Here is a 67,787-nt window from a genome sequence, read left to right as displayed (position 1 = left end):
TACAGTTAAGTTCATCAGAAGTGACAATGGAACGGAGTTCAAGAATTTTGAAATGGAGATCTTCTGTCTTCAGAAAGGAATTGAACATCAACACAGCGCTCCGTATACTCCGCAACAGAATGGAGTGGCTGAAAGGAAGAACCGAACTTTAATTGAAGGAGCCAGAACTATGCTGGCAGATTCGAAGCTTCCTGTGATGTTCTGGGCTGAAGCAGTTGCTACAGCCTGCTATGTTCTGAATAGAGTGTTAACCGTTAAGAGACTTGGTAAAACGTGTTACGAGCTTATGCATGGGAGAAGCCCAACTTGAGTGGTCTTGAACCATTCGGGTCCCCTTGTTCGATCTTGAAGAAAAATTCTAAATTTGGAGAAGTAGCCAATGAAGGAATCTTAGTCGGTTATGTTGTTGGTACACCCAACAGACGTGTCTTCAATACTTCGACCTGCAAGGTGGAGGTGGTGTGTAGACATCACAAGTTACCAACCGCCAAAACCAAGCAATGGACCTGCTGAGCTTTTCGACTATGTTAAGCTTTTTAAGTCGTTTAGCGTACCGGATTTGGAAATTTCTGAAGAAGAAGAAAGAGCTGCGACGAAGATGATACTCGATGAGGAAGAAAATCTATTGAAAAGACAGCTAATTGATAAATGTCAACCTTCCTCATCAAACACTATTGGTACCCCTGCTGCCTCAACTGAAGAAGAATTTATCAATCCATTTCACTCTCAGCATGAAACAACCATTGATGAGATCTCTTCTAATTTGGAAGATAATTTGCATGTCGGTTCTGTTCCGACCACGAGAATTCATAAAGATCACCCTTTGGATAATGTGATTGGTGATGTGTCCTCAGGTGTACAAACGAGAAGTAGCTTGAATGAACACACCTGTGTTTATACAAGCATTAAGGAGACAGGAATAATCAATGAATGCCTGTATACCTGTTTTATAAGCCAGATTGAACCGAAGAATTATCAAATGGCTTTAAAGGACAGCTCGTGGGTCGAGGCCATGCAAGAAGAGTTGGCTCAATTCGAGAAGATGGAAGTTTGGACTTTGGTTGAAAAACCAAAGAATGTGCATGCGATAGGCACAAAATGGGTGTTCAAATGCAAGAGAGATGATAAGGGGATCATTATAAGAAACAAGGCGAGGCTTGTCGTGAAAGGTTTTAATCAACAAGAGGGGATTGATTATAACGAAGTGTTCGCTCCTGTCGCTAGGTTGGAAGCCATAAGATTGTTTTTGGCGTTTGCTGCTTATGAAAAGATGAAGGTGTTTCAGCTAGATATGAAGAGTGCGTTTTTAAATGGGAAAGTTGATGAGGTTGTGTATGTTGAGCAACCTCCGGGTTTTCCTGACCCAGACTTTCCAGATCACGTGTACAGGTTGAGCAAGGCGTTGTATGGATTACATCAGGCACCTCGTGCCTGGTATGCAACTTTATCGGATTACTTGCTCGAGAATGGTTTTGAAAGAGGGAAAATTGATAGCACGTTGTTCTTCAAAAGAGATGGAAGCGACATCCTGCTGGTACAAGTCTATGTGGATGACATTATATTTGCTGCATCAAAAGTCTCCATGTGTCAGAAGTTTGAAGCCGTCATGAAGAAAATATTTGAAATGAGTGCTATGGGTGAACTAACTTTCTTTCTAGGATTGCAGGTTGATCAGAGGAAGGACGGGATGTTCATTCATCAGACGAAGTATGTTCATGATGTGCTCAAGTGCTTCAAGATGGAGGACAGTTCTCCATATGATACTCCAATCTGCGTCAATCACAAATTGGGTGCTGAAGTAGACGGTGATGCAGATGTGGACCCAACTCAATATCGGGCAATAATAGGTTCTTTAATGTACTTAACTGCATCTAGGCCTGATATAATGTTTGCTGTTTGTCTTTGTGCACGTTTTCAGGCAAATCCAAAAAAATCTCATTTGAAAGGTGCAAAGAGGATACTGCGGTATCTCAAGGGCAAGCTGAAGCTGGGGTTGTGGTACCCGAGAGGAGGAGACTTGGAGCTGGTCGCTTACACAGACTCTGATTATGGAGGGTGCAATCAGAGTCGGAAGTCAACAACTGGAGGATGTCAGTTTCTTGGTGGCAGATTGGTGTCGTGGCAATGCAAGAAGCAGACTTCAGTCGCAATTTCAACCTGTGAGGCAGAATACATGGCAGCATCCAACTGCTGCTCTCGGGTTCTTTGGATACAACAACAATTGCGCGACTATGGCCTGAATTTCTTACTTACTCCTATTTGCATTGATAACACAGCTGCTATCTCAGTAACTAACAATCCCGTGAAACATAGTAAAACTAAACACATTGACATACGTCATCATTTCATACGGGATTGTGCTGAGAAGAAACTGATAATTCTTGAAAAGGTGGATACGCTTGATAATTTCGCTGATTTATACACTAAAGCGTTTGACAAATCCAGATTTCAAAACCTTATTGAACTGAACGGGATGATCAATCCCGAGTAACCATGCTATTCTTATGTTATGCTAAAAAAAAAAAAAAAAAAAAAAAAAAAAACGTCACTAATCGCTTAAAAATATGTCGGTTACATCAGTTTGAAGGACTTGTCTTCGGATATGTTTTGGTCCTCATTTTCTACTTGTAGATTTTGAGGATAGCCATTAACCAGATTACTGATAGTGACCGGGGCGGTTTATGATGAGTTTTTCGTTCTTTCGCTTAAAATTAGTCGATCATACTTAGTTAGAAGGACACATACTAGTATGTGGTCGGTCCAGCTAATCCATTGGATCTACGGGATAGCCGTTTACCTGAAGACTTTGTTTTGTTCGGGGCGATTAATGTTAAAATTTTGAAAGAAAAAGGGAAATGAAATTATTTTTCAAGTCTGTTACTTCGTAAGAAGTTAGTTAGCTATGTTTAACAGAAAATTGATCCAACCTTGGAAAATGATAGATATACTAATTCTGTGTGCTTAACTAGTGAAGTTATTAGGCTTAAAAGGCTTTAGGACAGTCATTGTATGTCATGGTAACTTTTTATGGTGAGTAAAAGTAAATGTGATACAAACTAATTTTACTTGATTTTACATGGAAACTCCTTAAGAGTTTTGCGTGTCTTCATATATATCTTTCCGAATGATAGGCAGAAAAGCGATTACCCAGTCATACACGAGCCCATGTGTGTTCTGATTCCCGTGAAGATAGCATCTCAAGATACTGCAGTGATCCAGATTCGGGACTTGCAGTTAATTTCTACTTTGAAGTCTATGTTTATTTAAAAAAATAAATAAAAAAAAAAAATATTTGGAGTTATTGAAACATTTTAGAGATGACAAAATATCAAGACTTCTCAATCTTAGAGCAAGAAGAAGAACGGGAAACAGATGAAGAGTACTTACAACTTAATCAGACACTATGGGTCGAAGTCAATTCGGGGTGACTTGGGGAAAGCCAAATACGCTTTGAGAATAGATAGGAGGCATCAATATTTCTGAGTTGTTGCCCACTTAAATTTTGAGACTTAATTGAATATAACACGTATCACAGAAACGATGAAAACCATCTTAAGTTATACCCGCTTACAACCTGTCTCTATATGTTATAATACAGCTAAACACGGATCTATGTGACAGTCACGTAGTTAGTATGATTCCTGTTCGGATCTTTTCTAAAACGTAGCAGTCCCTATCGAGACTGAAATTTGATCCCTTATACTTTAAATTTTTACGTTCTTGTACTTATATAGTTTTATGATTTTTAACTGGTTACTTAGAATTGATCCTGTCATTTATTTCTTAAAGGAAAGTTTTATAACTTAATTGGAAAAAATTGTTAAACTTATAAGGTTAAATTTTGTAAATATATAGGCGATGTTGTTGAACAGGCGAAGTTGTGGATAACTTCGCCTAGGCGAAGTTATCTGTAACTTCGCCTGTATAACTACGCCTCTATATAAGGATGTTCAAAGGTCAGAACTGTTCATTATATCAGCGAACTTATCCACAGCGAACTTATATCTTTTCCGGCGAACTTGATATTTACATCGTTTACGTGTTATTTATTTCCGATTTTCACACCGATCAAAGGTTCGAGATGTTGTTTTATCATATATTACAAGTTCGTTCATGCTAATCAAGGGTCGTTTCGACCCGGTTATTAACCTCGAACCATCGGTTTTGAAACCGATCTTCATAACTGGTGTTTTTACGTGTTGAACACTATACTGATCGTCAACATGTCCTTATAACTTGTGGTTAACAGTACTTAATCGTCTAAAACTAGCCGAATCATCAACTGCACGTTGTTCCATAACCTCACTGTCGCCGATTCAGATTCAGACGAAGTTAAGGTTTAAGCTTCGGGCGAAGTTCCGTAACTTCGCCCGAAGCTTAAGTTCGCCTGAGGCGAAGTTATCCGTAACTTCGCCCGAAGCTTAAGTTCGCCTGAGGCGAAGTTATCCGTAACTTCGCCTAAAACTTAAATTCGCTTGTGGCGATGTTGAGATGAGGCGAAGTTAACTTTAACTTCGCCTGGATCATTTTTACTTAATATAAATTAGACGAACTTAAAGCTGAAGCGAAGTTGTTCCCAACTTCGCCTCAACTTTAACTTCGCCTATACAGATTTTATCACAACTTCGCTCATGGTAACAAAGCGAACTTGTGCTATGTCTTTATGTCGTTCTAACTTGGTTAGTTTGTTGCAGATATGGCTGCGATAGCTGGTGCTGGAGGTGCAGGAGGAGATGATGGTGACAATCAGAGACAATTTTTCCCGGGTCACAATATGTACATTACACTTGACCCGGAGGCGAGCGGTGTGGACGACTATCGCGAGATTATCACTTTCCTCCTGCGCTCGAGGATTTTTCATGCGATCACTAACAAACTGCCGATATCCTTGCCGAATATCGAGGACTTCTGGCAGACGGTCGAATACGACTGTCGTATTGAGCCCCCGGTCATGCGAGCGACGGTGAACAATCAACTGGTTCAGTTCAATTCTGAACAGATCCGGGTGGCATTACGCTTCGGTGAAGAGACTAGGGATGACCCTACAGAGTTCGTAGCTCCGTTCCGTGATGGAGCGTTTCTTCGAATGGGCTACTCTGGTCCATTAGGAGATACCCAAAGGAGGAAGGGTTTCCTTCTTGATCAGTGGCGCTTCCTTATGCACGTCATGATAGTGTGCATGTCTAGGAGGAAGGCGGGCACGGATGGTATGGGTGCGACCATGCAGTCTGCAATGACTGCACTGACCTATAACAAGCGTTATAGCTTCAGTCAAATGGTCTTTTACGAGATAGACAGACAAAGAAGGGCGATGTCTCGGGAGCGGTTCATTATGTACCCACGGTTCATCCAGATGATATTGAACCATGTCGCTCCGGCTCTACCTCAGAGACGCCCGATCAGATACGTGGAATCGGTGAGCAAACGTATCTTTGCTCAATGCCGCACTTCGAGTGCGAGGAGCAACCCTGAACGTCGTCCCAGGCATACTCCACTGTTTGGGTTTTTAATTAACCCAGAGTATGTTCCTGCTGGTGGGGACGAGTTCAGAGATCCACAACCGCGACAGGCAAGAGCAACTCAAGCTGTTCCTGCTCCTGCTGTGCCTGTTGTGTCTACCGCAGAGGATATAGATCTTGACACTGTTTTTGGAGGTCAAGGCTATTTTGATATGGATCATGTTGAAGAGGTGCAGGTCTCGGCTGCACAGGGTTCGGGTGTAAGTGTTACTAGAGCAGCAACTTCGATGGCTGACTCATACTTGGATGAGATTATGGATGAGGGGAGACGGTTGATGGTGTCTCGAGAGAGAACGATTGGGAAGAGAAAGAGAACGGAAGATGATGATGAGTCGGAAGAGGAAGAGGACATACATAAGCTGATAAGAAGATCAAGAAGGGAGAGGACAGGTGCTGGCATGGGAGCTGGAGAGACTTCAAGGACTGTACGTTTTGCTCCGGCCGCACTGTCTGGTATGTCTATCGTTCCTACTTCCGTACAGGTTACAGGTATAAGCGCTGCGGATGTTCCCGTGGTGGCTACATCAGCTGCTGGCACTCCATCCATCACTGCTCTCCAGACGTCGACTCCGGAGATCGTGTCACTACCACCTCCAACGCTTACTCAGTCGGTGGTAGCTGCACGATTTGTAGAGTCAACGGTCGTTACTGCTGCAGGGTTATCAGGTATGGTACCACCTGCGGTTACGCCTGCTACTGGAGTCTCGCCTTCGCCTATGTCAGACTCAGAGAGAATAGCTTCACTAGAGCGGATCGTGGCAGAGCAATCGAAGACTATTCAAAGCCTAGTGGAAGCAAATCAACTACAGTCATCCCTCCTGGTTGAGCATGGGAAAATCATAGATGCCTTGAAGGAGTTCTTGGCATCTCAGGGGGAGATGAGCTGTAAAGGCGACGAGCTCAGAACGAAGAAGAGAAACGACCGAGACGATGATCCTAATGCATCAAAAGATGCAGGTGGTGAGCTGCCAAGAACTTCTCAAGCTCTTGGTACTTCCACAGCTGAGGGGGAGTCTACCGACGCGGCTGGTGGTGATGATGTGGTGTTGGTGGAGGATGACGTGATTGATGCGTTAAAGGAGCTTGACGATGACATGTTCAGTGATGAGGTGTTGTTCGATGAAGATGTGCTGCCGAGTGATGTGATTGAGAAGATCGGTGAGCAGATTGTGATTGAAGATGGGATAGAAGAGGGGGAGATAGTAGAAGAAGGAGTTGAACACGAGATCCCTGATGTTGAGAAAGCCGACATGGGTGCTGAGATGGATGAGACTGAGTGGGAGGAGCAGCCTAGGTGGAAGGAAGGCTGTGCTCATTGGTTTATCAAGACCAAGAAGCCTGCTGTTCCAGCCATGTTCAAGAAAAGTTATAACATCAAAGGCTATGCTGAGTCGAAGAAGGGAATCATCTGTTGGATATATGATGATCAGATGAAGTTGTTTGTAGTGAAGCGTTATGATGGTATTCAATACTTCAAAAGAATGTTGAGGTCTCTCAATACGTTGCCGGAATGTGAGGTGAAGGATTTGGCCAGGTTGGGCCTGATAAATAGAAGTGACAACAATATGGCAAGAATGATTGAGAAGATTGTGTGGAAAGAAAGCATAAAAGAAAAGAAGTTTGAACTATTAAAGCCACCAAATGGAAAGCTCGTGGAGGATACAGAAAGGGGATTGAGAGCAGATGGCAAGCCATGGATGGTGATGAAGTACAAACCGATCCGATGCATCAAGGAGGTTCCAATGAAGACTATGCCTCAAGATGTGTTGAAGAATCTAAAATGGTGGTACGTTGATTGCCAGACTGCTGAAGCCGTGATGGAAGACGAAGATGAACAAGAAGTGCTGAGGGTGTATGACCCGATGCATCTTGTTAACTTATCGAAAGCTGATTTGCAAGTGTTGAATGAAAAGAAGATATTCTATATTCCTGCTTGGAAGGATGAAGCAAGGAAATATCAGCGAGTAGTCACGGTGTGTGTTAGAGAAGGAGTGCACGCATGAAGATACAGGATTACGAGACAAGAGCTGAAAGATCAAGATATGAAGCTACTGCCAAGGGGGAGTCTGTTGGTGCATAGATGTCAGTAGTTCATATGTCTAATGTCTGTAATCGAGTCTGTAATATTGTTTGTGTATTTGTTTGTATAAGCGAAGTTGTTGACAAGTTCGCTTAGGCGAACTTGTTAACCAAGCGAAGTTGTTGACAAGTTCGCCTAGGCGAACTTGTTGAATGAGCGAAGTTAAGGACAACTTCGCCTGAGGCGAAGTTGTCGTGTATTTATATAGTTTACTGTTTACGAGATTAGAGATCGAGTAGTTCAGTTTACGTGTAATTCAGTGAGTCGAGTGACGTGAGGTCGAGAGTCTGTAAGTATCTCGGTTCGAGTTATTATTATAACGTGGTTTTGTTCGTATCGTGTTCGTGTGTTTGTGAGATTGTGATCTACGTCCGTAACGATCTACACAGGGATTCCGCACCTGTGTATATCGGGATATCTCGTGTGATCCGTCCGGGGAACCTACACTTCGGCTTCTCTTCCACCTTCCCCCTCGAGGAAGTCCCTTGACCGGACCCCCCCCCCCGCCTTACTGGTAGGACAGTTTGATGCCAAGTGATCAGCACCCTTACAGCGGAAACAAGTCAACGTCGGACACTCGAAATGGAGGTGTCCAACCTTATCACAACGAAAACAGGAGCCAGACCCACTCTTACATTCCCCCTTGTGCGGTTTCCCGCACTTCTTGCAATTACCGAACGCCGCATCCCACTTAAATTCATAAGTCTCTGTCTTTACCCTTTTCTCAAATGAATTAAAATTGTTTCCCCCAGGCCGCTTACCGTACAAATTTGAGTTCCATGTCTTCCTAGTCTCGTTCGGCGGTAACTTCTCCCTCTGATCATACAATGTACCTACTAGGGTAATCACCGAGTGAAAAGAGTTCATGTCGGTGGTCACCACACCCCTACGAATATCTGCCGAAATCCCCTTCACATACTTTTTAATCCTCTTGGCTTCGGGAGTAACCAAATCGGGACATAAACGAGCCATCTTGTTAAACTTTGTGGTATAGTCCCGATGCGTCATATTGCCTGCCTCCAAGGTTAAGAAATCCTACTCAATCTTATCCAATTCGTGTGGAGGACAAAACTGATCCAGAACCAATTTCTTTAACTCATCCCACGTCATCCTCCTAATCGAACGATCACCCATAGCCTGCACCAGATTATCCCACCAAAACAGTGCCTTGGAACGAAAAGAGGCAGTAGCATAGGTTACCATGTCATCCCCCTTACATTTACTAACCCTCAGAATGGCCTCCATCTCTCTCACCCACTGATGTGCTGCCAACGCATCCTTGGTACCATCGAAAGAAGGGGGGTCACACTTCTTAAAGTCACCATATGAGCAACCCCGAGTAGATACACTAACAGTCCGCACTTCGTCTTCATCCCCACTCGGCGCGTACACCTCCTCCTCCTCGACCTGCATCTCCTTACCCTTCCTTCCCTTATCCGAACTCTTACCAAACAATGACTCCTCCATGGCCCTGACGGCCTTTGCAACGATCTCGGGAATGGCGCTATAGAGCACCTGGTAAACCTCATCCGCGATAGCCGCGTGCATAGTAGGATCTAAGGCGGGGTTATCCCCCTTCTCATGAATCGGGGTTTCCTACTGGGGAGTAGGAATCACATTCTCGGCTTTGGCACGTGGCTTATGACCACGACCACGAACACTAGAACCACCTCTCTTAGCTGCTCGAATATTAACCATGACTTATCCCTACAAAGACAGAATTTTAATATGGTCAAGTACAAGTGGCATTTAGAACATGTAAGGTCAGGGTAAACTACTAATGACGTTGATCAAGTGTAATTAGTCATTTACTTTACCCGCTCGTCCTAATCACCCCCTACCCCTAACCACATTAGCCTTCTATCTAACACTTAAATAATCAATCACATACTGGAAACTTTAAAATTTAAAGGAATGACTAATAACTAAAGTTAGCTCTTGGCGTGCAGCTACTTGCGGTGGGCATACTAGTCTTTTCCCTTACAGTTTGAGTCCAAGCATTCGGGGATGCTCGGATCCCTCGAACCATGGCTCTGATACCAACTTGTAAGACCCCGAACCCCGGGAATCCTACAGTTGGTATTCATCCATCACACTTATAAAAAAAATACTTAAACTTGAAAACAGTTCATTCCATTAAAATAAACATCTCAAAGAGTAATTCAGCGGAAAACCATAATTGATAAAACAAGTTCCCGAAATCCGGGAATTATGCCCAAAACCAATTTAAATGTATTTAAATAAATATTAAAAAGAAAATGTTTATTATTATTGAAACATCCGACTAGGCATGCCCTCCACCGTCCAAGTAGCTTCGTGCACGTCCAAGCCATAATGCATCCACCTCCTAACCTAAAACTCACACTAACATGCACACAAAGTCAGCTTGAGTTGAATGAGTTCAAGTTTTAGTAAATAACATCAATAATTAATAATCATAATAGTCATTCCAAAGGTTTTAAACTATAACAGGGATACATCAGTTAGGCCATCATCTTCAATAAATAATCATCCTTATATATATATATATATATATATATATATATATACATACATACATATAAACATCTTTATAAGTGCATCCCTATATATATATACATATATATATATATATGTACACACACATATATATATAACATCCAAGTAATAACATCGGGGTCGAGCAAACGTACAACCCAAACACGTAACATCTCATCAACGTATGCAAACACAAAGTAGGCATACATAACATGCATAGTCGATAACGACTACTAACATCGCCAAATATTAGCCATACAATAATACATACATACATACTATACACCCCAAGGCCTACCATATACAAGCAAGCCTATATAAAATAGTTTAAAATCGCTTAGGTGTGCATGCTAGCCCAAAAACATAAAAAGATTTAAAAGAGGCATCATGAACTCACCTGATACAAGACATGTATTCACCATGAGCTAGATGATCCCTAAGTAATCCCAAAACTCAAACACCTGTCGGTTTACATACAAACATTACAATCAACATCGAAAGGACTCGTTTATCCTACGAGATGTTCTAGCATGGTTCGAGTTACCTAAAGTCTCGACCTCATCAAACTCAATCATAACAGCCCCCGAGGCCTCACATTCACCAACACGACCCTTAGATACTCTCGGGAATAAAGAATTCCCAATTTACTCCCCGGAAGCACTAGGTGACACTAACACGCGCGTTTAAGAGTCGTTTAGGCCATTAACATCCAACTCACCCCCGTGTGGACCCAACATGATAAAATCACAGCCAACATGTCCACACGACGCTACACGAGTCAAATGGGTCGGTAACTCGCAAGTACAACGCACCAACCATTCAATAAACGCAATTGCGCGTTGTATCGACCCGTTTGAGTAACCGACAACCAATTCAGCCCCATAACTTATAAAAATGATTGTTCAACAACCCGTACATCAAACCAAGTTCCCCCGATCTGAATTGGTCGTTAATCACTTCAACCCTCGCGTTAAACGCATCAAACTACACTTCTAGTCAACCAAACACTAACAATCAAACTACAACTAGTTCACCAATCTAATGAACACCAATGAACATGATTTATAAGTATGATATACTAGACATACCTAGGAGTATTTTGGTGTAAAAGCCTCAACCAAAACAGTCCCGAAAAGGTTAGGATTGATAGCCACCCGGTAAGCCTACAACACGCAATTTAACGATTAATACACGTGATATAAGGGTCAATTAAGGTGTAAAAGACTTGGGGAATCATAGTTCTAACCTTTAATTTATGTTTTATGCTCAACACTTGGCTGGAAAAAGGAAAATAGCAGGGGGGGGGCTCCTAGCTGCCGATCGGGATTAGAGAGGGGAGGGGGGTTAGGGTTTTGTGATTAGTGTTATAACATAAAAATATTTCATTCTAGCCCCTCTAAATTGAATAATAAGGCAACTTGGAAGAAAAGTTAAACGATTAAACGTACCGGGATGACGTAAAGGCTTCCGAGAAACGTCGGTTAAATCCCGAGAATTATACATACTTTACGAGCTTTAAATCTTTGAACAGAGATTAACGGGTGTTAAAGTGTGTTTTTGGTTTCATAGATCAATTTCGAGTTCGTCGATCCTCATCGGGAAATACAGTTGATTTTATGTGGAAAATGGAGGCACGTAGTACGAACGAACAGTCACGATCTCATCGTAGTTTTTCATACTTATATCATAAACATACATATATACATATGCACATACAAACATACAGATGTGCATACATACAAACGTAAATACATTTTTTACATACGCGCGTACATACAAACTATGATTGTGCGGTACGCAGAACTGATTTCGTTGAAACTTACGAAACTCACCAACTGTTTGTAGTTGACCCGTTTTCGACATGCTTTTCAGGTGTCCAGAATAGTGAAGTAGATCGCTTATATGCTACGTTTTTGGACTGTTATCGAGATTATGTGAATTGATGCAAGTGTACTAGTAAGAAGTAAAGCAGTAAAAGGACTGGCTTAGATTTGTATCACCTAGTTGTAAAGGAAGTTAGAACAATGTAATATATTGTAAATTAGTTAGTAATGTTTCTTTGTGAACAACGTGTTTGATACCAATTGTGTCTGTTACATTACCATTTTACGCTTTCGCAAATCGCTTAACGGGGGGTGACAGAGTCGGAAGTCGGGTTTTGGTCACTAGCCTTAAAATCTCGAAACAAAAATAAAAGTCTTCTGGACTAAAAGTCGGTTCCGACCAGAAGTATTATAAATTGATTGGTCAAAGTTGTTGACCAATATGCCCTTAAATGGGTTAGAGCCAAATTGACCCATCAATAATCATAAATTTATTGAGGTTTATTGATCATGGAATAATAATGAACAACTTATCTGAACACAACTTACCCGAAAAATGCTCGAATCAATGAGAAACGGAAGTCAAACGTCGGAGACATAGCAAAGTCAAACACCACCACTAGCAACTTCAAGTATTATAGGAAACACGAAGGTGAAGTATGTTGTATATGGAGAATGACGGCTGGGAGAACAATATTTCAGCAACATCTAGGGTTTGAAGTTGTGGTTTCTTTATATAATCATTGGTTCAACTTGTAGAACAAGAAATCGACTCGTTTAGGTAAACGAATAATATATTGATGACGAAATCGGGTCTTGTGATCTTAAATATATCGATGGGATTGCAGAGATTGAACTTAGACACCTTTTAATAGCAGATTAAAGAACTTGTATCTCAATTTTCAGGATTTAAGGGTCATTTAGGAAAAGATTTAGCATTAAACGAGAATCAAAAACAAACTTAGCTGATCTAGTCTTGCTTCGCGCTACGTGAACCAGGAAGGTTCTTCCTTCTCACTAGCGAAGGAAGGACGTTAACCAGATTTTAATTTTTGGCAGTTTTAGTCCCTGAATTTTCAAAAAATCCAATTTTAAGCCATTTTTAGTGATTTTGAGAGTTTCTAAGGGCTATTTGGCACGATTGGAAGTTAAGGAATGATAAACTAAGTTTAAAAAAAATTAATTACTAATAAATGCATGATTTTATTGATACGAAAGATCCAAATTACATCCCCGAATTAGGTAAACAAATACGAATACGAATACGGAAAAAACCGAAATGTTACAGTAACATTTTGATTTGTTTAAGGGAATTTAAAATGCAATTACTTTGATTATGACTTGTATAAAGTGAAATTTGTTTTTAAGTAAATATGATGGTTCAATTCCTGAGTTTTGGTGATCATATCAATAGTGTAATCTAACTTTTCATTTAAACGATTGAATGGAAATGTTAAAGTTCCAAACCTATTTATATTGGTTTAGTAGCCTCCGCCCTTCGACGTTCAGAAATAAATTAGGCTATGAGAGGGGAAGATCGCACCATCTAGATCTAATCATGAAAATTAAAGCTTAGTTAAAGCACCATCTTTAGATTTCTAAGCTTCTTTGGTAATCAATTTATTCTTTTTGTTAGTAATGCTTTTGAGTTAGGGTTCATGTTGTTGTGAAATCCCTAAACTTGTAGTTAGGGGTATAGTACTCGTTGTTGGGTAGAAAAGCTAAATGATGTGATAAAATGGTTAAATGTAGAAAATGAGCATCAGGGTTCAATTGCATGTGGTGGTTTTGGATGTCAAAATAAATGTACTGGTCGTGATTCGGTTTGTGTAATTATATATATATATTATAAATTGCAACTTCTAATCTGTGTAGTCGTCACTATTCATTGTAATATGCTGTATTAAAAATAGTACATTATGCTTATGTGTTTGTACTTTTCTATCTGTATTGCTTTGCTGCCACGTATCAAGCTCACTGTCAGAAACCATATGCTTTGTATTTGCTTTGTTGCCACGTATGACATCTATCTTTACAGCTCATAGTCATAAAATCATGCCATCTGCCCATGTTTCTTTACATATTCAATTATATATTCCTTCACATTCATCATACATATAGAAAGAGGAGTCCTCTGCCGATTTACAACCAACCATCAACAGCCGACCACAGACACGAACACGGCGGCCATATTTTTAATGACTTGCTTTTTAAGTTTTAACGCAATCATCGACCGCCAAGGGTTTCAACAAATCGGTTATCCGAAAATGTTTAGCTGCATGGCGGTGACGGCGTTAGGGTTTCATGACTTTCAAAAGACCAGACAAAGATAATGAGCTGACTGTCCCCATGTGTCCAGTACAGCGGCGGTAGCTGCAACTTTCGGTGGACTCTCCTCATTTATAGCGACGGTGTTTGAAGGTTTAAAAAACAGATTGGTGGTAGTGGGAGAGGGCTGGGTTAGAGCCTACGACGATAGGAGGGTAGCCATTAATTGGTACAAATTAATGCATAGGCTTCACTTGAAGTTATGTGTAAATGGAGGCGCAAAAAAGTATATTTAGTAATTTTTACTTTTTTTAACATGATGGGTGTGTGATAAGGTTTTGTATTTGAGGTTGTGAGGGTGAAGCTTTTGCTTATGAATGAACTTATAAACCCAACTGATCTTTACACATAATGCCAAATGCCTATCCCAATACATTGCAAGGTTCAAATCCCAGCATAGCAAAAAGCTAACATTTGGAACATGATTAAGGCTAAACCAACAGTTTTGAACACAACATAATGCAAACAATACATAGCTTTGGTATTCATATATTGTCATGAGAATATCGTTGGGTTATAAGCAAATAAATATGTTAATTCTATCGTGGATCATTCATTTTCTCTTACTGGAATTGGTTCAAAGTGTCTTTAGTGCAGTTTATACTAATATAAAAGCTAATGTGCAACCCCAACCCCGCCGCGTTACTAATGTAAAAGACTACAAGCTAGTAAACGTGGCGCATCCTAACCCACCCCTATGTGTTACTAATGTAAAAGATCAACATCTAACGAACGCTAACGTACGTTACACATCCGAACCCCTAACCCCCACCACTTCGTGCCTAACCCCCACCCTGCCGCAAGTGTGGCGGGTCTAAATACTAGCTTTTTATATAAATGAGGTGTATATATAACATAGAGAATTTGTAAATAACTAGAGTTCATATATACATATATGAATGACATATTTTTAACTTGTGTATGTATACACATGCTTATATGATGATTGTTTTAGGATCTTCAAACTTATGAAAGGACAATATGGAATTGATTATAAAGAAATGATCAATCAAATTGGGGCCCACAAGAAAACAATATAAGAGGTAAGTACTTTATTTTATTTTAAACCATTATTGAGAATATTGTTGTAGCTGCAAATTTGGTTGTTATGTTGCTTAATGAACTAAAAGTGCATAATCACAAGTACCAAAGAGGTCGTTTAACATGAATTAGTGATTATGGATTGAACTACCTAAAACTCAATGATTACGTGAGGCCGTCCTCACTCTTCATCAGCAATTCATGAGATGATCTCATGATTACATCCAATAATCATTAGTCATCATCCTCACTCTTCCTCTATCCTCGCTCTTGTAAATAATCTAATGCCATTTACATTTGCGCGTGCGAAGTGTTTGATGAAATACCTATCTAAGGTTTAGCATCTTTTTGCCTTATTTTGTGACAACTCCTTCTTTTTCTTTGAACAGCTCATACTATATGTTTCATTGTTGTTCGGATGCTGGAACAGGAAATTAGGGGATTTCTCGCTTGATTTCTCATCTCAAGAGTTTACACCTTTCTAAAGAAGAATGTAGAAATGTGTTGTGCGAGGCGATCGTTGAGGACCATTGGTTGTTTATAACTGTGGAGGAAACATTGAAGGTTCTTGGTTAATGGTTGCATGGGGAGTGCATGAGTCTTCATTCCTTGATTCGTGCTTGTCATCACACTAATGGCCTCGTACAGTTTACTGATCGTGCAAGTGACTTGGGTGGACACATCATCGGGATCAAGAAACCTTCTACCAAGGTGCCTGAGACCATTGTTCAAGAGTCCTTCATATTGGGTGTTTCCCTCCTTAATCCTGTCCTTGACATACCCACTATTACCGTCAAGTGTATCCATCGTTGTTGTCATTTGGCTTCTCGCAAGCGTTGAAAACAACACTCTATAAAGTTGTTGCCCAATCATGATCTGTTGATGCATGGACTAGGTTGTTACTTCTTCCTCGCTGCACTTTATAGGTGTTTAGACCTAAAAATAAAAGTAGGTCCAGGAATACGAAAGCATTGCTACATCGTTTAATAACGAGTTCTCGAGCTACATGGGGAAAGATGACGGTACTCCCATGTTAATTAAAAACATGTTAAATCGAGAGGAATCTTGGCAGCGATAACATTAGGCAGCGTCTTAGGAAAGTTGCAGATGGTTATTTTATAGCAGTAGTAAAAGTGTTTTGCTCGTCGGGTGCACCATGTAATGCTGATACCATAAAGGCTTTAGAGGCTAAACACATATACAAGCAACCTCCGTCTATGTCGAGCATGACATATTTTGAGCCTCCTCTTGTGGAGGAGGTTGATAGTGTCCTCGGTTGCAGTAAACCGTTTCCTAAAGGGACTTCGTGTGGGAGTGATGGTTTGGCGCAGCACATTTTGGATGCTCTTTGAGGAGAAGGGCCCGCTATTGCCACTGACCTCATACGTGTTATCACTATACTGGTTAATTTAGGGTTATAAGGGAGACGCCCGTCAACTTTAGCAAAGCTTCTTGCGTCTGCTCCTCTCACACCGCTTTTGAAACTCGACAACGGGATTCGACCTATTGTAGTGGGCACTATATGGAGACGTCTATTACTAAGGCTGCTTTGAAAGGTGTTGGTAAAGAAATGACCAAACACATTAAGGATTTCCAGTTTGGAGCTAGCTTGTCGGGTGGCATTGAGGCCATATTATACAGCATTAACAGGGTATTGAGGGAGCGCTACACTGATGGGTCTATTGCCATTCTTGCATTGGATTTTTCTAATGCATTTAACATGGTGGATAGATCAACTTTAATTCGCAAGATAAGGATCAACTGTCTTTCTATTTTCTTGTGGGTAGAATTTTTATACGGACAGCCATCAAGATTGTGTCATGGAGATGATCACATTTGTTCCACCACGAGGGTTCAACAAGGAGCCCCATTAGGACAACATCTTTTCACCCTTTTTTTGCACCCCCTTGTGCATAATATTCGAGACAATTGCAAGCTTCTCCTTCATTCTTGGTATCTTTACGATGGGACTGTTATTGTAGATTTAGAGGAGGTGGCTAAAGTGTTGGATATCATTAAGGTGATGGGTCCAACTTTAGGCATTGAACTGGATATTAAGAAAACTGAGATATTTTGGTCTTCTTATGATGGTAGAAAGTCTCATGATGGTTTATTTTCTTTTGACATTAGGAGACTATCATTAGAGGCAAAGGTTTTTTTAAAGCTGTTAGAAAAGACACTGGGTTTATTAAGTGGTTGGCCAAAAAAGAGAGCTGCTAATGCTATTGATACGATGTGTCTTCTCCCAACACCTGGTGACCCACATAGTGAGCTTCTTTATCTTTGATCATGTATGGCTATTGACAAACTATTCTTTGGCCTGAGGACACATCAACCTTTTTGACTTCGCGAGCCCAATCGTAGACCGCATCCTACAAGACAGTGGTATATGTGATGGATTCTGATTATTCTTGTTCTTTGGCTTGTCTTCGTAGTATTATTCCAAACTTAGATTTTGGCGTTTTTACTAACAAGGAGACCACCCACATAAAGCCTAACATGCATTTGCGTGTGCTTTTTTTAATAATATTATTCACAATTTGGAAACACACTTAGGCATGACAAGTAACCAAAAAGCTGTTTTAGAGTGTCAACGTGCGCCACATGCTCAAGATTTTCTTCTCGCTATCTCTATAGATGGGTTAGGCTAACATATGTCTCATGTGAAGTATCGTACAATCCTTAAGTATCGCCTTATCATTACTCTATTACTGGTTGATGAAATATGCCTTGTTTGTTGCAAGGCATATTTGGAATCCTATGAGGAGTATGTGTTACATTATAGAAAGCTCCACGGGTTCAAGTATCGACAAGATATGGTTAGGGATGTTTTATTTGGCATATTTAAGCGTGCCGGTATCTCTGTTAATGCGTGCCCAACTTTATCATTTATAACTAACCTTGCCCAAACATAATGGATGCGGGTAAAATAATGGTGGGTTATTGTAAAACTTAAAAGTTGTCATTTATTGTCAAATATGACCATACATAATAGGTCATAATTGAAGCTAACAATTAACGGTGTCTTTGTCAAACTTGGGTATTCTCTATAAAATTGGTCAAATTAGTCTTTTAAAATTTTAATATAGGTTTTATATGGTTTTTTTAGACATTTTTGTATAAATTTGTGTAAATGTTTTGATTTACCTATCATTATTGATATAATTTTGTATACATGTAACTTTTCTTTTATTTATATAATACTTATATAAGTATTTTTATAGAAAAAAATACAATAAGTTTAAATTTTCATTTTTTTATAATTTAATATTTACATTAAATTATTATTTTATTGGATTATTAAAGTTTAAAAAAAAAAAGAATTTCCCTCCTACCATTTCCCCAATTTTACCCACTACCCTCTTAATATTTTTGTTTATTAATAAATTTCCATGTGGTGTCAAATTATGAAAAACTTCGCAAGCTACGGGATAATAAAAAACTACAATTGTTCCTAGTTCTTGACCTTGGTGAAGGTTAAGGCCTTGGTAATAAAACTATTCAAATTGAAGAGATTTATGGTGCTTTTCATGGTTCTATAGACTGTTTCACACATGTATTGGGAGATCGATTACTTTTTTTTTTTTTTTTGGTTAATGGGGACAATTACAAAGGTAATATGTATTTTTGTTTCAAAGGCTTAAAACACTAAACCGACAATCAAATGTTTCTAAGTATTGTGTTTCATTTCGTTTTCTTGAATCCTATTTTGGACCAAGAAATAGTTTCTAGGGCCGCTCGTTGAACCGAACTTGTCTGGTTCAGCTCGCTTAAACGCTTAGCTCGCTTTCACTTGCTTACTTTAATAAGTGAGTTTTTCATAACCATATTTAATGATTTACTATACTTTTGGGGTGTAGCATGTCACGAATTTTATCTCGTTAGTTATGCATTTTTTTGCAATCCGATTCACATTGCATGTTGATTATGATATATACGTGTATTATGTTCAACGTGTTTATTGTTTTTATGGTGGATGATTTGCAAATGCAAACACATAATGGGAGGGTTCGACGGGACATAACTGCGCCGCTTAACTCTTTCAACTCCGGTTGTTATGCTTAGTGGTTCGCATTTCCCCTATTACTACGGCTTCGGCTAAAGGAACGGGAGAACGACATTACTTGCGTTCATTTACTTTATATTAGAATATTTGTTGCATAACGATTGTTGAATCGCTTTTACACACACACACACACGAATCTCGCATAGTGTTAGAATACCCCAGTTGTTGTATGGTCAATCTCTCCCTTTTAATGGCGAGTCTCGCATAGTGTTAGAATACCCGGTTGTTCTTTTATTAAGAAAGTTTTGATAGTTCATATTTATATTGACGTTCTTTTTATTATAGATGTATGCAATAGGGATTTATGTCTCATAGTATTCGAGCCTGATTTGCAGTTGCTGAATAAATGCTTTAGAGACTGAAATGATGTGGTACCGGGGTACAAATTAAGGACTGAAATTTTATTTATCAGAGGCTGATCATTAGTTCCTGTTGGTGCCAGACAATAGGGACTGATTTTTAGTTACTGAAACAACTATCTAGGACTAGGTACTCGTCACTGGCCGGGGACTGGCAAATCAGTCTTAGATAACCGTTAGGTGCTGATTTGGTAGTATTAGAGACTAATTTTTCAGTCTCGAAAACCAATCTTTTTTCTAGTGGGCCTCCATCACCTGCCATCATGCATGTCACATAACTGTTTTGATGGTGCCAAATGGGCGGGTCAAACACGACACGAGTATTCTTTTAGCACGGGTCATCAGTTTGTCAAAATACTTCTTGTCCAGATTTTGTAATATCTTAACTAGGGGTGTGCATATGCCGGTTTGGGGCTCAAATCAAACCAAAAACTCGGTTTTTGTGTTCTTAAAACCATTGATCAGTTTAGATTGGCTTCGGTTTCTGTTTTTCCATGTGGGTCGAAAAGAAAACTAGGTCCAAAATATGAACTTGGGACTAAAACATTGGGCTAAATCTTTTTGTTTGTTGATGATTGATTATAATAATTTGGGCTATAATATTTGCGTACTATTTAGTAAATTCTTATAAATAGTTTAAATTCAGAATTAAAAAAAAAATAAAGCTATATGCTCGGTGTGTACTATTTATATTAACGTTCTTTTTTATTATTGATGTATGCAATATCGTGGTCTCTTGCTAGTTTTAATGTTTTTAGCGGGTATGGATTCTCCTTCCTGTTAAAAAATTTATTCTTAATTATCGTTTGGCATGAAAATAAATTGTGAAAAATATTGGATATTCCATTTAAAGAGTTCAGTAAATGAATTTTCATATAATTTAGTCTTTACTTTTTTAATTGGAAGATTAACCAAGTGAAAATTTTATCAGGGGGTTATACTAATTACTTGCATCCCAAGATACACATTTCAAATAAATTTAAACGTTGGATGATTAAAAGTAAGTTTGTATGTCGGTCATTAAACTCTTCTCGCGAACTTACAAGTAGTCCATCATTGAGATTCCTTAAATACATTCACATAACCATTAGTTTCTTTAACAATAACAAGTTTCTACTCCACAGTCACTAAAAATACTTCGATTCAAAACCCTCCGCAGACCGAGAAGCGGTTGATCGTAAGAGTAAAGCTCAAGAAATATGATCCCAAAGTTGATGAGGTGCCGGTTCTTGATAAGGTTGAAACGGGTTTAAAGCCCGGAAGAAAGATCGAGGAGGTGGATTTGGGAAAGCAAATATCGGCTGATGAATCTGTGAAAGCACTAGGAATTGGACAATCGGACGAGAAACATGGACCGGGTTTGAAAACGGGAAGAAGCGGCTGAACGATAATGCTGGTGATGCTATTTGGAAGATGAGAACATGAAGAAAAAGAGAAGAGTTCAACTGTTATCGTATGATGAACAAATCATTTTGGCGGTTTCACGTCCAGAATTTAAGCCGCCACTCAAACGGCAAATTAGAAAAAGATGGTAGACTGCATTGGTTTTAATATCTACTTGGCATGTTTTTTTGTAATCAAACGATTCAAGTATTCTATTAGTTTGTTAACGTCTAATTGAGATTTGCATGTTTATTTTTTCAGAATATTTGTTAATGTGGGTCATTAATTTGAAACCATGACAAATGTGGCTAACAAGTCCAGTTGGAATTTGTTTCTATTTCAATCGATTCCAGTCCTTAGGTTTAATAATATATGTAAAACTCGGTTTCTAGTTCGGGCAGGGTATTTTTTTTTTTTTTTTTTTACTGGAAGCACCCCTAGCCACACTTGATTGAAACATGTAGGATAGATTTTAAAATTTTGTTTTAAGAAAATTGTCATTAATTAGCTATATATTTATGGTCACAGGAATATATTTTAAATTTTGGTGGAAGATTTGAAAAGTAAAAAAAAGTTAGTGCAAGACAGAGTGATAACAGTTAGTCCGAAGGAGTTAGTGCAAGATAGAGTGACAACAGTTAATCCAGTGTGTCAACAATGATATGTATAGATGACACACTAATAAAAGTTCGTATTAAAGTTTAGAGTTAATGACACCCCTTGTGAAAGTTGGTTCCCAACTTAGATAAAGTACATCAATGGTACCGTATCCGATAGTCTAAAATTTGTGACATATGATCTTTAATCCCTCCTACCAGTGTGATTTGTATAACGATAAAAAAAAAGGTTGCAATGGCGAAAACAAGTATTTACTTTTTCTAAACGTCTCAAACCGGTTCTTAAAACTATCCAAGTTCCAAATCAGTTTCACACACAAATACTCCAAACCGCCGGTTTGTCACTTCCAAACAAGTTCACACCAAACCGATATTGATATCGGTTCTTGTTCCTGAATTAGTTTTTGTTCACCTCCACCTATAATACACCCTTTATATAGCAAGTTGATGCAAGTGTTCTTAACCGAGTTCGTCGCTGTCCTTTATCAAGAGCCATAGAGCAAAGTTAGCCATACGACAATGCCACCATAAAACAGCCACCAATGTTTGACTGATCAAAAACCTTTATAATACACATACAGATACAATTCACTTTTCCCATTTACTTCCATTTTCAAACTACCCTCTAACCTTACCTCCATGTACACATACAAGAATTCACTTTTTTTGGTTCTTTTTTCATGAAAATACTCTTTTTTTTAACGAGTTATGGTTTCAAAAAACGCGTATACCACCCTGTTTTTTTTTTATTAATGAAGCACAACGCGTAGCAGGCCGGGCTGGGGCTCAGAGTAGTCGAGGCCTTCTTCCTCCAAGAGGTATCTTTGGACCGCAACTGGAAGCCGAGCAGGAGTGCGGATCCCTTTGGTGTGGTGGCCCGTTCCAACACAAATGTAGACTTGCAGCCGCTGATCGGTTGACCTGGCTATGTTTCTAAGTGTCATGAGGTCTCGTTTTAGGACGTGAATGGCTTCGTTCACATGCAGCCCGTGAAGATCGATTATCCTTTCTTGTCCTCTTCCATTGCCTTGCCAATCCAAACTCGTGGAATTCCTGTTGAAACAAACAGATGGAACGGTCACGCATATAAAATGTCAAAAACCGTTACTACCTGCTTGACCAAAAAAAAAAACATCAACCCAATAGAACCGGACCCTGAATGCCCAAAATGACATGTAAGAGGTCAAATACAGGTTGCGCTTGAAACTAGGCGTGTAAACAAGCCAAGCCACCCAGAGCTACTCGAGGTCGGTTAGCTAAAAGCTAGAATCGATCGAAGCTTAAACCAGCTAAGCCCAGCCTCAAGCCTAAACATAAGCTTGTTTTATAAATGAGCCCGAGCCTTGCTTATCATGCTTGAGTTAGCTCACGAACCTATTATTTATACACTTTTAATTTAATATATTAAATATATTTATAAAATTATTATTATATAAAAAAATAACCAATGTATATGTTACACTACAAATAAAAAATACAGTTCTAAATACACACACACACGCACACCAATAGGAATGAGCTATGGGGGAAAGTTAAGGGGGCCAGTGGAAAATTAATACAAGTGACTAAAGTGTAATATAGAGGTAGTATAAGTAATAGGAATAAGGCGTGTTAGTAGGTAGGATTGAGTTTGTTCGTTGTTAGGGCTACGATGTATGGAGAGAGGGCATACCCCTGGATTATCGGATTATCGTGTAACCTCTTCTTTGCGTTTTAGTAATACAATCATTCTATCTCTTTGTTCCTATTTTCATCTCTAAATTCTATCAATCACAATCAGAAACATTTCAATTCCTGTCACACACACACACACAAAAATTATTAATGTATGTAAATTAACCAATATCTAATCAACGAGTCAAGCTCAAACAAGGTCGGCCTTAAAAAACTACTCACAAGCCAAGGTCGAACTTTAGAAAGAGAGCTTGAGCTCTTGTAAGTTAAACGAGCCAGGCTTAAGGCTAGACGATCTCGGGCTTGACCAAACATTTGTTACCAAAGGCAGGTCATGTTGACATGCAAAACAACTATTTGCCTATTCTAAAAACTCAAAATTACTAAAACATTGATTATGAATTCAAAAAAAACTTATTACAACAATGATCTAATTTTGATTATGGAAACACCTTTGTTGGTTATTTTACTTAGTAACCCTTTTAAAAACAATTCAAAAGGTCGCATGCATTAAAAACAGACTTCATGCAACTTTCAAAATGTTTGACCTATCTGACATGTGACATGAAAGCCCATTACAACAATTGGCATGGCGCGTGCATCAATTTTTGTTAAAACTTAAAAGCATATAAATTTCTAGAAATAATTCAGAATGATAGAATAATAAACTTATCAATTAATTAATCATAAGTCAATAAACACAAATAATCACATTTGCAAACTTGCTCATCAAATTCAAAACCCGAACATTAATAAACACAGCTCCAGACTCCTTCGCAATGGCTTTAGCCAGCATCGCCTTCCCGGTTCCAGGCCCCTTTGAGAATGTTGAGATGGTGAATGCTAATCGATGAAGATGAATCTGCAAATCAGAAAACGTAAGGATCCACTATGAATCGGCTAAGATGATTCCAAGGCATTAGAAAGATATTCTGGAATTGTGAACAGGGACGTTGGAGTATAGGACATTAGGGAAGGGAAAGGCATTAGGGGTTAGAACGGTGAAGGAACGGGTTATTTGATATCCGGGTTTGGAGGATCCAAGTGAGGCCCATTTGACTTGCGAAATTTTTTTTAAAATACCTAAATTGATGAGAGGTCATTATTTTTAAATGAAGCAATTTGGTGGTACAAGAGGGGGTGGGAAGCGACGTGAGGCCTCCAATTGTAATATTTCGGATTTTTCAAACCCGTATTCGTGTTCGTTTAACCCGGCCCGAAACATTTTTAGATCTTTATTATTATTGAAAATTAAATGTTTATAACTAATTAGGTTTCATATGTTCCATTTAGGCCCTCCATGTTTTATATATTGATTATTCCTTATTTATATCATAACAAGTTCAATGAGTGACCAAATAACAAACTTTAAGGATCAAAATGTAAAAAAAGGAAGTTTCTCCCTCCGATGGCCGGAGCGTCGCGCGGCGCGGTGGGGTCCCTGCACAGTTTGATTGTTCGATCTCGTTTCCTAGTTCGTTTTTTGGCCCGAAATCATTTATTTTGGGACATAATCGAGTAAATTAAGCCCCAAGAAATCCCCCAAAGCCTAGATGCAAGACCATATTCATTACCTCTTGTTCAAGAATGAAATTTACTGATTATATTATTGATTTGATTATTAAAAATATATTCGGTTTCCTTAAACGAGTAAACTAACCAAATTGGTTCGTTTTTGCATATATTATATAAACAAGTCACCTATAATCTGTCATAAACTTTATCCTAACCCTAATAGACCTCCTCCAGCCATCCTACCTTCTGTTCATCCCCAAATTCTTCATTTTTTGCTAATTTGTTGAAGATACAAGTTTGTTCGTTTCATTTTACTTATAATTTGACCTTCGACTCATCTTCTTGATCGATTCTTTCACTTTCCGGGTAAGTTCCAAACTATAAAATTGTTCATGCATATTCCCTAGTCAATAACCTTCAATAATTTCGGTGGTTGAAGGGTGTTGACTGGTCAATTCGCTTAAAACTCGTTAAAGGACAAAACAGTCAACAAGTTTGACTTTAGTTTTCTCATACTTCTGATCGGATTCAACGTTCGGTCCAGAAAACTTTTATTCTCGTAATGAAATTTTAAGGCTACTGACCAAAACCCAACTTTCGACTCACTGTCGGATTCTGATTAGTACCAGCTCGCTTAAATGTTTAATTTAACATAACTAGAGTTCTACCCATTCGTTTGGATTGATTCCAGCGGCATTAAGTTCGTTTTTATTTATATTATCATATCCCAAAGTTTCATGTTCTGATTGTTATCTCGTCCGATGCGTTAGTGGACGACTCGTTTAAATCGTAGTCGTTTTTCATATTTATTAATCACTTGCCTTTCATCTAAGGTGAGTTGTATCATTTCCCTATTTTAGTAAGTTTTCTAAACGTTTTAGGGACATATGCGTAATTCATATATATACATACACACACACACACACACACACACACATAATATATATACATATCTCAAACAATAGCAAATGTATACATGTGTGTGATTGATCAAATATACCTGTTATGTGTTTACTTATTTATGTACACATTCTCATTCGGAGAGGTCCATCATATTCCCTTGTATAGGGTTCTCACGCTATTGACCAACGCCCGATTCGCTTGGCAACGGTCTTATTATTATTTGCTCATGGGTGATTTACCGACGCCCGATTCGCTTGGCAATAGTTAATCGACAACTTATTTGCTCATGTTTTGATTCATTTACCGCATTTATTACGATTTTCTTATTTCTTTTATCTATTATATTAACATTATTTTTAGTGTCAAAACTGGTGATAAACTCACTCAACATGTGTTGTTGACAAAATCTGTTTTCTACGTATAGGCAGGTTGCTATTGAATTGAAGTCGAAGTATGGACACATAGAAAGACCTTAGGATTTTAATGAAGATAAATATTATTCAAATCTTGATTGGATTACATGTATTATACTATTGGTTTGTATTTTGAATATTTGTGCATTGTATTTGAAGATAATTAACTTAATAGATATTGTCACATATTATTTATGATAGTATCTTCGAGCTATGAGCAATCGGCTCACGCCCAAGCATTTCCGTCTTAAGTTGGGGTGCGACACCAATCGTGGGCAATTATATAGATAGATAGATAGATAGATAGATAATTAAATTTATTAAAGAAAAAATTACAAATTTTGTTCTTTTGAATTACATAAATTATGGAATGGGTCCTTTTTTAAAATGAGTTTCACTATTCGTCCTTTATTTGCATGTTTGCCATGGTTTTCGTCCTTTAAGTTAACGCCCGTTAACTCATCCCGTTAAGTATCCCCGTGTGCATAAAACGAGATGGGCATAATGGTCTTTTCCCCTTCCCCTCCTCTTTCCTCCTCCTGCTATTATCTCTTTAAAACATCCATATGAAATACACATTTTATAACATCAATCAAACAATTATTAAACCCTAATCCCGAAATTCTTCTAATCAAAACGTCGATCGAAGCCATGGATGACTACGATGAACCACCTCCTCGATTCTTCATCAGAGAATGACGCCAGCTTCGACGAAGTAAACTCCGGCAACCTATACCGACGAAGTAACCACCTCCTCGATTCTTCATCCTGGTATCGAAAAACGTTGACGCCAGCTCCGGCGACCCAGTACCGGAAAACTGAAAGAGACAATTGGGTATTTGAGATTTCAACGAACTGAAATCAAAACTTGGAATTGACAGAACAAAATCAATAGACGAATAACTCTTGGAAGGTAAAGTTAAGTTCTTGATAGCCAATTGAGCCTATCTCGGCCGTCATACCCACCCAACCAAAACCCCAAACACAACCCCAATCCAAAGAGGCAAAACCAAATTCACAAGTTCCAGAAACACATTCCATACATACAGAAACCCAATTGCATCCAGGGTAAAACCCCAATCCCAATTTACTCGTAAAGAGTTAGGGTTTATGAATGTTGGTGAGAATGGAAGATAAGAAGATAAATAAAGATGACAGAAAGATTGGATAAGAATCGAAAACGGTAGATGTCTGGGGGCTCGGTTAGCTGATTGCAGGAATAAAGACAAATTTCTCTGACTGTCACCGTTGTGGTGGGTTAATCTCCGGCAGCCAGGTGGTGGTTGTTGATCGGATTAAAGATTAGAAGTTTGGGAAGCTTGTCTTCAAAGGTGAGTGATTATGATTATGATTATGATTTTATGAATAATATGAGTTTGGTTGAATTATTTATCGTGTTCCACGTTTCTATTCAAAGTTCAGGAGGTTGAAAGGAAGGGGAAGGGAAAAGACCATTACGCCCATCACGTTTTATGCACATGGGGATACTTAACGGGATGAGTTAACGGGTGTTAGCTTAAAGGACGAAAACCATGGCAAATATGCAAATAAAGGACGAAGAATGAAACTCATTTTGAAAAAAGACCCATTCCATAATTTATGTAATTCAAAAGGACAAAATTGGTAATTTTTTCTTTATTAAATTTAATATTTTGGATGATCAGAGTATTCGAAAAATCACAGAATTGCTATCCGAATCCGAATTTTCGGATATCCGAAATTTCGGATAGTTCATATTCGGATTTTCGAATATGGATTTGAATTCGGATATTTTTAACACCCCAAAATTATAAATACAATGCACTTTTCCATTTACTTATATTTCCAAACTACCCTCTAACACTTCCCATGTATACATACAAGAATTTCACTTTTTTGGTTTTTTTTTTCAATGAAAATATTTTTTAAGACAAGTTATGGTTTCAAAACACGTATACCACCCTAGTTTTTATTAATAAAGCAAAACGCATTGCAGCAAAGTGATTCTAATGACTTGATTTTTGTTAATTGAAAATTCAAACGTCTGAATTAAAACACTGTTTCGTTTCTGGATTACGGTTTAAAGATTAGTTTTACATCACTCAACTCGTATCTTTTTTTCAGATCAAATTAAAGCCCCAAAGAATTGGTTGAAACTCGGGGAAAAACTAAATGACGTTAAGGGTTTTTTTAACGAAGGTCCATTGAGACAAAAATAATTGAAAGGTTGGACCACTGGTAGTGAATAGTGATTTTTAAATGTGATATCAGTATTAGTTAATACACAAAAGGTGAGATTATTTATTTTCAATCTTCATTTAATTAATTAAACATGAAAGGTTGCATAAAAACACTTCATTTTTGTTGGACCTTGTTTTGTTTGTTTACTTTGTTTAGGCACCTAAAAAACTTACAATCTACCTATACTATTAAAGCAAAAAAACTCTTTCACATGTCATTCAATTAGAGTAGCAAACTAATACTGTATTAGATGGTTCACTAATGCAAGATTCTCATTAACTTTTGTTTAACTCTAAATATTGGGTCGTAGGCCATTTGTAATGTAACCCATTGGGCCGGCCTTTTTATGGCCCATTAATGGAAAACCCTAGGAGGAATGGGTTCCATATATAAGGGACACTATTCTCATTCCTCCTTATACTTCTTAGAAACTTTCTCTCTCTAGCTTCATCTATCTTTCTCTATGGTTTATGCTTAAACACAATCTGAGAGAGTGATTACAGTGAATTCTGCTCATGACTATATCACGGATTGATCCAAAACTTTGTTGGAAGATCCATCCAGAAACCTACAATTGGTATCAGAGCTTTAGCTCAACTTTCAGGGTTTTTGGATCTTTCTTTTTGGATTTTGATCGTATTGTTTTGTAGATTTGAGTTTGGTTTCGTTTTTATTGCTAGATCTAGTGTGTTTTGGATATTGTTCTTGCTTGATATGGACTAGATCTAAGATTGTTTTCTTAGCATTTTGGGTTTGAGAACTAGATTTAAATAGGGGAAAATGTTTGACTTCTTGTGGGTAGTTGAAGGAAAAAGTTTGTGATTTGGAACCTAGAAATCGTGTATTTTCAAACCTGATGACGTTTTTGAGTTTCTGAGTAGTTTGTGATTTTGGCTCGTAAAAGGCTGCTCTAAAAGCTGCTCACCAAACACCCGTTTCATAAAGTAGCTCGCCAAATGCTTATTTTATAAAACTGCTCGTCACCACCTATTCTATAAAGTTGCTCGCCAATTTCCCGTTCTATAGTGTTGCTCGCCATTTCCTGCTCTATAGTGTTGTTCGCAATTTTCTACTCTATAAAGCTGCTCGCAAAGCCACTTGTTTTAACCAGAATTTTGTTTTACAAGTGACCAAAACATGGCTTGGGAAGCAGAGATGTTGAAACATTTCCTGCTGACGGACAACAAGTCCGGATCAAACAACAACCCTCCCAAACTCATAAGCATAAAGATAACACCGTATATTATTTTATTAGCCTAGATCCATAACAGTCTAACGTTTTGAACTTCAAAAAAAACATCAAATTTGTATACCCGCATCATGTATTAAATAACGGTCAACTATATGAATAGTAGGTGAGCAACCATAGATTGATATATAAAAGCTGCATCATGTATAAAAGCTAAAGAAAGATGATCCGACAGTTCCGGCTATTCATGATCAAAAAGTTGGTGAGGTTTTGAAACCAGTTCTTGATGTTTTTGATGAAACGTTAATCAAGAAGATTGAGAACGTAAGTTCATCTGCGAAAGCCCTAAAGGAAACAGGAATTTGAAGATCGGTTAGTGTTCCTGACAAGAAACTGGGATCCAAAGAAACAGGGTTGAAAACCGAAAGAAAGATGGATTTGGGAAAGCGAATGATTGATGATGGTATCGAAGAAAAGCTTAAAACGGTAATTTAAAACGTGAAGAAGTCTTATGCGGAAGATGAAAACATGAAAAAGAGGAGAAAAATCCAAGTGTTATCATTTGATGAAGTCACCAATTTAGGGCTACACTCAAAATAAGCCACTCAAAAAGCAAATTAGAGGAAGATGGTAGGGTGGATTATTAACTGGTTTGTACATTTATTATATAACCAATTAAACATGATTCAAGTGTTATATTAGTATCGTGTTCTAATTCAGATTTATATTAATGTTGTTTTCCAGAATGTTTGTTAATCCTGGTACTTTAGAAATCATATATTCTTGGTATGTATCTCTTTGAATCGATTGTTTGTGGTTTTTAAAAAATGACCAACAAGTCCCAACCCCGACCCTAGCTGGTCCGGTCCCTAGATTTAATAACATGTCAAATTCGATTCCTGTTCAGGCTCTGGTTTTTCTACCGGAAGTACACACCCTAGCCACACTTGTTGAAACAATTTGTTTAAAGAAATTTCTATGCTGTTTTTTTAATGAAAAGGTGTTGCAATTAACCTGATGTTGGTTATTTACGAAGTTTGTACAAATAGAATGATAACAGTTAACCGATGTTATGTCAATTAAATTTATATATTTGCTTTCATTAATTCAATTAGTCGTGGTTTTAAGAATTGGCTGATTAATATTTAAAACCCAACTAAAAATTGACGATACTTTTTTAAATAATAATATTGTAGAATTGTAAAAACTAACCAAGAATGCACGAAGTTATTACAACACACATGTACTTGTTGCCGCTCTTATTTCCGACATAAATAGAAACACACATTTATTAGCATGTTGCATAAAATACCCGCGCATCCGCCTCTTGTCGTTCTTGCAAGATCAAATGTGTTACAATGTGAATCTTATTTCATGACAACCAATCATATACCATAACAGTTGATACCAATAGCATACATACATTGATACAAAAACTATTACGTCTTTGCCTAGCCGTTTAATTTCCTCTAGTTACATGGGTGCCACATCACACCAATAAATTATCAAAAGATAGAAGAGCCTCACTTGAGTATGGCAGTTTTCTTTTTCAGTTTTTGGTGGGACCCATGAAGTTGTAAAAGTAGAGAGTTGCTGACAACAAATATTGAGCTAAAAGCCATCAATCCACCTATTTATTAAAACAAAGGTTTACACTTCCGTTAATCATCATATAACTAAAATTTATATAAACAAATAAACTTTTATGAATAGAACTGTGAATCACCTGAAAGTGAAGGTGTCATTGCAAAATCAAAATGAGGAAGAAGAACACCGGCTGCAACCGGGATTGCGACGAGGTTATATGCAACAGCCCAACATAAATTCTGGTTAACTTTTGACATTGTTGCTTTTGCAAGGTCAAGTGCCTCCACCACCTGCCATCATTCATACATGTCACATAACCAAGAATTCGGTTTTTGGGTTTTTGAAAACCATTCGGTTTATATTGGGTTCGGTTTCGGTTTTTCCATTTGGGGTCGGAAAGAAAACTAGGTCCAAAATAATGAACTTGGGACTAAAACATTGGGCCTAAATCTTTTTGTTTGTTGATGATTGATTATAATAATTTGGGCTATACTATTTGCGTACTATTTAGTAAATTCTTATAAATACTTCAAATTCAGAATTAAAAAAAATAAAGCTATAAACTCTGTGAGGTTTGACTTTTCGGTTTTAATTATATGCAAAACCAAAACCGAACGGAATGTTCAGTTTTAAGAAAACATAAAACCAAATTGTCAGTTTTTGTTCGGCTTTGGTTTATTCCACTAAGGATTGGATTTTTCGGTTTCAAGCACACCTCTAATTTTAACGCATAACTAGTATCCAGCTATTTTTTATTCAACCTGCTAGATATAAAACATAAACAGCCTCAGCTGACCAGTTCATAAGTAAACAGGGTCAATATTGACCCCGTCATTAGAACCAAAAAGACAGTACCTGAAATGTTATCTAGTGCACCGGAAGGCCATTTATGTAAAAATGCTTACTTGTGAAAGTTTGTTCCCGAGAAGAATAATGGATGCTGCATTAGAGGCGGCATTTTCTTGTCCTTCAACTTGCAAAGCAATTCCAACATCAGCTAGAGCCAAAGAAGGTGCATCATTAATCCCATCCCCGACCTATAATAATAATATTAATAGTAGCAATTATCGGTTGGTTAATGAATAATAATAATAATAATAATAATAATAATAATAATAATAATAATAATAATAATAATAATAATTTACCATCGCCACACGGTGACCCGAGTTTTGCAGAGATGAGATGGCACCAGATTTTTGTTGTGGAGTTAAGGATGCATTGATGAGATGAGTGTCTATGCCAACTGCCTTTGCTACACTTGCAACTGCCTCTTCCCTGTCTCCTGATAACAGGATTGTTTCAATCTTCTTCTCATGCAGCCTTCAAATAGTAACAAGCAAACATCCCAATAAAATATGTTAATCTAGAATCAAGCCGAGCTTAAACATGCTTGAGCCTAAAGATAAGCTTGTTAAATAAACAAGCCTGAGCCAGATCTTCACTTATCAAGCTGGCTAACGAGCCTATTAATATAATTCTTTATAATATATTAAATATTTTTAATAATTACTATTTTATACAACTATGATTAAAAGAACTAAACATATATCATGTTATATATAAAATTATATTTAAAACATATATAGAAAGAATAATTATAATTATAAATGTATATAAATTGATTAAAACTTTGAGCATGAAAAATTACACTCACAAGCTGAGCTCAAGCCCCTTGTAATTTAAACAAAAACGAGCTTTAGCTCAGTTCGGCTCGTTTACACCGCTATAAATGACTTGGTTATGACTAATAAATGTTAAACGTGGTGATCATGTTGAAAATGAAAGGATGTTTGTAAAGGATAATCGTTTGGGAAATAGATGTACCTGTAACATAAAATAAACAAAATAAGAAATAGTACCTTTTTACGGTAGACTCGGCATCATGGCGCAAATTATCAGATATTCCAATAGCACCAATGATTCCCTCACCTTCCCGACCAACAAAAACAACAGTCTGAGAATAATCCGATGATGAACGACCATCGGATGATTTTTGCATCACATCTTTCTCCAAATTCATAATATCAGAAATGTTTTTTCTGTGTTGGAAACGTTCATGAACCCATTTCATAGATCCAACGGCCATCAACTGCCCATCAACTTCAGCCAAAGTCCCAAAACCCGGTTCTGCTAGCTGCCTACTTGTAACTGGAATATCAATATTTAATGATTCGGCTTTTGCTATAATGGCCTTTGCAATGGGATGTGATGCTGTTTTTTCTACTGCAGCTGCCAGTTGGAGAATCTCGGTTTCTGCATGAGTGAAAGATGCAACACCAGAAACCTCGGGTTTTCCTTCCGTTAGAGTCCCGGTCTGGTAATTGTGGATGAGAAATTGAGAAGACACGTCAGCAAAATGGGTCGTGCGATTAAATGGGTCAAAGGATTAAACATATAAGGTTAGATTGAGTTGACCCATAACAAGAATGGTATACATTTCAGATTTGTTAGCGTGTGGAAAACCAAAAAAACCGAACTGAAACCAAATTAACAGGCAATCGAACCAACGTAACTTAGCCATACAAAAAAACCCAACAGTTCGGTTTTGTGTTTTCTAAAACTGAATTTTGCGGTTTGGTTTCGATTTTGTATATATTGAAAAGCGAATAACTGAAAAAACCATTTATTTTTTAGTGTTTGTTGTTGAATTTATGGATTATAACTTCTATTTTTGGATGTTAATTAAGTTATAGAGAGACTAACAAATGGTGTATCCCAAAATATATAGGCTCAAATATGTAATAATTAATTATTCATAAACTAGCAAAAACTTGAGGTGAAAATTAATTGTTTTGTAGCCAACTTTTTTTGGCTCAAAAATTTCAAGCCCATACGGCAAAACCGAAACCAAACTGAACCTGTCGCGAAAACCAAAAACCGATAAACCAAAAGTTTTTTTCAGTTTTTGGTTCTCTTTGAGCCTAAAAGTGACACCTATGTAAATATAATTCAGACCCGTTTAATTTTAAGCTATTTTTTATTTTACTCATTTGACCCGTAAGAGATAGTGCGAATCAATCTAGCAGCCATTATAATCAAATACCTTGTCTAGAGTAATAGTGTCTATGTTTGCCAAGCGTTCCAACACATCACCTCCTCTAATAAGAAGTCCTTGTTTAGCTCCTGACACATATCAATAGCAAAAAATATAAGAAATTTAAGCGATACAATGTAAAGTGAATCGTTAAAATGATAATTTATTTATTCCTTTATTTACCTAGTGAGGTTCCAACAAGAATTGCAGTTGGTGTTGCAAGCCCTAGTGCACATGGGCAAGAGACAACCTAAAAAGTATTTAGGGACAATTACAGATGCTTATTTAAAATAGCTTGGAAAGTATAAACAGACGAAATTACAAGATTGTCCTCACCAAGACATCAGTGGAAAGCTTTAAGCTCAAAAGTAGAGGGTTTCCGTCAGGGCCAGAAATGTCATTAAGCAGCATATCAGGGAAAACATGAACCCCAGCATAGTACCTTAATAAAAAAGCAGAAAACAACATCACAATTAGTGGTAAATAAATAGAAAATATGTTCCAAATGTTTCAATACACTACTTAATATATGCATCAGTAACATATACTTGCAATATTATGGTAAAAGATACATAAGTAGTTACCAGAAGGCAAATGTTGCTGCAGATAAGGTCATAACACTGTAGACAAATGGGCCAGCAATCGAGTCTGCAAGCCTTTGTATAGGTGCTTCACGACCTTGAGCATCCTCTACCTAAATTATTTTATACCAAAATTTTATTATTAAAATAACATAACTTTTGCAACCTTTGTTATGGAAACAAATATTAATATTGAAACAAAATACTAACCATTTTAACAATCTTTGTTATTGTTGAGTTGGAGCCTGTGGAAGAAGCTTCAATTTTCAGTGGACCATCCTGAAAGACAATCAAGCATGGTCATGGTCCTGTAAATGACCCTAAACAAGGTCATGATCCTGTAAACGAACCGAACCGAACGTTTAGTGAACAGTTCTTGAACCGTTCAGCACAAAGTGAGCACATGTCTCGTTCGTTCATTTATGTTCGTGGGCGTTCGTCTATTTTCGTTGTTTTGCGTTTGTTAAAATATTCATTTAGATTTTTTGATCCATGACAAATTAGTCTAGTTATAATAACTTTTTAGACCCAACACATTGTTCTTCACATCACTTTTAACTGGTTTTAGCTAAGTTATGTTCGTTCATCTATGTTCAGTTACATTCGTGAACTGTTCATTTATACTCTTAATGAACAAACATAAACAAACACGAACAAGAAAACCCTCTTAGTTTAATTGTTCGTGTTTTGATTGTTTGTTCAGTTAAAATTAAACAAATGAACACGGACATACCCCGTTCGTGTTCGTTTACTGTTTACAAACCTACTTCGCTATAATAAGTCATGTTATGGAAAACATAATACCACACATATTTAAATCCCAAAGAGTAATCTTGTATATCATGTGAAGATAAAACTTAAGAGTGTGGTATTTCTGCATGCTTAAGGTTAATAACTAAACAAGTTGCCACATCATACCCAGTTTATTGTTCCAGCCGAGACTAAAAGGCCATCTACCTTAAACACAGGAAGCGACTCGCCTGTTAGCATGGACTCATCCACAACACTTCTTCCCGCAACAACTTTTCCCTGCAAAACTAAAGCAATCTTACAAAATGCACACCAGGAATTTTTTTTTTAAAGGGGACAGATCCCCGGCAAACATTTCAATAAAAATAAAAGAAAAAAAAAATGGGTTAATTTTCTCGACAATATAGCTGTTAAGATGATTATGCTACTATAGCATGTGTTAGATGTGAATAAAAAATTATAGGTGGCAATCATGACCCAAATAATGGGTTAATTTGGGCAAAACTAAATTCTATATGGGTCACCTTATATTAGTCAACAGATCAAAATGAGTCACCTTAAATTAGTCAACAGGTCAAATTGGGTCATCTCAAATTAGTCAATGGGTCAAAACAAGTAACTGTTATAAAACTTCTTCACTTGAAAAAAAGGACCAAATGGGTTAGCACCGCCCATGACCATTGTTTGTGTTCACCTACTTTTCACCGTGGCCGCCGCCAACCGCTACTCCACCTCTGTCGTCACGGCCACCGGCACACACATCATTGTCTCCTTCCCCACAAACAGCCGCCACCACCACCGGAATGGGGTGGGCGTGATGGGGTGGGGACCCTTTTTCTAAACAGCTCATTTTGACTCAGGGTGGAGGTGGATGGGTACCCTTTTTTTTCTAAAACAACACATTCTGACCCGGGTTGATGTGGGGTGGAGCAGGGGTTAGATATGAATAACAATGTTTCACTTGAAGTTAATAGAACTTACATCAACAGGAATCGTTTCTCCGGGCAAAACCAATACCAAATCTCCAACTCGAACGTCATCGGTAGGGACTTCAATGCAAATTGAATCAGAGCTTAATATGCTGCCGTCTGTAACATTACTTTCAGATGAAGAAATTACTAGCCTTGACTGTGTGGATATTAGTGACTGCAGACATTGTATGCAACATGTTTGTTATCAGCTAATACTTTTCTGAAATATTATAAAAAATTTCCAAATATGTAATCTTATATTTTGAAAGATAAACATACTAATAATTCATTCATGTCACTAGATGCCCTAAGCCTTGCCCTTTCTTCGAGCGAACGTCCCAATAAAACAAAACCAAGAAGCATGACCTGCATGCTAAATGAGAGTGCCCGTTCAAGATAATATTATCATTAAACAAAGGTAATGAGCAATTAATATGTGACTATAAGTACAAAAAGGTCATATTGAGAAGAAAACTAAAGGTGGCAACATGAACAGATTGGGTAAGTGGAGCATCATGCACATTTGGTTCAAGTGTGTAACTTTGGGTGTCAGTCAAAATTGTTTAGGCTGGGTCGACTCTATCCAGATAGGCCTGCAAATGAACCGAACGTTCAGTGAACTTGAACCGTTCGGCAGGAAGTTCGTTTATTTAGTAAACGAACGGATAAGAACAAAAGAATCTGTTCATTAAGTTAAGCGAATGAACATGAACACATCTCTCATTCGTTCATATATGTCTATGACTGTTCATTCATGTTCATTTGTTTACATCCATTTATATTTGTTAGTTCATTCACGTTTGTTTATGTGTGTTCGTTTACTTTCGTTAATATATTCGTTAAAAAATTATGGCCCGTTACAGCTTCATTTAGTAACTTTTTAGGCCCAATACATTGTTTTTCAGATCACTTTTAACTGATTCTAGCTCAGTTATGTCCATTCATATATGTACAATTTCGTGAGCCGTTCTTATATACTGTTAATGAATGAACGAATGCGAACAAGAAAACCCTGCTCGTTTAATTGTTCATTTTCGATAGTTTGCTATGTTAAAATTAAATAAACAAGCACGAACATGCTCCGTTTGTGTTCGTCCGGTTCGTTTACAAGCCTATGTCTGGGCGTCCACAAAAATTTTACTTTTTAGTATAGTTAGTTACTTAGTGTGTCAATTATAATCAACAAAATGATTGGATTATCAAAACTTAACTCAGTTTTTCATAAGATCTATTTTAGGAGGTTTTATGAATTAAAAACACTCCCCGACCTACTTTCAATCTGTTACTCATTCGACCCATTACTTTTTTATCTAATTTATTTTATTTTACAGTTGGATGTTATTTCATAACTTGCATATTTGAGTTTACCAGCTTGACCAGCTAAAAATACAACATAACCTAACCAATCAAATTATATGTAAGCCACCTCTAAAGAGAATCAATAAGTTACGGTATACACACCGGCTCATCAAAGAATGTTGCATCCCATCCAAGCTCAGGGTTAAGAAGTGAGATCTAAAAGATGGGGAGCATATTAGTACTATGAAATGTGTAATGTATATAAAATTAACAGCAATTATATGTAATAAATGCTCACTGCACTTATCATAAATGCTGCAATGGATCCGAATCCAACAAGAGAGTTCATGTTTGGAGATCCCTTCAAGAACGCCTTAAGACCGTCTGAAAGCAAATCTGAGAAAGAATGAAAGATACAATATCACGTGATTAGCTAAATGTGTGACCCTGAGCAACATCAGCATAAAATTTAAAAGAAAATAATGTTCTATTTTGTTTTTTGGATGTTCATAACAATTGCACTACAGCAAAAAGGACACCATTGACTTATTATATGTGATTTCTCCATAGTTTATAGTTTTATACACATGCATGGAAATGATAACTTGATGTCACATATGTAAGTGAATAGTTCAAGCATAAGTGTTTTGACTGTGTTAAATAGCACAAAATTCCATTTAAACAAGTGTACAGAAATTAGAATATATATATATATATATATAAAGAAATGTATGCTTGTAAATGATAGAATAACAATCAACAAAGACTGAAGAAGGACCATACTTAAAAGTATGGAGATTTAGGCAATTTGTCGACGAAGATAAATATGGGCTTTTAACTATTAGTACTGTGGGTAGATTTTTGCTAATCACACTTGTATACTTGAAACTTGAGCAGGCTTCAAATGTGACTCAACTTATATCTGCTTTAAATTTGTATATATGTGAGAATATAATAATCCAATCCGTCAATTGTGACATATTTAAATATATGTGATTCATTAGAATGTAATTTACTAGGTTCTCTAAGTTAAATCGTAATGCGAAAGGATTTCTCTATCTTTTGGTAAAAAAAAATAAGTTTCCCGGGCCTTATCCTGTCTCATACCTTCAACCTGTTCAGTTAATTTACATGTTAAATATCTAATCCTCCTTAAATCAGTTGTTTCAAGATTGCTTAATGAGCAATATACAATAACTTATCATTCATGAAAGTACATGTCTTACATATATAGTGTCTTAGCAATATACAATAACTTATATGATCATCAACTTACATTACAAAAACTGTCATAATCCACAATACTGACAAATAGTGCTACGATTGAAGCAAACATTTGTATATTTTAAAGAAGAAACTTGGAGCAAAACCAAAAACAGCTAGCAAAATTGAAAAGTTATAACAAACCTCTTCCAGGTCCCAACAAAGCACCAACAGCCAAACTTCCTTTAAAATAGGAGTTGTGAAGTAACTCCATTAATGCACCTGTAAAACACCAAAAGTTAAAGAATTTCAGGTAGTTAAATGAAAAATGCTATACTAAAAAGTAACTCTATAAGATGTCAAGATCTAGCTATATTTATTAATGGAAACTTTCCTCAGTGTTGTAAAAATCGGTTTTAGGTTGCGATTTTCACTGATTACTCACTGAATCGTTGGGCTGCCGATGCGATTTCAACTAATCAGCCAAAAAATCACTAATCGGTCAAAGGCAATCAAAATCACTCAATTTTCGGTCAAAACCGGTCAAAGTCAGTCAAAATTGGTCAAAATCTTTGTATCTGAAGAATTATTATACTTATTAACCCAAATCGATTAATAAGTTCGAAAAATTATATATAAAATTTTGAAAAATTTTGTGTGTGTATAAAGTTTGAAAAATTACATATAAAACTCCAATAGCAAGTTTTGCAACACTGAGTTTCCTTGTTTAAATAATTTAAGCGTTTGTTTAAAGTCAATTTCATAATTATTCAATTGATTTCAGTTTTCCAAAGTTTCCTAAACCTAACGAAACTAGATTTACACTCTTATAGGTTTGATGTAATAATATAATGTTCTATACACTTAATACAAAGTCATATCAATTATTAAGATCTCCTACTAGATTGCACATGCTAGATTCACAACTTAGGAAGACAATTCATGATAAAACCAGAAGCAATTGATTATGTTTACATTTAATAATTGTTTACGTTTGAGTTAAACTATGTGAACAGTAATTATGTGAACTTAATATGTAACTTAAAACACTGCTTGAAAGTCACTTTTCATAATTATTCAATCTGTTTTCAAAATTTTGCTCTCATCCTACCAAAATTAGATTTACTACCAAAACTAGATTAACTCTTCTATAGGTTCAATGCAATTCTATACACCGAATATTATAAACACTAGAGAATTATCAGTTTCCAACCTACGGTTTCAATCGGTTCCAAACTGGTTATTACATAATTGGTTTCAAACCGGTTCGGTTCGGCTCGTGTCGGTTAACCTGTTTTATTGCCCACCTCTATATCGCCCAACTGGCGCCTAGTAATGTTTACAACACTGCTTAAAAGTCAATTTCAATATTATTCTCACAACCTACCAAAATTAGGTTAATCTAACATCCTATACACTTAACATTTTACAAAACCTAAAAAACTACACAAATCCATTATCATCATCTTCACCTACTAAATTCTACTGAAATCAGCAACTAATCAATTACCATGACCGATATGAACCCCTATCGAATGCGCGATATGCGAAGCGTGCGATCCATAGCACAACGCCACCAGCGTCCACGCAAACACGACTCGATTCCGGCTCGCAACCATCAACGCCTCTTTCTTCGCCACCGTCTCCTTCCACTTCCTCACCTTCTCCTCTATCCCTATCCCCGGCACTCTCCTCTTACTCGGAAATCCACACTCCGTTAACCTCCTACCTAACTCCTCCGCCACATTCACACCGTTAACAGCCACGTCAGCAGTTAAGTTTAACCTAACCGCTGCGGTTTCCGTCAGCATGTTGACTACCACGGATTCAACTCGCGCGTCGGAGGAGAGGATTGATTTCACGCGTGAGACGCACGCGCCGCTCATCATCCCGGTGACGTCTAGTAGAACTGGTTTTTCTTCCGGTGAGGTTTGGTGTGAGGTTTGTGAAGGTGAGTTGATAACTGAATTTGTGATGACGTGGAAGTTAGGTGGGTGTTTGTGGAGGATGCGTGGTGGTGGACGGAAAAGGTAGGCATAACGGCGTTTGAAGTTAACGGAATGGGGTGAGATGAGTGGTGGTTTGGAGTTAACGGTGGTGGATGGAGGGTGGTGAAGTGGGAGAGAGATGTGGAGGAGATCTGTTGTCATTGCTGTGTGTAATGTAAGAGAGAGAGAGAGAGAGAGAGATGAGATTCATAAAGGTATTTTGTGGTCGTTAAAATGTAAGTTTCATTTTCGATCCTTACACTTTTCGTTTATTTAATGTTAACCCTTTTTCGTGAGTAGATGCTGATCGCCCTTCTATGATATGTCCAAAAAACGGAACGTGTTGCAGATTCATCTTCTTATTTGAATCCAGATTTTAATATCCCGTTTTAATGTTTATCTAGTTTTCATGTTTTTTGTTTTCGTTTGATATAACTAGGTGTTATGATTTATTGTTAAGTTAGCTTTTGTTTAAGTTTATTGAGTTCGTGGAACTTCGGTTTAATTTATCGTCTTTTGATTAATAATTAGTTTCTTGAGTCACTGATTGCTTCCAAAACTGCATCAGAACGTGGTGACTCAGTGCACCTGCCCTAGGATGAAATCCATAGTTGTGAAAACTGAAAACCCTCTGGCTCAACCCGAACAAAATGTTCCAAGTGAAACTTGAACTCATGACTTCTCATAAGAAAAAGTCATGGGAATAATGTTGGAACAATTTGTCTTTGGTTATTTTTTTTATTAAAGATGCAGTTTATGATATATCATCATGAAGTATCGATCAAAACTATTTTAAGTGTAGGAGAAAACAAGAATTTGTGTGTCGAGTTCATTGTTGAATTGATAATAATCATAATATGATGGAAGATGGAATATTTGTGAACTTGAATGGTAAATTTGATCTCTTAGATTGTAAGTTTTTTTTTCATGCGCAACTATTCTTTCGTATGATCCGTGGAGTAATCCATTTAAAAACAAAACTAATTACAATATATTGACAAGTATACGAGCAACAAGATGCACTGTAACTCCTTTTTTGTATAGCAAAAGCAATCTAAAAGATTGTAGTTAAAACAATAAGTTTTTTGTATCTCTATTAGTTTATAGAAAACTACAGTAATGATTAGTTTTACCAGCTAGAATGAAAATTACTACGAGATGTGCTTCTTTAATTTAGTTTGTGAGGTCGAGTTTTTTAAGTCGAATGGGAAATGACTTTATAACGATTCTTACATTCGTTTCTTAAAGATGATGACTTTATGAATGATTTTACCTTTGTTTATAAAAGAGAACTAATTAACAAGTCGAAATAAATAAAAGTCCTCTTGCTATTTGATAAGAAGATTGGGGGGTTGAAGTGAAACTTTCGGTATGGCCAATTTGACAAGGGTTATCACGTGGGCAATTGATAGGAGAGGCAGTCATGATCAATAAGAGGTCCATATTTTATTACAAAATGGATAAAGGCACCTCATTTTTCTCGTTGATATAATTTTAATATTCTTTTAACACGGTATCATTTTAATATTTAAAGGTTAGGTAGATCTTCCTTGTGATGTATCAAAATTTGTGGATTCGATACAACCACCGTTGCCCGCAATTTTTCATACGATTTGCATTCGTGATTTGAACAAGTGTACAAGTTTAAGTAAAAAGTAAGATATTTTATCATGCCTCATAGACGTGCATAATTTTTCACTTAAAACCTTAAAATGATTTAATTAAAAACATAGTTATTGTTTTATTTAGTTTTTTTTTTCAAGTGAATTGGTAAATTTAATTGGTTGGAAACTGAAGAAACACAGAGTCGAACTGGATAGTCCGATTGGGTATTTTCCCATATGTGAGTATACTGAAGTGCTATGAGAACAGATCCAAGCTAATGCCTGCAAAACAGAACACCGTTGAGTCTCGTTACGGGAAGGACAGAGTGGGGGGTCTTCCAGTAACCACTCTCCGGCGTGAGAATCAATACTGTATCTTAATCAGAAATAATACGAGTACCGGTATATTGCGTAAGGCGTGAGAGTGTGAATACCTCGAAGAGATGATCTTCGTATTTATAGCCGAAGGTGGAGGGAAGGTGATTGGTGGAGTTGTCACTATCAAGTTATTCATTCTCTGCCTGAATGGACACGTGTCGGGCCTTTATTGGATGTGACAGTCTGGACCCGTTTATGGTGTAGCCATTATCTGTGCACGTCGTGGGATGACCATTACGTGTTCAGGTGTCATCTTTCCATTGGCCGATGTTGCTATCAGGAGTTTTTGAGGGAATCTTCTAGAAGTAGTCAGTAACAACCGCTCTTCCATATCACGTGGGGATTATACGTATGATGAGTCCCTTGAGTTATTTGTGGATTCCTTCCGCGGATGCTTGCATGATCGTTCGTGGGTTATGACGGAGTTCCATGAAGTGTCTTGGATTGTGGATGGCTTTACCAATCCACTTGTTCCTTGCGCGGATGTCATTTGGCGATCCGCGGGTTGATTGATGGATCCGTGGGTGGCGGATGTCTTTGACGATCCGCAGGTCGGATAAGGGATCCGTGGGTAGCCTTGCTACCCTCCCTCTATAAGTCCCCCCAGTCCATTGTTGCTTCCGTGAGTCGATGTCGCGGGTGGAAGTATGGACTTTGTCTTTTGTCGCAGGTTGCAACTACTAGTCCTTAGGATTCCTGTTGCTTTTGAACTGGGGTACTGTTTAGGCGTCTGCGATGTGACGTCTCCTGTCTGAGTCGTGTCAGGAGTGGTGCTCGAGGTTGGTGCACGAGATTGTAGGCGGCATGTTTAAAATCATTTTGTTTTGACAGTTCCCGCCCATCTTGTCACCGCTTGGTTGGTTGCTTGCTGAGGCTGAACTGTCTCCCTCTCTCTTCGCATTAATTGCGATGTGTATATATAGGGGAGGCCATTTCATTTTTCGATTTACTTGCAAAAAAATTATTCTCTGAGCCTATCCATCTTCTCTTCATCTTCTTCTGAGTTTATATTTACTCCGATCAGTCATGGCTGGTGGTAAGAAGGGTAGCAAGGCCAAGGACGGAAAGAAGGATTCATCTAAGGGGTTGATAGAGAATATATGTATCAACTGGAAGTCGTCTGATTTCCAGGATATTGTCAACCTTTATGGGTTGGCGCTAGAGTGGGGGCCAGAACTTCCCTCTTCTGGTTCTACGGCTGACCGGCCTCCGGCCGGGAAGATTGCTTTGTATGGTGAGTCATTCACCACAGGCAATTTCCGGTTGCCTATCACCAGGTTTTTTGGTGATTTCTTGGTTGCTACTGGGATTCATATTTCCCAGTTGCATCCGTTCGGGGTCATGAGGCTTCGACACTTCGAGTTTTGTTGCCGGGCCCTTGAGATATAGCCTACGGTGGATCGCTTTCTTGCGATCTACAAAATTCAAACCCGCGGCAGCTGGTTTAGCTTCGCCGTCCAGGGGAAGGCGATCGGGACTAAGCCCCTGAGGAGTGCTCATTAATGGAATAATAAGTTTTTGTGGGTCAATACGGACGTTATTCCGCTAGCCATGACTTGCCGCTCACTGACCACCAAATTTTCCCTCCTTGCTGCCGACACGGAGGGTCAGGAGTGGTTCCAGAAGTTGACGCGGACTCCTACTCCGATGGGTCTGATCCCTGAGTCCGTGTTGGTCCAGGTGCGGATGAGCCGCCTTTGGCCATATCCTGCGGAGCAGCCATACTTCTCCCGGGACGACGGACGTAAGTTTCTCTTCTACTGTGCCTGTTAGTGTTTTTTATGCTTTCCTTATGTTTGTTCTCCTTTTTTTTACAGGGGAGTGTTCGTTGTTTAAAGTTCCCATTGTCATGGGAGATATGTTCAGGATGCCCCTAGAGATGTATCAAGAGCCTATTCTTGATCACTTCAAGGGTAATTTCCTATTTCCCACCTGCGGCCGCACAGAGCCGGTAATCACCGAGTCCGCGGTGGCTCAAGGTGTGTACATTCTTAACCCTAAACCTCTTAGCGTTATGCATCCGGGCGGGACGATAGTCCTTTCTTCTAGTGATGAATCCTCTAGTGAGGATTCAACTAGTGAGGGTTCCCTGCCCGGTACTCCGAGAGTTTTCATGCTGGCGTGTTGCGTGCTATTGCAGATATTGTCCGCCGCAGAAAGAGGGCGGATATCTGTTGGTGTATCCGGCCTGAATAAGGATTCAGACACTGATGAACCCGCAGGTGGTGAGGCTACTGTGGGCACCGAGGATCCCGCTGGTAGGGAGGTGACCAGACTTCTGACCCCACTGGTGGTGAAGCGGCCAAAAGTACCGGTGACCTTGCCAGTGGGGAGGTTACCAAGGCTGGGGGGGAGGGTCCCCCCATTAAGAAGATCAGGTTGACCCAGCTTCAGGATCGGGTCAAGAGCCGGACTACCGTACGGCAACCCGCAGGTAACTGTATGCTTATGTCCCTAGACTTGTGCAGTAAATAGCTTCTAACTTTTGTTTCCGGATCAACAGCTGTTGCTGCGTCGCATCCACCTTCTCCACCTCCGGAGGTTTTGCAAAAGGTTGGCGAGGATGTGCCTCCCGAGGATGTTGATATGCCGCCGCCTGAGGTAGTGGTGGAAATGAAGGTTGTACCTCCAAATGATACATCTATAACTCCTCCAGTTTCCACAGGTGAAGGGGCGGAGTCCTCTAATCAAGGGGACTCCCTCTTTCGCCCCTCATGGAACCTTAGTTCTGACGCGCTCTTTACCGATCCGCGTGTGTGCCAAGAGTTCTTTGAGCATTGCCTCCCACCCTCTGAGTGTGACAGGATACACTCCTAGACTCAGGCTAGTCTGACCCAAGCACTTAGCGACCATTTGGCTAATGTGCTGTCAACTAGTCGTGAGGTATTCAAGGGTTGGGTGGTTGGTCAAACCGACCTTGAGCGCGCCGTTCAACGTATGGTCAAAGCTGAAGCAGTGAGGGATGCTGCCCAGGCGGAGGCTAAGAAGAATGAAGCTGCCCTCCTGATTGCTCAGGAGGAGAGTAAACGTTTGAAGGAGCAGATAGCCGCTCAGGTCAAGTTTATCGCCTCCCGGGATGAGGAGGTTCGGAGGCTTGCGTCCGAGGTTCAGGAGAAGGATGCACGCCTTGCCTCTGTTACCGAAGAGAAGGTGAGGCTGGATAAGGCTTTCACTGATGCCTCGGATGAACGGCATTGGCTTATGAAATTTGGCATCCCCAAGGTAATACTTTGATTACGTTTATCTTATGAGAATATTATGTTGACCTTTCCTTGGACCAGATTGTCAGGCTCATCAAGGAAGGCCCTGAGCTTGGGGATTGCTTGGCTGACTTGTTGGTTAGCTTGTCGCGGGTGGGTCGCCAAGCTGGCTTCCAGAAGGGGTACACCATGGCTTGCGAGGGACGTCCGCCTACAAAATTTGAGCTTTAAGGCCAGGATTGTCAAAAGGAGTATGATGCGCGGATGGAATCCTTTGATAATCTTTCCTTTGACATCCTGAAGTATATAGAGGAGCACCGTCGCGAGCCCACTGCTATTGGTAAGCTACGCCTTCATGTAAATAAGCTGCTCGCAGAGGCTGAGGATAAGGAGGCCCCCCGCGACGAATAGAATGATAGTGTAGATTTATTGATGTACTTTCTTTCTTGTTTTGTAAATTTCATGTACATATGAAATGGAATGGACTTATATTTTTCACTTGTGTTGAAATTTTGTATTTGTAGTCCTCTTTGTCCACGACCCATCCGCTTATAGTTATGACTTGTCTTCTTCTTGTTCTTTTTTGTAACTCGTGTTCCGATAATGTCTGACATGTCAGCCAAAGTATTTAGTTTGTCCAATTACTGTAGAACCAGTAGTTCGCTGATTATATTCGAGATTTGATAGATGTGACAGGTCTGTACTACGCAGAAAGGGGTCTGACAGCTGGCTTGCGCCGCATCTAGGGATTTTAAATTTTCGACTTTTGGTTTTCCCGCCTGACGTGTCACAATCTGATTGTAGCCAGTCGTGTTGCACTTTTCCATGTATTAAATGCTACCACTATATATATCTGTCGACTTCATCTTTATCTTCTTCACTTTTGTGTTGAAGAGTTGAATTAAGCGTTGCCGGAATTTTTGAAGTAATTCTCTTCTTCTTTAAGCTTCTTTTAATTGATTACTTTGTAACCATAGCTCGTTGTAATCAATATTTGGCCGATTATATGGCGTTGGCGAGACCTGATTATCAAACCATCGATTTTATAACCGTTGATTGGGACGTCAAAGGTTTTCAAGATGTCGTCAATGCTTACGATATAGCTCCAGAATGGGAGCCGGAATTTCCGGCTCCTGGTTCGACGGCGAGCCGATCTCCGGTGGGGAAGATGGCTGTGTTCGCCGAATATTTCAGCTCCGGGAATTTCCGATTTCCGGTTACCCGGTTTCTGGGTAAGTTGATAAGTGGGTGTATGATTCATATTTCCCAGCTTCATGCTTCAACGGTAATCCGCAAGCGTCATTTTGAGTTTTGCTGCTGGCATTGTGCCTGCTATTGATAAGTTTGGCGTGTTCTACCGCTTGCATTGTGGGGGTGGCCGCTACGTTTGCCTTCCGACTGACCGGAAGGCTATTACTGTGGACACACCTCTCCTGGACCCTCATTGGGCCAGGAAATTCTTTTGGATACGGGAGGACGTGATCCCGTCGCCCATGTACTGGCATTCTGCGGATCAGGCATTGCTTGCCTTGCCATTCGTTGATCGTCCGGAAAGGCATGGGTGGTATCAACAATTGACCCATACCCCCACTCCTATGCGCCCCATCCTTGAATCTGCTCTCGTGAGGGCTGGGATGAGTCGCTTGTGGCCTTATCCGGACGATGTGCCATATTTCTGAAAGCCGGATGGATGTAAGTAGACTTGTCATACTTCCTGAGCTTATCTCGGTTTCTAATTTTGGTTTATTATGCAGCTGAAGGTCTTCTGCTGTCTGTTCTTGTGGTGGGTGTGCCTGGGGTGATGCACATTACTGCCCGCGATAAGAAGGAGCTCCCTATCCTTGACAAGACCAAGGACAGTTTTTTGTTTCCTCAACAAACCCGTCCGGAGCCTGTAGTCTCTAAGGGCTTGTTCGCGACAGGTAATTTATCCTTGATACGACCAAGGATAATTTTCAGCGTACCCTCGCTGGTTACTGAATATGTTTTATGATACAACCTTTGGTCGCAAGAGGAAAGAAACATCGTCTAGCCACGCTCCGTTGGAGGTGGTTGATGAAAAGCAGGGAATGGATCTTCCTCCCCCTTCCTCCGAAAGCGAAGAGAGTTCGCCTTTGTGACCGCGTTGCGGTCCGTACTAAAGGTATTGCATATACTTTCCTATGGATTTATGTTTATTGTTTAGTTGCTTACTTGGTTTATTTTTGTGCAGCCCCAGTTATCCTCTTGGATTCTCCTCCTCCCAAGAGTGATCCCAGCAGGTTATCTATTGCTGATAAAGGGAAATCCAAGGAAGGGTCGACTTCTGGCGTCGGGAAGTTAGTGCCGGAATCACCACCCTCGCCGCCTCCCGTTTATGAAACCGAAGATCCTTCTGAGCGGGTGGCGGTTCCCCCTCCGCCTCCTCACCGATCAGAGAGGGGGGAGCGGGGCGGTACTTTGCAAGGCGAAGTTGCTCGGCACATCCCTAAATGGAATCTAACTCATTCCTCTCTATTTTCTAACAAGGAAGTGTATTTCGATTTCCTTCATTAGGGCGTGCCTCCTACGAAACGCGAGTATCAGCGCAACTGGCCCCGGATATCTCTTGGGAATTTGTATATATACCACCTAGCCAACTTGGTCTCCACGACCCAAGAGATGTATCGGGACTGGAGATTCATGGGTGAGAACTGGGGGTTGCAGGATAACCTTCTCGACGAGCTCCGTGCTGAGAAAGAAAAATATAGGATCGAAGCTAACACCCAACGGTGGAAGCTGAGAGATTCTGAACGGACTCTCAAGTAGGAAAAGTAGCGTCAGGCTGGTGTTGCTAAATATTGGGAAGGGGCATGTCGGCGACAAAATGCTGTGCTTGAGACCGCGCGTGCTCTGACCTGGCCCATGAGGTTGAGCTTGCTAAGGCAGATGAAGCCAAGCATGATGTTGAAGCTTGTCTTGTAGCTTAGGAAGAAACTATCAGTACACTTAGAGCTGCCGCTGCTGACAAGGATCGATTGATTGAGGACCTAATCCGGGAAAACACCAGGTATATTGGTGAGTAGGGCGCTCTGAAGCTAAGTGCTGAGGGAGCTTCCTCTGATTGTGCTTGGTTGATGTGGGAAGGTATTCCCAATGTATGGGTTCTTCCATCTTTATCATGACTTGTGAATTCGTTTTGCTGATTCTTGAATTGTTTTTGTAGGTTATCTCCCGTATTCATAGAGGAGATGAACTAGGAGACTGCCTTGCTGATCTTCTATATGCGTCTAGTGACTCGGGTCGCAAGGCAGGTTTCCAGGAGGGGATAGCCTTTGCTCGGGAAGGCCACTCCATTGAAGATTTTGACCTTCACGGAGTGGATGTGTAACATCTGTATTTTGAGATAAATAAATAAAAGAGAAGTTTATTATTAACTGTGTGTCGTTAGTTTAATTGTGTGCGTGTTTATGTTTGGATAAGGTTTGGTTGGAAAAGGGAGTGGGTGGTGGGGCCCTTGGACTCCTATATATATAACCCAACCTCTTCTCCATTCCATTTCTTTCCACCATCACACACACTCAAGAACACACACACACACACACACACTTTCTCTCTATCACCCGAATCCTATCCCAAGCCAAAAGAAGGAAGAACCTCACGTGTAAACGTCATCAAACACCAAGAAACGTCCAGATCTTCGGGTTTGTCCAGATCTGAACCGAACCCGGAGCAAAAGGTAAACTTCGGCCAAAGGGTTAAGTTTTGTGGTTGAGTTCGACATGCAAACTGATAAAACAATAGATCGGGTTGTAAGATGTAAGAAAAACTTAAACTTGGTGAGTTATAACCTCAAGGGTGTGTTATAGAACAAAAAGGTGTTATCCGGACCTTGAAAACACGGATATACAAAGTTGGTACAACCCAAAACCCATAAAAAGAGTAGAATCGGGTCCTAAGGAAGAATCTTGGAGGAAAATGGCCTTAAAATGGTAAAAACGAACTAAAAAGGGGTTTTTCGCATAAAAAAGGGCTTCGCATCGTGTGCCATGCGAAATCCAAGAATTTCATGCGAAACCTCCCATGCGAAGCGAAACTTCCCATGCGAAGCGAAACCTTCCCATTCGAAGCGAAACCTTTCCATGCGAAGCGAAACTTCCCATGCGAAGCGAAACCTTCCCATGCGAAGCGAAATTCCATGCGAAATTTCATGAAATTCATTTTCTGATGCCCCTTAGAGCCCTAGACCCCGCTACCAGGGGCGCTGCCCCCGGACCTCTGTTAGTTGAGGGTTTCATTAATGTGGAATTGTGGATGTATGAAGTAGTAGTAATAGATAATTGACACTCGTGATGTGTTACACAGTTAGCCGTGCACAACTCAGGAAGGGGATTACTATTAACGGTGAACGAAACAGGATCCAGGTGAGTTCCAGCCCCTTTATCTGTTATGCTTTCGGGGCCGTGTGCATACTCCTATGTGATAGTTAATACATTTACTTAATTGATAAGTGTATGATACGTGTATGACTATGTATTGAATGTTATTACTATATGATGATTGTATGAATGAGCATATATATATATATATATATTATACATAGGACATGTAAAGTATACACGTATGATAAATGTATGGATGATTGACGAGACAGGTATGGTTATATGGTTATTCGAGGCAGAAGAGACCAGACCCTTATAATATCTGTGATGTTAGTGACCAGACCGTTACAATATCTATGATGTTTAATGTAGAATAGCTTATGGTATACCATTGGGTTTTATGAAAGAAAGTATGTAGGTACGGATGCATGTATGTAAAGTATGGATGACGGAAGTAATAGTAAGTAAGATATGAATACGTATCTTCGGATGTGTATGGGTGATAATATGAATGTAATGTATGTTAATTGATTAACTAGAACTCACTCAGCGTAGCTGACTTTTAGTATGCACGCAGGCAAATAGGTTGAGGCAGCTGGCTTGAGGAGGGACACATGGCATGAACTGAAGAGACTGGCATCCACGATGAAGTGTCATGACTGTTTTAATTAATGTTTATGAAAAGACAATTTGTATGTTAAGACAAAAAAAAAATGAATTTTTTGTAATGTGATATTTGAAGTTTTAAATTATCCCACGAAGTTTTAATTAACTCTGATATTTAGAACTGTGTTTATGAGTAAATCCAACACCAAAGTAGGGCTTCCGGGAACGGGACCTTATAGGATGGGAAGTATGATGCGCGAATGGACGTGTTTGATCAAATGCAATTTCCCATCCAGGACGCTATCCAGGGTTTTGCTGAAGCAGCTGATGGCGTTCATCAGCTCCGAAACTTTCTTCGTGAAGAATAGTTTTTGTATATACACTTTTTTTTCTTGTTCTTGTAATCCCTTTTTTGAATGTATATATGGCATGGATTTTACATTTTGTCTTGTATGAGTACAATATAAATGTGTGTGAGCTAAATCCGTCATGTAACTAAAATATAGGATTAGGATGAGTATTGGCACACAGGCCTATCCGTACAGGAACTAACATTCAAGGAAATTTTAAAACAGTAGGATTTCATATTAACGTTAAGGTACATTAAATCTGGCGCGCAGACCAGAAAATTAGGCACGCAGGCCGTTAAAGAGGCGCGCAGGCCCAAAAGAAAATTACACGACTTAGATATAGCACTTCTGCAGTTGCGCAACGTTCCAAGTCCTGGGGATAGGAGTGCCATCCATTCTTTTCAGTTTGTATGCACCCTTTCCCAGTACTTCGTCAATTTGATAGGGGCCTTCCCAGGTTGGTGCTAACTTTCCTGGTGATTCGGCGTTTGATGCTTCGTTGCTTCGGAATACGTAATCGCCTTGGTTGTATTTGCATAATTTGACTCGTGTGTCATAGTATTTTTGGAGTTGGCGTTTGTATTTTCTTTCGCGTATGGCGGCCAACTCTCTTCTTTCTTCTAAGAGATCCAGGTTTAACCGCAGCTCTTTTTCGTTATCGGCAATCAAAAGCATTCGCGCAGATGGGACGCCAATTTCGGCCGGAATTACTACTTCCGTGCCATAAGTTAAGCTAAATGATGTCTCTGAGTTGCTCGTCTTTTTACTGGTGCGGTGTGCCCACAGCACATGGGGCAATTCTTCAACCCACCCAGTTCGTTTGGTTCCCAGTCTGGCCTTGATGCCTTCTTTGATGCTTCGATTGGCCCGTTCAACTTGTCCATTGGCTTGCGTGTGGGCAACTGATGTGAACACTTGCTTTATTTGCAACTCAGATAACCATTCCTGGAGGCTGTTATCCGCGAACTGAGTCTCGTTATCGCTGACTAGCGTCTGGGGGTGACCAAAACAACAGATAATATATTCCCATAAGAATTTCTTCCCATTCGTTGTCGTTATATGGGCTAGAGGTTTGGCCTCTACCCATTTTGTGAAGTAGTCGATGGCGACTAACAAGAACTTCACACGTTCGAGGGCCTCTGGTAACGGTCCCCATGATGTCTATGGCCCATTTTTGGAAAGGCCATGCTGTAGTGACTGGAACTAGGTCGTTCTGAGGTCGCAACGTCTGGGGTGCGTGTCGTTGACAGGCATCGCATTTTCGGATTTCTTTGAGGGCATCCATGCGCATGCCCGGCCAATAGTATCCTGCAGTCATTATTTTTGCTACCACCATTCTTGGTCCTGCGTGTAGCCTGCAGATGCCCTCATGTATTTCTTGGACTACGTAGTTGGCATCGTCTGCGTCTACACATCTGAGCAGTGGGCCAAGGAATGACTTTCTGAACAGAACCTCATCATGCATTTGATACCACAACGCCTTATGGCGGATCTTTCGAGCCTCTGCATTATCTTCCTGGAGGATGCCGGAGGACAAGTAAGCCCTGATTGGTTCCATCCAGGACGTTGCTCTGGTCTGGATGACCAGAACTTGGTGTTGAGGAACGGACGGAGCGTCTAGAACCTCGATTGTAATGTCTCTGCCCATGTGTTCGAAGCTGGTGGATGCCAGTTTGCTCAAGGCATCCGCTGGTCGATTTTCACTTCTTTTGATGTGCACTACTTTACATGAAGTGAATTGTTGCATAAGGTCTTTAGTTTGGGACAGATATGAGGCCATGACATCATTCTTTGCTTCATAAGTCCCTGAGACCTGTCCTGCAATAAGCATAGAATCAACCCGAGCCTCTAAAAATTTCACACCGAGCTTCTTCGCAATCCGCAGTCTGGCCAAGAATGCTTCGTACTAAGCTTCATTGTTTGTACTTTTGATGTTCAACTTGATGGAATAGGTGAACTCTTGGCCGTCTGGGTTAATCAATTTTAGACTCGCACCTGATCCCTCCCCACTTGATGCTCCATCCGTAAACAGAGTCCATTATTGGCTTTCATCGGAGGGGATCGGGGGTTGTTGTTCAAATAGGCATTCCTGGACTTTGCCTGTGGGTACCTCTGTGGCAAAGTCTGCCAAGACCTGGCCTTTGATCGCAGGTATAGGTTTGTACTTAATGGAGTGTTCACCTAGTTCGATTGCCCATTTGGCTAATCTCCCGGATAATTTAAATTTGGCCAACACGTTTTTCAGCTTGTAGTCTGTCAAAACTTGTATTGGGTGACCTTGGAAGTACCTCTTTAACCTCCGTGCCACATAAACTAGCGCCAGCACAAGTTTTTCAAGCATCGAGTACCGGGTTTCGGCATCCGCTAGCATTCTGCTGCCTTAGTATATCGGCGTTTCGATGGCTTTACGATCCGTTAAGAGAACTGCCCCAATTGCAATATCCAAAACGGATAGGTACAATATGAGAGGTTCTCCTTCTCGGGGTGCGGTCAATGTTGGAAGCTCCATGAGGCATTTTTTTACTTCTAGGAACGCCGTTTTTGCTTCCGGTGTCCATTTGAAATGTGCCCTTTTCAGGCAATTTCGTAACGTTGACACGAATGGGTAAGATTTAGCCGCATGATTTGCTAGAAATCTGTTTAGAGCCACTAATCTTCCATTCAATGTTTGGACCTCTTTTAGTGAAGACGGGGAGGGCATCAGGGCAATGGCCTGTACCTTCTCCGGGTTTGCTTTGAATCCCTCCTCGGTGACAATTACTCCCTGAAACTTTCCTTCTTCCATGCCGAAAGAGCATTTCGAAGGGTTAAGTTTCATGTTTATTTTGCTGAGTGTGGAGAAAACGTCCTCGATGTCTCGAAGCATCTGATCTTCCTCCACACTCTTGATGACCAGATCATCCATGTACACCTCTAGGTTCTTCCCGATCTGACTCCGGAAAGTATTGTCCATCAGACGTTGATACGTGGCTCCCGCGTTTTTTAGACCGAATGGCATCATCTTGTAGCAGAATGTGCCCTGGTCTGTTCGGAAAGCAGTTTTATCTTCATTGCGGTCCGCCATACGTATCTGGTGGTAACCCTTGTAAGCATCTAGAAAACTTGAATTTGAAGGGTGCCACTACGTCTACTTTGAGATCGATCTCGGGAAGCGGGTAACAGTCTTTGGGGCAGGCCTTGTTCAGGTCCTTAAAGTCGATCCACATCCGCCATGAACCGTTTCTTTTAGGGACCAACACCGGGTTCGCGACCCAAGTTTGGTACTGAATTTCGCGGATAAACAGATCTTGCACTTGCTCGTTCATGGTTTTTGTTTGTTCGGGACCCATCTTCCTCTTTTTCTGAATGATCGGTGTATACGTCGGGTTGATCCGCAGCCGATGTTCTGATATATCTCGTGGGACACCTGTCTTATCTGAAGGCTTCCAGGCAAAGATATTTGCGTTTTTGATCAGTAACTGTTTCAGAAGTATGCGCATTGTTTCTGAGATAGTTGCTCCGATTGTGATGGTTTGTTCTGGGTATTCCGGATTGACAACACATTTTTCGGGCTCTATCCGCAGTGCCTTCTTGGGTACCTTCGCAGGCTTCGATCCCTCTGCGTAGCAGTGTTTGTTGACTCGGATGATTGCTACTCCTCTTCGTGTGGGAACACCCACTGCACCATGTGCTGTGGAAGGATTGGAGTTGAAATCACCAATTGCTTCCCGCCCTAAGATTATGTCATGTTTGAATCTCGCGGGTAGGACGAGGAACTCGATATCCTCGGTCTTTGTGTGGATCCCGTCACTCAGCGTGACTGGGAATGTTATGACCCCTTTGGGGTGCATAACTTCGTATCCAAACCCGGAAACTGGGGCGTTCACGAGTTTCAACTTGGCTTTATCTTCCTCATCTAACTGCTCGAAACACTGTTCGTACATTATGTCGGACGTACTTCTAGTATCGAAGAAGACATATTGAGACCGATAGTGACCGAACAAAGCTGTGACGATTAGAGGCTGCTTCATGCATGGGCCTCCTTTCACTATTGGAAAAACTACGGTGTCATTTTTCCATTCATCTTCGTCCGCCTCCCTCCGCTTAAACTTCTGAGGGGGTCCCCCTTGTTTGCGGGAGTTACGTTCTTCCGCGGACCTTGTCGCACGTTTTTGAGCAGATGGTCCAGTTTTCCAGATTTGATGGCAGACTCGATCTCATTTTTCAAGCTTATGCACTCGTTTGTGTCATGTCCGATGTCTTCGTGGAACATGCAATGCTTGTTCGGATTCAGGTTCACCCGCTTGATTAACGGTTGGAGCTTCCTGAATTCGATGTTATCTGTTGTTAAGATTTCAGACGGGGTCTTTTTCAAGGGTATCCAACGTTGTCGGTCGGACTTACCCGCTGTTCTATCTTTTTGTTTCTGGCCGATCAGTGATCTGGCATCGAACTGCTTGGAAGAGCTTTCCGGGGGTTGTATCCTTGACCATATTGAACCCTTCTCTTTCGACTGAGCGTTCCGTGGCTCGGTTCTTGTTTGCTGTTTGGACGTCTCTCGCCCTAACAATTTTTTAGTGGCGGCAAAGACCTTGGCCGCGGACATGATTCCGTCCCAAGTCTGTGGCATGCCATCCCGGCCTATCAAGCATCTGACCATTTCTGGGCTCTTTGCGTTTACTCGGAACGCTCCTCGTAACATGTCCTCACTGATTCCACCAATGTTTAAGATGTCATTGTTGAATCTGGTGATAAAACTTTCTAGTGATTCATTGTCTCGGCGGACAACACTCAGGATCTCTGACGGGTCCCGAGTGTGTTTACGCTGTTGACTGAAATGCTGTGAAAACTTTGCTACTAGGTCGTCCCAGCTCTTGATTTGACCGTCTGGTAACTTCCCAAACCACTCTATGGCTGCTCCTGTTAGTGTCAATGCGAACATGTGACACCAATAGGGCAGCGTCCATCTGCTCACTTCGCCAACTGCTTGAAGTTCAATAGATGATCGCTCGGATCAGTCAACCTATTTTATTTTCCCAAATTGCTCGGGCTCTTGATATTTGTTGGGAAAGGAGCGGTTGCTATTCGCGGGATGAACTTCAACTTTTCCACGAACGCAGCGGGGCGGTATGGCTTGATGAAGTCCTCTTCCACATCGCTGAAGTATTCAGCATGTTTGACTAACCGCTTGGGACGGCTGGAGGTTTCCCTACCATAGTCCCAGATACCATCACTCGCGTAATCTTCCTCTTGAAACGTTTCTTTTTGTCGAGTATCCCATGCAGTTCTGTGGGACAGAGTACGCTAAGTGTGATAACTTCTTTCGCGGCTCTTTGTAAGTGACCGACCAGCTGATTGAGAGTTGTCTTCCAACTCTAGATCTTAAGTGCGTCGGAGTACTGGCGGCGGAGACGGAGATGGCGAGTCTTACGTCAGCGTCCTGGCTTGGACCTAATCTCGCCTCACTCTTCGCTCGTACTCCTCTTTTAGCCGATGTTCCTCTTGTTGGTACCACTCTTTTGGGGTGAGAATGTTTTTACCAGATCTTGTCTGGTAAGTTCTTGTTTCGTCCCCTTCGTATCTGGGAAATTCTCCTGCTCCGTCTTCCAGAGACAGAGTTTGAGTTGTCCGATGGATCTTGGTGACTTTGTGCCTTGGGAACTCTCCGTCCCGGTCTTCCCGGACCGGGGTTTTGGTGTTCCTGCGGGGTATAAAATATTCAAACCTTAGAACTTCTCCGGTCCTGTTTTCGAAGACCGAAGTTCTGGTGTTCCGACGGGGCCTTGCCGAAGCAGCAGAAGGCTGTTGGTTCTGACTCATCTTCAGATCACAGTGAATCGAAAAAACCGTAAAAAACCGTGAATCTAGCTAAAACCGGATGGCGCCAATGAAGAAACACAAAGTCGAACTGGATAGTCCGATCGGGTATTTCCCTAGATGTGAGTATACTGAAGTGCTATGAGAACAGATCCAAGCTAATGCCTGCAAAACAGAACACCATTGCGTCTCGTTACGGGAAGGACAAAGTGGGGGGTGTTCCTGTAACCACCCTCCGGCGTGAGAATCAGTACGGTATCTTAATCGGAAATAATACGAGTACCGGTATATTGCGTAAGGCGTGAGAGTGTGAATACCTCGAAGAGATGATCTTCGTATTTATAGCCGAAGGTGGAGGGAAGGTGATTGGTGGAGTTGTCAATATCAAGTTATTCCTTCTCTGCCTGAATGGACACGTGTTGGGCCTTTATTGGATGTGACAGCCTGGACCCATTTATTGTGTAGCCATCTGTGCACGTCGTGGGATGGCCATTACGTGTCTAGGTGTCTTCTTTTCATTGGCCGATGTCACTATCAGGAGATTTTGAGGGAATCTGCTAGAAGTAGTTTGTTACAACTACTCTTCCATATCACGTGGGGATCAAACGTATGATGAGTCCCTTGAGTTATTTGTGGATTCCTTCCGCGGATGCTCGCGTGACCGTCCGCGGGTTATGTTGGAGTTCCACGAAGTTTCTTGGATTGTTGATGGCTTTACCAATCCACTTGTTCCTTGCGCGGATGTCTTTTGGCGATCCGCGGGTTGATTGATGGATCCGTGGGTGGCGGATGTCTTTGACGATCCGCAGGTCGGATAAGGGATCCGTGGGTAGCTTTGCTACCCTCCCTCTATAGAAGCTAAGTGACTTAACCCTCTTTTACACTTGGGGCCGTTAACAACATAGCGCCCAAAGAGGCTAATCGTCGTTTGGCGTCCTCCTTTTGAACTTGTGTAACGGTTTAACAAGAATTTATAGATGATGTGGCATGCTTTAAAAATAGGGCATTTACATATATCACTTTCTTAAATTTTCTTATTACATATATCCCCAATACTAAACACTTAACTACATATTTTCCCTTCCTAAATCACATATATTACATATCTTCTCATTTCATTAAAATTAACTAATTAAAAGACTGTGTTACCCTTTGACCAATATTATAAATAAGTAATAATCCAAAAAAATTAATTGCATTTACCCTGTCTCTATCTACCACCACCATTTTGTCTCTAGTGTTGCAACATAGTTATCGTCCACCACCACCGCTACAACTTCTGGTAAACATTTAGCACCATCGATCTCTCCATCATCAATCAACCAAGATCATCACACCTGCAGTAGCCACCCCCTCTCGATTAGATTTGTCACTTGAAATCGCTGCTAACACAACCACCGTCCACCGCTGTATTCTGTATTTGTTGATAGCGGTTGCGGCACTTCTGTTGGTGGCGGTGGGTAATAGATCTCATCGGAAAACTGTTTTGGTTGATATTTGGTCAACAGGTGAGGGGGTGAATGGTAGGTAAATGCAGCCGATGGTGATGGCGGTTTCAGGGCATGGGATGTGGTGGTTGCCGACCGGAGAGACGGAAATGGTGGCCGGATTATTTTTGTAGAGTCTGAGGCGATTTATGAAGTCATTGAGTAGTTATATACTTTGGGGAAGAAAAGTTACACGACATAAACTTTAATCAGGATTGTAAATTGAAAAAAGGGCAAAATGATAATTATTTACTAGAAGGGGAAATATGTAATTAAATATTTAACATTGAAGAAATATGTAATAATGGAAGTTAGGGAAGGGATATATGTAAAAATCCCTTAAAAATATTAGTGGTTCATGAAACAGGAAGGATAAGTATTTCTTGTTGAACTTGGAAGTGGGTATCTAGAACAACGTAACACACGTGCACCGATTCACGGTTTGCTTGAAGAGCTTTTCTTATTAATCAACTTACGATAAAGAAAGCTAGATACATAAAAATAGAAACAAACAAATGGGTTTATATAGACCCATACATAGCAATCCTAACCAAACTCAAATAGGACTTTAAATTCAAATAAACTAAATAAAAACAATTAAAGATAAACTCAAACACCATTAAAAAATAAACCAAAATCTTTTAATTATTATCTTTTTATTTGAATATCGATCTCCTATCGCCTCTACGAGATCGAACCGTACCATCCTTGAAAGCCAAGCAAATATTGTTATACGCTTAACACTTCCTCTCAATATTTTCTTCCCCAAGACTCCTCTCAATTTTGGCTTGTTCCACCAAGGTCTCGAATCCCAAAAGTACTCTCTTGATCAACTTTAATTCTATGAGTTTCTCTATCTTTGTTCATTTTTTTATTTCATGGTCAGGTAGACCAACTTCATTATTCTTTACCAAATTAATTACTTCGTTGTCCGGCTTATTTCCATTTGTAAATACTAAATGGACTAGTATCTATTGATCTAGACAAACACCCGTAAAGAACCTTTGGTGGGCCTCTAACCACCATTCCTTTTGTCACCTTCATCTCACATGCATGCCATTGCATGGTGATCACACGTGATCCATCTAGTAAGAAACTACGAGACCCATTATATTTGATAAGTTCTTTGCTGACTTCTTGATTCATAACCTTCACCGACTCTATTGTTGGATCTTAACTGTTTGTTTTTTTAACCAATTATTATTGCATATAGTCTCATTAAATCTGAGTGGGTGACTAACACTCACCGGGCTTGTTTTCAATCTGCCACTGGAATGCAACATCACTATTAGGGGTCACAGCAGCATCATCACTGGTAGCCACCAGAGTACTCGTAGTCTCGTTCACATTTAGCGTATCAACACCATCTTCAATGATAGCTGTAAATGCAAAAGCATTAGTTTCTAGGACGATACACGTCTCTTCATCCCATCTATGCTTATGTCTTGTAGGTTTCCTTGTCTGGCCGTGAGATCGGTTTTTCAAGGATATCCCACAGTTGCTTGGGCGTCTCAGCATCTTGAAGCCTTTCCTGTTCAATCGTTGATTTCAATAAGAACATGGTTTTGTTTGCTTTAGCCTTCCACTTCCGTAGCACTCCGGTTGCATTTTCTTCCGGTGATTGTACCGTCTCAACACCATTAACAACTTTCCATAATCTTGGCCCTGCATATACGAAATTACGCACGTCGACCAGACGTATAGTTTTGGTTGTTGAGTTTCCTCATAACACCGATATCTAGAAGATCTATCATAATCGGAGGTTTGCTCATTCCCTTGGACCTTCGACACACGGACCACACAATCTGAACCTGACTCACAGGCTAATTCGTAGCCTTCAGCCTTCAATCAGATCCTCTATTCTAGACGAACTAAACAGTCAGCCCTAGCTTCCTTCCACTTCGACCAGTTCAGTCGCTAACCCGACAAACATGTCGCGACTCGTTCAGGATAAAAAAAACACGGGCCCTTCTTGATCGGAAATTACTAGACTTACCTTCCCCAAACACTTAGCAGCGCTCACGGCTTTGATCGTGACTTCAGGTTCTCGAAAAATAAACACCAAATATTTCCGTCCAAAATCAATTTGAGATGCATGGTAGCCTACTTGCAATTTATATAATTTCTTCCATCCACAACGTGAAAGAATTGAGGTGTGCGCTTACTCACCTTCAAATCAACTTATTCAACACATGCTTGCAATTTCTATACCAATAATCATAAACAAAATGGAAACAATTAACTTAGGTTTCTTTCGTAACCTGCAAAGGATTCCAAGCAACCCCGAACAGCCGAACTTGATCGCCGGTCTTCGATCGACCAATACCAACTTTGATTTCTATCGCTCCAAGCCGATCATGAATTTGATCGAACACGCTTTGGAACAAAATCCTGGTAAAGAGACTAACCGCTCAAATACCACTTGTTGAACTTGGAAGTGGGTATCTCGAAAAACGCAACACACGCACACCGAATCACGGTTTGCTCGAAAAGCTTTTCTTGTTAATCGACTTACGATAAAGAAAACTAGATACATAAAAATAGAAACAAACTTATGGGTTTATATAGACCATACATAGCAATGTTGGTTATTTTAGTGTTAATGGATTAACTTGTCGATCGAGATAATAGCGTTAGAGATTAAACGAGTTAGGTGACACGGGAGTGCGGGCTCAATTTAATACTAATGTTATTTGGGCTTAAGTAATTATTTACTTGGACTTAAATGTAAAGTTAAATGGGCTTGTGATGGATTCTTATTTGGGCTCATGTAATTGGTTTTAATAAACCGATGGTTTTCATAGCCATACTTATCCCAATCGAATATACAGAAGAGAGGACGATGGTTACTGGTTCTCTCTTGATCTTCATCAAGAACAATCAAAATCCAATTCCATCAATAGAAATCTCTGTCTTATCCGATAAATCATTGCGTGTAACCCGTAAATAGGTTTATCTAAAAGTGATTCACGATTCAGAGATCAATCCAGGCAATTGTTCAAGAAACCAAGATTGAAATCAAGATTACAGGTTTGCATCATTAACCGAATTCATTATCCAGGTACGCAAATTATACTACAAGCAATCATAACCAAACTCAAGTAGGACTTTAAACTAAATAAACAATTAAACTAAACATAAACACCATTAAAAGATAAACCCGAAATCTTTCAATTATTATATTTTTATTTGAATCTTGATCTCCTCTTACCGCCCCTACGAGATCGAATCGTACCACCCTTGAACGCCAAGAAAATATTGTTTTATGTTTAACATTTCTCGCATTCTTCACACACGGACTGTAACATTCGTTATTTTTCAAATCCGAAAACCTGACCCATTTTGAAATTTCGGTTTTGTTTATATATATATATATATATATATTTATATATATATATATATATAGTTTCGTTTCATGTATTTGGTGTGACGTTTGTCAATTTTAATTTGAATTTATATTTGTTAAACCGACCTGCTTGTCGTTTCATTGTATTTGTATTTAACGTTCATCATTAATCAGTGGCGGAGCTAGAATATTTTTCCTTTGGGTTCGGAATTTTTCGATGCCACATTTTTTTTCCGGCGTCAAATTTTTCGGGCCTAGAAGGGTCGGGTCGGTAATTCGGTCTGATATAAAATACAATATAACTATCATAGCGAAAATACATCAGAGCATTCCTAACCCATTCTCTACCCTATATCCATATATATCATATAATTACACTAAAAATTACGGTTTTTTCTCTCTCCTGTTTATTTAAATAAAACTTTTTATACCTTTATAATTATCTTTTCTCTTTTCTTCACTCACAACCAATTTTAGAAAATATTAAACATCATACAGTATGAACAGTGAATCCCCAAATTTAACTTCCCCCTCTAACATTTTCTCTCTCCTCTACTCACAACCACTCATAACCATACCATATAATTTACAAATTTCCCTCACATATTTTAAGGGAATAGGCTGAGAATGCTCTCAACATTAAATAAAATATATAGTCATATTAATTAATAAAAAAGATATTACATATTATTATTGTTCCCAATGCATTTTCATGTTTTGAAAATGATTCCTAACACCTTCAACCGTGACTTTAAAAAATAACTCATTTTCAATATAACAAATGTGTAAGACCCCGAAAAACCTGGGATTCCTATAGTTGGTTGTAACGTCCATAAATTCCGATAAAAGATTTAGCCTTGTAGTGATTGCGTACACCTTCGGGCTTGACCCGGCATTCTTCCGAGAGCTCATTTCCACCCCGTAAACGTTTCTTGCTTAACTTTTCATGCAAGTTCAACTCTTAATAAGGTGGAAGGGCCAGAATGTAACATTTTATATTATAATCAAAATCAAAACCCTAGCCTCCCTCTAGGACTTCCGATCGGCACCAAGAGCAGCTGCTACAGCTTTGTTTTTATTTTTTTTTTCAGCCATTTCCAAGCGTGAAACTTCAATTAAAGGTTGGTCCTACACCCATGCTAGTCTTTTACACCTTAAACCATCCTTATACATCACATATTGATCGTTAAACGGCTTGTTGTAGACTTGTAGGGTGGCTGTCCAATTGAGAATTCCGGGGCTGTTTTGATTGGGTTTGTTTCACCAAAATCTTACTAGGTATGTCACTTACATCATACTAAAATTCCATGGCCAATGGTGGTGTTTAGGTCGGTCAATCGATTTTAGTTCGAAAACTAGGGTTTATCGGATGTAGGATTGGCAATTGTTGAGTTTGATATGTTAAACGATTGGATGACCGGCCGAATCGGTTTGTACAGCCAAGGGGGGGTTTAAGGGCTGTGGAAAAATTATTTTTTTGATGCTCGGGGCTGTTGTGGTTAGTGCTTCATCAATCGAGTAGGCGGTGCGCGAATTTTCGTTTAAACGTAAAGTAAGAGTTGTAAAAAGGAACCGTCAACCCTATCAACTCGGGTGACATAATCTTGATGAATGAAAAAATTTAAAATGGAATTTGGTCCATTTGGGGCTGATTCGTTTAACCAATGGTTTTAAGGTTTATTACACGCGCATTCGACCCGATTTGATCACCCTTGGGCCTTGGGCCAAGTTGTTGGGCCTTAGGCCAAGTATTGGGCCTTGGGCCAAAGTATTGGGCCTCGGCCCAAGAAGTGTCGGGCCTTGGGCCAAGTTGTTGGGCCTTGGGCCAAGTTTTGGGCCTTGGGCCAAAGTGTCGGGCCTTGGGCCAAGTTGTTGGGCCTTGGGCCAAAGTGTTGGGCTTGAACGGCCCATTAGGCAAGAGTGTTCTTGCGGTCTAGTTTAGTAACGCGTTGTGTACTATTTACAGGCTCTTACTTGTGAGTGTGCACTTAGGGATTTCCTAGCTCGTTGCAGGTGTTCGATCGATTCCATGTGAGTTCATGATGCCCTTTTTTTTAATCTTTTTACGTTTTGGGCTAGCATACACACCGTATTACAATTTTACCCGATTTTACTTGTTACAACTATTTGGATGGTATTACATAGCCTCTTTCGTATATGTGGATTTATGAAAATATGTGTGATTTATATTTTATGCCTTAGGATATTTTAGACTCGTTTATTGTCTTATATTCCCTAAGGTTATATATATTATTTATGGTCTAGGCTCGAGGATACTATTAAGCCTAGTATTAATTTCTAGATTATCCATTATTTATGGATTGAATGTGATGATATGGTTTGGTTGAATGTTTGAATTTGATGTTTGTATGTGTGTAAGTGAATGTGTATGTGAATGTGTATGTGATGGTAAACTGCGACCGGGTCAAGTATATTACTCGGGGAGGACCCGGGGTGAGGAGGCCCGTGTTGCATGTTTATGACGCGGTTGGGTCAAATATATTACTTGGGGAAGACCCGGGGTGAGGAGGCCCGCCGTTCTATGAACCGTGGTCGGGTCAAATATATTACTTGGGGAAGACCCGGGGTGAGGAGGCCCGTATCAGGTGTTTGGATGTTAAACCGCGACCAAGTCAAATATATTACTTGGGGATGACCCGGGGTGAGGAGGCTTGTGTTGCGTGATTTTGTTTTATTAAACTGTGACCGAGTCAAATATATTACTTGGGGATGACACGGGGTGAGGAGGCTCGTGTTGCATGATTTTAACGGTTTTGTCAAACCACGGCTGGGTCAAATATATTCCTCGGGGAAGACCCGGGGTGAGGAGGCCCGTGTTGCGTGAAAAGATGTTTAATGTTTTATTCTCTTATGATTTGGTTAGGAAAAGCTATTTATGATTTTATGGTCTCATGATTTTCCACTACATTCCATACTCATGGAAATTAAATTTTTAATGAATGTCGTTTACGAAAACTTGAACTCACTCAGCTCAAGCTGACTTTGTGTGCATGTTAGATTGACTTTCAGGTTAAGAAGTGGATGCTACCGCTTGGACGTGCTGGATGCTACTCGGGAGGTTGAAGGCATTTCTGGTCAAGGATTTCAAATAAAACGAATATTTTATTACAATTGATTTTGGACACCTATACCCGTGTTTTGGGATTTTTAATACTTAAACTTTTTCGCTGTTATTTACTCTAAACTTGCTTTAAATAAACGAATCGTTTGGTTTTAAATTTTTGTTTATTTGTGGAGGTGATTACCAACTGTAGGATTCCCGGGATTCGGGGTCTTACATTGGTAATCCTATCCAAAATATAACTCAGCTTACTGTCGAGTTCAATGACCCAAAGAGGCACTTGGACTTTCTCATCTGCCAAGCATTTCCTTAGATGCAACACATGGGATGTAGGATGAATCCTAGCAAGCTCGTCAGGTAAACCAGCATATAAGATACTTCCCCATCACGGGATAAGATACGGAACGGACCTATGAATCTCGGACTAGCTTCCCATGCTTACAAAAGTGGATGATACCTTTCCAAGGAGAACCTTTAACACAACCCGATCGACAACCTCGAACACAATAGGCCTTCGCCTCCTATCCGTATAGGACTTTTGCCGGTCCTGAGCGGCCCTTATAAAAGCCTTAATCTTATCAAGTTTTTCAGGCGCAGCCTCAACCACCTCTAAACCACCCAATTGTTTCTGACCAATGGAACCCCAACAGACAAGAGTCCTACACCTATGCCCGTACAACATCTCAAACGGTGGCATCCCAATAATGGCATGATAACTGTTGGTATAAGAAAATTCAACCAATGGCAAATGATAATCCCAACTGCCACCAAAGTCGATAGCACAAGCCCACAACATATCCTCGAGAGTATATATGGCCCTCTCAGATTGCCTTACACTCATCACCAAAGACTTCCCACAACTTTTCTTGACCCCACATATGTTCCAACATAATCCATTCCACCTGCAAGGCCTCACTCTGAACGTTGGCTATCTGCTGCAAAATATCAGGTTTTAAAATAAGCGGATAAGATTTCACACGGATGGGTTTTGGCCTCTCCTTCCAGCTCAACGCGTCGGCCACCGCGTTAGCTTTACCGGGATGCTACATAAACTCAAGATCATAATCCTTAATCAATTCTAGCCATCGACGTTCCCACATATTGAGTTCCTTTTGCTCGAAGAAATACTTTAAACTCCTATGTTCGGTGCAAATGACATAAGGAATACCATGCAGATACGGTCTCCATAACTTAAGCACAAACACGACCGCCGCCAGTTCCAGAAAGCGACGAATTTCAGATGGTTACTTAGGAGATTCCCACTTATTTATGGCTTCCACCTTTGCAGGATCTACCAAGATGCCATTTGGGTTAATAACATGACCCAAGGATTGAACCTCGCGTAACCAGAAAGACCGCTTAGAAAATTTCGCGTATAACTTGTTTCCTCTCAAAGCATCCAATATTTCAGTGAGGTGACGAGTGTGATCGATTTCGATTTTGGAATACATGAGAATGTCGTCGATGAAAACAATAACGTAACAGTCTAGCATCAGCCTACACACCCGGTTCATAAGATCCACGAAAGCAGCCGGTGCATTGGTCAAACCAAAAAACATCACGAGGAATTCTCAACTAATGATACTCCAACCTAAGGACGATCCTCGAGAACCAACTAGCTCCTTGGAGCTGATCTAATAAGTCATCAATCCTTGGTAGAGGGTACTTATTTTCACGATAAGTTTATTCGATTCACGGTAGTCGATGCACAAGTTTTGACCACAGATAATCCGAGCATCCATGCTAGCAAGCCAATCCAACCCAAGCACCACATCAAAACAGCCCGGCGGCATTAAATACAGCCGCATTGGGAATCTACATCCAGACAACTCAATAAAACAACCCTGAATAGCTCTAGACATGGAACAGAACTTCCTACCGCGACCTCAACCTCAAATATATCATTTACGCACTCGGGTGATTCATTTAACGTGGAACATTGAGTGATAGACACAAAACCCCTACTAGCACCCGAGTCAAATGAAACCGAAGCCCGTAATTCAACAAGTAAAAAGGTACTATAATGTTATTACGCCACTACTTAGCTAAACCATTACACATACGCTCTCGAAGGAGCGAGGAATTTAAGCAGTCAAGTAAAAAGGAACCCAGAGTGACAGCATGCCCCTCCTTAGCTAAACAATTACGCGCAAAGTGTTCGAGAGGATAAGAAATGAACAGGAGAATTTAAGGAATGAGATGAACTTTAACACTCTCGACGCGAGCATTAGCCATATCCTATCCCTACAAATACGGAATCCTAACACAGTCAAGCACAAGTAGCATTTAGAACATGGAAGGTAAGAGTAAACTGCTAATAACGTTGATCAAGTGTTATTAATCGTTTACTTTACCCGCTCGTCCTAAACACCCCCTGCCCCTAACCATATTAGCAACCCATCTAGCACTTAAACAATTATGCACATAAAAACTTATAAGGGTAATTAAACAAATAAAAATTACCTCTTGGCATGCAGCTACTCGCGGTTGGCATTTCTAGTCCCTTCTTTTACAGTTCGAGTCAAAGCATTCAAG

At 39.7% G+C, this 67,787-nt stretch overlaps 3 protein-coding genes across 3 annotated transcripts; all 3 read right to left on the bottom strand.

Annotated features, from left to right (window-relative positions):
- Nucleotides 1–30,975: 30,975 nt before the first annotated feature.
- On the bottom strand, nt 30,976–41,225 carry LOC143597733 (copper-transporting ATPase PAA2, chloroplastic-like). The gene is made up of 17 exons (XM_077076147.1): nt 40,586–41,225; nt 39,280–39,357; nt 38,171–38,268; nt 38,035–38,088; nt 36,853–36,939; nt 36,584–36,748; nt 35,771–35,881; nt 35,063–35,131; nt 34,856–34,965; nt 34,608–34,713; nt 34,455–34,521; nt 34,281–34,360; nt 33,097–33,551; nt 32,383–32,557; nt 32,140–32,271; nt 31,374–31,524; nt 30,976–31,277 (listed from the first exon to the last, which is right to left on the bottom strand). The coding sequence occupies exons 1-17, from the start codon at nt 41,223–41,225 to the stop codon at nt 31,171–31,173; spliced, it is 2,685 nt and encodes an 894-aa protein (XP_076932262.1). The 3' UTR covers nt 30,976–31,170.
- A 13,363-nt stretch (nt 41,226–54,588) lies between these two features.
- LOC143597732 (uncharacterized) lies at nt 54,589–55,551 on the bottom strand. The gene has a single exon (XM_077076145.1). It carries the CDS (start codon nt 55,549–55,551, stop codon nt 54,589–54,591), a length of 963 nt encoding a protein of 320 aa, XP_076932260.1.
- A 29-nt stretch (nt 55,552–55,580) lies between these two features.
- Nucleotides 55,581–56,462, bottom strand: LOC143597731 (uncharacterized). The gene has a single exon (XM_077076144.1). It carries the CDS (start codon nt 56,460–56,462, stop codon nt 55,581–55,583), a length of 882 nt encoding a protein of 293 aa, XP_076932259.1.
- Nucleotides 56,463–67,787: the final 11,325 nt, after the last annotated feature.

This window comes from Bidens hawaiensis, unplaced genomic scaffold (assembly GCF_021521415.1).
Source record: "Bidens hawaiensis isolate Kalapana, Puna unplaced genomic scaffold, B.hawaiensis_p1.1 tig00048953_1, whole genome shotgun sequence".
Lineage (NCBI taxonomy): Eukaryota > Viridiplantae > Streptophyta > Magnoliopsida > Asterales > Asteraceae > Bidens > Bidens hawaiensis.
The sequence above is the reverse complement of the archived record's forward strand: the minus strand, read 5'-3'. Positions and strand labels throughout refer to the sequence as shown.

What these genes read in the sequence shown, in the direction of transcription:
- LOC143597733 (XM_077076147.1), bottom strand. Translation starts at nt 41,225, where the DNA reads ATGACAACAGATCTCCTCCACATCTCTCTCCCACTTCACCACCCTCCA. An exon ending in AGGGGTTCATATCGGTCATG is followed by an intron (nt 39,358 to 40,585) that starts GTAATTGATTAG and finishes GGTGTTTTACAG; the next exon opens with GTGCATTAATGGAGTTACTT. An exon ending in CGGCTGGAACAATAAACTGG is followed by an intron (nt 35,132 to 35,770) that starts GTATGATGTGGC and finishes ATTGTCTTTCAG; the next exon opens with GATGGTCCACTGAAAATTGA.
- LOC143597732 (XM_077076145.1), bottom strand. Translation starts at nt 55,551, where the DNA reads ATGAAGCAGCCTCTAATCGTCACAGCTTTGTTCGGTCACTATCGGTCT.
- LOC143597731 (XM_077076144.1), bottom strand. Translation starts at nt 56,462, where the DNA reads ATGTTCGCATTGACACTAACAGGAGCAGCCATAGAGTGGTTTGGGAAG.